Here is a 72,089-nt window from a genome sequence, read left to right on the forward strand (position 1 = left end):
TTTAATATCTCAAGGAGAGCACATTACAGTATAAAAGGGATAAAAAGAAAAGTAAAATTATAATTTTTAAACATGTGTATTAACTTATAAATAAGTTGATTTAATTTTAATGAGAGATGTTTAAGACAGTTCTATTTAAAATTATCAAAAATAAAATAATTTCTAAAAAAGTAACAAGACTGATTTCTGTACATTGAAGAAAAAAGGTTTTGTAGGTTTCGCAAACTTTAATGAAACAACTACAGAATAATTAGTATTGTACGTATTCACATATTTCATTCTACTTCTTAATGATGTCTGTGGCTAACACTATGTCATTGGATATATTTTTAGGGATTTATTTTTTAATATTACATTACTTTTACTTTTTAAATAAAATATCCTGAATCTTCTTCAAAGTTGGATTTCAATATTAACAAATTTAAAATTGTTAATATCTTCAATTGGCTTGTCTCCCCAGACCAAACTATGTTTAATTGAAAAACAATAGAATATTCAGATGTATTTGTAGGAAAACTTCAATTCTATTTTTTTCTTAATGAAATATATCAACACAAAAACATTTTTACAGCATTATCTTTTTGTCTCTATTCAGAGTAACTTCCTTCAACACATATTTCTATAAGAAAACACTTGTATATTAAATTGTCTCTATCATTCATTTGAAATTTTCATCTAACTTTGTTGAAAAATTATAGGACCTTTTATTTGATTACATTCCAGTACTAAGTATAAGTTTCCCGAGTAAAAATAGGAATTCTACAAAAAAGAGTCTTCTCCCAGCTGAATTTTAAAACATGTTAAATTCAAAATTATATACCATATACCATTTCCATACTTAACTCCTTTATTTTATCCCTTGATTTTGTAGAGACAAACTAATATCCCCCAGTTTGTAATATTTGTTTACAATAGTTAGAATTTGCTAATAGTTTAAAAAAACATTAAGTAACTTGATTAAAGCTTTCTAATTAATTTTAAACAAATAAAAATAAAATTTAGATTACATTACAATAAAAATTTAGATTACAAAAATTTCAATACTTATTATAGGAGATGTGGGTTAATGTAATAATTAGTTCTTTCATGGCTGAAAAGTAAAACTAAAATGGACAGCAAAGGGTGAAATTACATAGCACTGTGCTAAAGTATTTTCCTCAACACTGACTTTACCTTAGAGAGTTTTTATTTGAAAATTTCATCTTTTTCCCAATGGTAAATGCCTGTGTTTTCGTGTCTTTATGAATTATCAGTTGTAACACATTTTAAGAACATTTTTTCTTCATAGGATTTTCAATTTAGTATTGCTTTATCATGGTATTATCTGTAATTCATCAATATTTATTTATACTCATGTCAAATATTTAACCTTTAATATTAAACTACAGCATTATAACCCTAATGATACAAACAAGCTTAATCTAATTTATAGAGATTTGCTAAGGAAGATAAAACATCCACAGCAATCACTTTATGTCATACACCAGAACATTTGGAGTAAGCTGGGGATAATTAATTTAAAAGAATAGTCACTAGATGTAAGTTTTAAGTAATTGCTTTACAGAGTAACGATATGCAAACAGATATGTGTCTTTTGTCTTCGTGCGATCATAAAAGACAATGTGACCCTCTAATAGAAGGTAAATATCAAAATATTCAAGTTACATAAATGTCACATGTTAAACATTTACCTCCTTGTGAAAGAGAAATTCAGTACTTTTTATGTTTATTGAATATGCTTTCTTATTTTTAAAATTAGTCATTTTTCCAAGGAAATCAGAAATACTGGTTCAGAACACTAGCATCAAGTAGCATTCATTCTCATGGTCACCAAATATTCATATCCCCTTCCTTTCCATGTGTGGGTATATTAGATCTTGACCTAACGAAAACACTTCAAAAGTGTTGGAATGAACAGACATTTTACAATCTTGATTTTTGTTCATGATAAGCAAAGGGATATTTCTTTATTTGGGACTTCTGTGATTCATCTTAAAAATGTTTCATAGCTTTCATCATAGACTTTCTCACCTTTCATTAGATTTAATCCCAGGCATTTGATGACTTTTGATCTTGCTGTAAAAGGGTAGTTTTTCCCATTTGATTTTCTTCTAGTTTGTTGTTGGTGTATAGAAAAAATATGTTTTAATTAACATCATATCCATTGACCTTACTAAATTTATTTTTATTCCTCCTAGTAATTTACAGGCTCTATTTCTGTTTTTGTAATATTAGTAAATTGTGCTTTCTAAGGAATTTGTCTCCTTAATCTAAGTTGTCAAATTTATCACCATTAAGTTCCAAAATACCTTCTTCTTATCCACTGTTGTTTGTTCATTTTTGTTTTTTGAAATAGGGTCTCACTATGTAGCCCAGGTTGGTCTAGAACTTGCTATGTAGCCCAGACTAGCAAGTCATGAGGCTGCTTCAGCTTCTTCCCAATTCCCCCCAGTACCCTCCAGTGCTGGAATTACAGGCAGGTACCATCATGGCCACTTTTATTATAGCTGCAGGATTAGTAATACTGTCTTCCTTTTCATACTTTATATTAGAATATTGGAGGGTTTGTTCTCTTTTTTTAAATCTCTATTACTATTACTAGGAATTTTCAATTTTATTAACTTTTTCAAAATACTCAGTGTTCTATCTCAGGGTTATAAATATACCCTATTGTATTCTAGAAGTTTAATTCTAGAATTCAATTCCTTGCAAATGGAAGATCCGTTATAGCATTGCTTTGGTTACATCCAATTAAATTTGGTATGTCATGTTCTTATTTTTATTTAGTTCAAAATATTTTCAAATGTTATTTTATTTTTATGAATTATAAGTCATTTAGATTATGTTACTGAATTTCCAAGCATTTTGTAATTTTCTAGAATTTTTGTTGTTGACTTTTAATTGAATTTCATTGTGGTTAGAGTATGATTTCAGTATTTTAAAATTTATTAATATTTACTGTGTATCCAAACATATGGTGTCTGTTAGCAAATAATCCATGTGTGCTTGAAAAGAATGGGTATGCAATTAAAACCACACTAAGATTCCACCTCACCCCTGTTAGAACAGCCATCATTAGCAACCCCACTAACAAAAGGTGTTGGTGAGGATGTGGGGGGAAAAAGGAACCCTCCTACACTGCTGGTGGGAATGTAAACTAGTACAACCACTCTGGAAAAAAATTTGGAAGCTACTTAAAAAGCTAAACATTGATCTACCATTTGATCCAGCAATACCACTCTTGGGGATATACCCAAAAGACTGTGACACAGGTTACTCCAGAGGCACCTGCACACCCATGTTTATTGCAGCACTATTCACAATAGCCAAGTTATGGAAACAGCCAAGATGCCCCACCACTGACGAATGGATTAAGAAAATGTGATATTTATACACAATGGAATTTTATGCAGCCATGAAGAAGAATAAGATGGTATCAATCGCTAGTAAATGGATGGAATTGAAGAACATCATTCTGAGTGAGGTTAGCCTGACCCAAAAGACCAAAAATCGTATGTTCTCCCTCATATGTGGACATTAGATCAAGGGCAAACACAACAAGGTGTTTGATCACATGATAAAGCAAGAGCACACAAGGGAGGTATGAGGATAGGTAAGACACCTAAAAAACTAGATAGCATTTGTTACCCTCAAAGCAGAGAAACTAAAGCAGATACTTTAAAGCAACTGAGGCCAACAGGAGAAGGGGACCAGGAACTAGAGAAAAGATGAGATCAAAAAGAACTAACCTAGAAGGTAACACACATGCACAGGAAATCAATGCGAGTCAACTCCCTATATAGCTATCCTTATCTCAACTAGCAAAAACACTTGGTCCTTCCTATTACTGCTGGTAGCGAGGGGTAAGGTAGGGAGGGGTAAGAGAGGGGGGTGGGGGAAGGGGGGAGAAGTGACCCAAACATTGTATGTATATATATGAATAAAATGTCAACATGTTAAAAAAAAAAAAAAGAAAAGAATGAGTATTCATTCTTCATTTGGGTGTAATATTCTGTGTCAATTAAAGCAAGATGAGTAGTGATATCAGTCAAGTTCCCTGCAAACTCATTTTTTGCTGCATCCTCTGTTGTTTGGTAAAAAATTTTCGTTGATGTATTCACATCTATGGGGTTTTCTGTATTCCTTTTCTGTTCTGTTGTTTTTACTGTTTTTAGATGCAAACATATCTTGAATCATTATGACATACTGATGAGTTTTATTAAAAGACATAGAAAACTATTAAAAAGATAATTAGAGATGCAAAGGTTTAATATCACAATGATATTTAAATTAAAATTTCTAAAAATTAATGTATATATTAGATGTAAGACTAAGTACAATTCCAATGATTTTCCTCTGAATTAAAAAATTTATCCTATAATTCATAGAGGAATTAAAAACAAAAATAGACAAAACAATTTTTATGTAAGAATATAAAAGTCAAGATTCACATTTTATTATTCTTACAATTGCAAATAAACAGAAATTAAATCAGTGTCATATCATAATAGAGATTGAATCTGCAGAAAAGAAAAGTTAAGAACATACGTTTCTCTATTCTTGATTTTGGCACATGACACAAGTTACATTACAAATCGGTGGTCATGTATAAGACTAATTAATAAATGGTTCTGGTACAGTTGTAAGGAAAATCTATTTACTTCATATATGCAAAAAATAAAGATTTGTGATTTCTGGTTTTGAAAAACTACAGACTAGATATTTTGAATTGAATTAAATATTTAAGAATTTATTTAAATGTTATAATCCTTTTGAATGCATTGCTACACTGGCCAACAAACAAATCAATAAACAAAAAGAAAATTCCAAAAAGAGATGCACAGAATCCAAAATGATGGAATGCCGTAATCCTGTGGTCCAATGTGCACCACAGCAAGTTGCCTTCCAGGAAGTGCAGCTAAATCTTGGAGAACTTTAGTTCCACTTTGATGGCTGCATGAAGGCCTTCGGTCTACCTAAAGTAAGGGCTCTAGCAGGAAATCTCCACGTACAGCTGCTATCCCAGAGTTCTCTACCTGCTGTGTCAAAGTGAAGAAGAAATAACCTTGCTATGTATTTAGACCTATGTGAAAGTTTCCAATCAGTAAAAATATCAAACTAGATACCAAAGGTTTGTAGCCACAAGACCTCATTCAGACTCTATGGTCTTGATCCCTAGTGCTGCAAGTAAACAAAAAATGTAGCTATAAAAATCATTAAGTAAAATTAGTGAATGATACATGTTTTTGATAAATAAGTTTTATATATGCATATACTGGAAAATTACACAGCAATAAAAATTAACCATATAGAACTGCACTCAATAATGTGGATGAATTTCATCAACATTAAGTGATCAATGTTAAGTGAAGAAGCCAGACAAAAGTATAAAATATATAAAAGTACAAAAAGTTTAAAAAAATTGTGGTGCTGGACATCAGGATTATATAGTCTCTGGAAAGATGAATAAAGGGACTTCTGATCTGGAGTTATGTTCTGTTTCTTGATCTCTACATTTTTATATTAATTATTGACTTTTCCTCACTGAATTCTGCAAAACTTAAAGTTTTTAACAATAATAATTATTTATTATATTAATTTGGGGGCCAGTAATTAGAGAGAGGCTTGGCTAGGTACTTTCAGATAAGGATCTCTCATGGTTACAGCTAAGCTGTGGTTGGGGCTGCAGTCATCTGGAGGCTTGACTGAAGCTGGAGGATCTGTTTCCAAGATGGTTCAGGTATGATTGTTGGCAAGAAGCCTTATTTATTTCCTCACTAGCTCTTGGCAGGAGGCCTTAGTTTCTCATCACAGATTTTGTGAAAGGTCTGCTTGAGTGTCCTCCAGAGCAAGTAGTTCAAAGGCAAAAGAAAGCTGCAATGCTTTTTTTGACTACTTTTGCAACTCATCTGCTATCATTTCATCACTTTCTTCAATGGAAGTGTTGGTTGGCAAAATCTTATTTCTTCAATGGAAGAAAGCATTAAGTCTGTCCCACACTTATTAGCAGTAGAATTACACTTTATTTTTGAAGGGTTGACTAACAAAACATTGGCACATTTTTAAAACACTATACTTAGAGGTTATTCCCAAATATATATCACACTTCAATTAGAAGTTAAAATAATAACAATTTCAAGATTTTTTTTTAAATGAGCATTATTAGAGAAAAGTATTTCTTCCCTACATCTGATGTTTCTTCCATGTCCATGGAGCTCTGTTTGTTCCAGCCCAACACCATCTACCCTATTGGCCCTGTCCCCAGGGAATATAATGGCCAGCTGCGGATGAATAATCTAGGTAGTCATGCAATGTTTAGCGTCTCCTTCTTCCCCTATGGACAATAGTATATCCCTTCGATTACTATGTTGTGGAAGGATTTTGTAGTTTGGGCATTATCTGAAGACTTTTTCTGAACATTAAGAAATAAAATCGAAAGTAGAATTTCTAGACCAAAGTAACAGGTCAAGAGACAACTCACCTGGATTGGATTCATGGGACATGGATTAGAGTATGTAGGTAGAGCATGGCTTCTTTGTTGGTTGGCAAAAAATCTTACTTGTATTAATTATGCAAAGAGAGGTTTTACCATTCAGTGGTCAACATTTAAGTATTACAGTGTGCCCTTGCAAGTGATTGCTGCATATGGCTGTTTTATCTACAAATAAGTGGCTGTTTTACAGAGGCAGTGTATTACTCAGCTGTCTGATGCTGTAATAAAAAACCTGAGATAATCAGCTCAAAAAAGAGAAAAGTTTCATTTTGGTTTATGGTTTTGGAGATTGCAGTCTGTGACTGGGGCCAACCAAGGCAGTATGTCATGGGGGAACATGTGATGGGGAAACTAGTTCACCTTATGACTGGGAAAGACGGAGCAGAAGATACTGGCATCCTACCATTCTTTGAGGTGTGCCCCTAATGCCCAGAAGAGTTCCCATTAGATTCTACCTCTGAAAGGTTCTACCACCTCCCAATAGTGCCACAGGTGGGGGACCAAGTCTAAAACATGTTTTTTTGTTTTGCTTTGTTTTGTTTTTGGAGAGAAATGAGCCAAACCATAGCAGACAGCTTCATGGAAATCATCCTTGGCCTGTGCAGGCCTCAGGAAAGGCATGGAGGAAAAAGGATTGGGATTTAGAGGACAGGTGGTGAAGAAATCATTTCAAATCTCAGGAAAGGTCTGAGCCACAAGAGCATTCTAAGTCAAATGGTATTTGACCATAAAGATATAAGGATAATTACATGTGAAAGTAACCTTTCAGAGGTAGTAGGGAAAAATAACAGTTCTTTATATTTCTCAAATATATAGTGTTTCCAAGATATTTTTAGATTTTTTTATGGTTGGATGTTTCCCAGGAAAGAAAGTTGGCTCTTCCTTCAGAAATTTGTTCCTTCTATCTAAGGATTTTTAGACCTTTGGATCTTTTGAAAGTACTTTCAAAAAGTTGAGAACTTTGAACCACTGTGGGATACTTAACAAGGATAAAAATGGTATTGGAGAGTTAGCCAGCATCACACAGAGCCAAGCCCACATCTTAATTTACAAGCCACGGTTCCAGTTTCCAGACCCATGAGATTCTCCCAATTCTCAATATTTCAAGTACTAACCATATTCTAATGTGCATTATAAACACTTGATACCTACTTATTTCTGAGTATTTATTGAGCTGAATGTACCTGACTTTCCTATCTCTGTATTAAGCCTTATGTCACTAAAAAAAGTTTGCCAATTATTATAGATTCCACTTACGAACTTATTAATGATTTCTTGTTTGTTTGTAACATTCCTGATAATTTTCATTTCCAATGTTGCCATGAACCCTAACCTGTTTTCCAAAGTCACAATTTCTGCCAAGAACAACATGTTCTATTGGAATCACTTGAAAGAGTGTCAAAATTACTCTTGGAGATACTGCGAGCCAGGTGCAATGTCGTGTTTGCCTCAGCTAGTTATTGTTCTTGGCTTTGCCACAACTGATACTCAGATTGTATTAAATAGGCATGACTTACTTGAGTCTCACCTTGCAAGCACAGCTGACAGAGCTCTCTCTATTTGTCTCTATGCATGCTGTTTAACATCATAATGATTCCAGATTACATCCCTTTTCATTTACTGTCTGTCACTTTCTGAGGATCAGTTCCTGGCCCACTATCTTTTTCTGTATTTTAGGTTCCACGATTTAATACAAGAGCTAGAGAGCAGCCTTGGAAAGAGATTCTAAGCAGAAGATTTATCATTTCGTGGAGGGATTATTATCAAAATCCAAATTTCAAATCTTAGAGCTTTAAAGATGAAGTTGTTGATACCCTAGACTTTCTTTGAATTATGAAGAAGCTTCACAATCAAAAATAAAACTTGACTAAGTGTGTCTTTAAGTACTTGTGCTCATTGTGATTATTATTACAATAATGTTATACTCCTAACATTTATTGAGTACTAACCTTATTTTACGTTCTTAACATTGCATGTATTGTCTCATTTAATCTCCCAATAGCTCCGTAGATTTCTCTTTATCCTTGCTTTTGAATGATACACGGAGAAAATAAGTAAGATGTCCAAGATCACTCAGCTACTAGATGGTGAAATCATGATTTTAATCCTAATAAGTGCTCTTCATCACCATCCACTATCACAAACAGAGAAGATGAAAGTGTTAACTAAACACATTTCTCTGTTGAAAATGAACAGTATATTCTAATCTGTCTTGCAATCAAGTTAATTGGTTGTAAGTGACATACCTTATTAACTTTCATTTACATATGTAGCAATTTTAATGTCTTTAAAAATGTAAGAACAATTTCTTCTTCAATTAATGTTGGTTGGGCAAACATCTACCAATTACCAAGTTATTTATGGGTAGACCACAAAGTTATAAAAAAGACACATTTCTGGTTTAAAGTTTCTGCCAAGATTAAAGAGGAAGACAAGGAAACACATCTATGAAATATAGTGGGATAGACCTTATGAAGGGTGTATACGCATAGTATAAAGGTGGGGGGGAGGAAACCACTCCATTTGGCTTTATGGCAATAGTCAGTATACTCTGATGTTCACACAATATCCTCAGCAATTCAGCTACTCTGGAAAGAATCTAAAATTCTAGTTCTTAGTCAAATCAGCTTTTCTTCAACAGACATAATAAGGTGTACTTGTTTAATAATATAACATATGGATCTGAAAAAACTAAGAATAATTCTAGTCACAGAATTGCTGTGAGAATTGAACAAGTGAACTCTTTAAAATAGTATCTGACATGTAACAGTTATTACATAACTTATCTATTTTTATTATTATTAGGAATAAATGCATTGATATTCAATGAAATATCATCATAAGGTAAGAATGGATATCTTTCTTCAAATGGACCAAATGATAGTAATGACAATTTATCTTTATTGAGTTATTAATTTATCATGCTAAGGTCTAGGGTACAAATTCAATTCAGGAGCTCAGGCATACTTGGGGGAGTTTATAATAAAATGCAGACAACAAAAAATGAGCCAAAACATGTTAGGATAAGTGGTATATAGTCCTGACTGAATCCAGGGAGAATGTAATAGAGGAGGTGACATTTTAGCTAGACCTTGAAGGAACCCAACTAAATGAACATGAAGGTCATTAGTGGCATAGGCAGTAACCTGGCAAAGATGAGCAGAAAGTCAAAGGCTCATGAGGTGTGCATGAAAGAATGTCTGGAGATGAATAAGGAAAGGTGGACTTGGCTCTTAGGAAAGGTCTTGTAGTCTATGGTGGACCATGAAAGTATCTGTAAACTTGGGAGAGTGATATAACATGATAACATCTGATTTTGAGGCATATCACTCCTGTAGCACCATGGAGAATGGATATAAAGAAGCAAAAAAATAAATGTACGAAAAGATTACTGCAACAATCCAACCTCAGAAGGAATTGTGAGATGTCAGATTGAGTGGTAGTGACAGAAGCAGAGAAGTGGACAGATTTGAGAAGCATCTACCAAGTTTTAGTATAAATTTCATTTATTTAAATTAGTATAGCTATATGGTTGTAAACATAATGAAGAAAATTCCTATATTTCTCTGAATTGGAAGATTATTTCCATTTCCATTGAATTGACAATTTGAGGGGATTTCTTTTTGTTCTGTTTTTGCTATTATTCTTAAGTAATTTAATCAAATTTAATGTATTTTTAATATTCTGGTTTAATTTGGGAAGCATGAAGGTAAAGAATGAACTCACTCTGAATTGAGCTTAGATCTGAATTAATATCCTTCAAGAGAGTGAAACCTTCTCTCATATTCATGTTCAATACCTGAAACAAGATTAAAACCTATGTGAACTACCACAAGAAAATAAATATTCTGCTTTTAAAATGCCTACAGATGGAATCTAAGCATACTTCAGAAGTTAATATACACAGATTATTAGCAATAGTAGGAAACTTAAAATTTCTAATTTAAAGATGGGAAAATTCAAGTTAAGTGTCTTACAAGGGTCACAAAGCCAGCAAGTTGTCAGAGCTCACTTACATCTACTTCTGACCCTAATCTAATTCACTTTCCAAGTCACATGTATAATTACTCATACGTGATTCTCTAAATATGGTCTCTCCACCCAGCACTACTAACATTTGGAATGGATAATTTCTGCTGTGGGGCATGTTGCTGTTCATTGTAGAATGCCTGACAGTATTCCTAGCTTCTGCCCACCAGATGTCAGTAACACCCCCTCTGACACCAATGGTGATAACCAAAAAGGTCTCCAGACATTGACAAATATCCTTTAGCGGCAAAATGGCCCCCTGTTAAGAACAATTGTGTGAAGTCTATATTCCTAAAATGCCAAATCCTCATTATACTTTTCACCATTTTTATTCCCTTTTCTCAAAAAACTTCTGTACCTGTGTGCCTGCTTGCTAATTCTCCAATTGCTATGTCCATTCTCAATCCAGTTCTTTCCAGTCCCAGTTCTGCTTTGTATCAGTGGAAGCTATTCTTAGATTCTCTTGCTTTCTGGCTTCTAGGTGGGTTCAGCCAATGGAGGTCTGGCAAACGTTTAAAGTGGGCAGAGAGGAAGAAGCCACGGCACTTCTCTGTCTCCTCTGTTCTGATAATAACTGTTGTGTAGCTCTTACTCAACAGCTATGGCTCCTATTCCTGCTAGACAAATCCTTCCTCTGTGGTTCTTGCCATGGTTCCATCTTCTACCAGGTGGCCCTGGATCCTGGAGTCTGATAGCATTTTTTCTGTCCTTCCAGTCGTAAGGATGGTAGCAACTTCTTACTGTTGCTAATCTCTGGTTTACTTTGAATTCCCATTAGGCTTCTTACTTTTCCCACCATCTTTGTAACTAACTGCTACGGAATGAGTTGGGTCCCCCTAAAGTCCATATGTTGAAGCTTCATCTCCCATTGTGGAGGTATTTGAAATAAAGGGAAGAATCTTGAGCTGATAGGATTATTTTCCTCATGAGGACATATAAAGTTCATGCTCTCCACCTCCCATCCATGTGAAAACACAGCAAGAAGTTGTTGTCTAGAATCCAGAAAAACAGCCCCCTTCAAGAACTGACTGCCAGCAAATTGATCTTGAAATTCTCAGCCTCTAGAATTCTGAGAAAAGAAATGTCTGTTGCTTAAGTCACTCAGTGAGCTATATATTGTTATGGCAGTCCACGCTGACTAACCCAGTAGTTTCTTGTCCTATATTCCCATTGTTTGAAATGGCTGGAGGGTTTCTGTTTTTCTGCCAATGCTGACTGGGTTCTTTATATCATTGATACCATATATTATCTATTGAGCCCCTAATACATACTATGCAAAGACACATTAATATTCGCTTTCTTACTGTTTCTCTCAACATTGTAAAGATGAAATGACATGTCATAAGGAGCATATGAGACTGAATCACAGCTCCTTCACTTAACAGCCATCAGTCCTAATAAAAGTAAGTGAATCTCTCTAGACCCTAGTTTTCTTGTCTATAAAAAGGGTCTACTAATAGTACTAACCTAAGAAGAGGGTTCTGGATTAAATAAATTAATCTATATAAAGTGCTTATACTATGTTTAGGCATCTCAGTAAATCTAACTCTTATTTTTTAGCAATAACTTACTGAGCCAATTCCAAGCATTGTGTACTGTTACATAATACAAACAAGAAACGATCAATGTCTTTGAGGAGCTTCAGTGTACTAACAGAGGCAAACATTTGAGCATATAATCATAATGAAATATGGCAAATTTATAGGTTGATACCTTCTAAGGAAGCCAACACTATGAGCAATCAGTATTTGAGTGGCACTTGTTAGGGTCTACATCTGTGATCTTCCAATTAATAACTGAGTCTGGGCAAGTTACCTAACTTCTCTAAACCTCAGTTTTCTTACCTGGAAAGATGAGGCTAATAACAGTAACTACTTCATCAGGATATGGAGAGAAAAATGAGGTAATGAAAGTATAGCTTCTCAAATAGTTCCTGGAAGATGACATGTACTCACAGATGGATAGTGATTTTTATCAATGACAGGGAGCACAAAATAGGGGTGGCTAACCCAGTACAGCTTGCCCAAATTTCTCACTCCTTGACCACTCACTCTGATTTACTTGATAATAACTACCTTCCTTAACTTTTTCTCCTTCTCAAAAGAGGGAATTGTGTCTATCATACCTTTCCAGTATAAGTATAAACTATTACAATGACTTTAGAAAACTTCTTGACAGAATCTATTAAAGCTAAATGTGTATATACCAAACAGTTCCATCCCTGAATATATATATCCCAAAATGCATATATATATCAAAGCACATGTAAAGGGATGTTTATAGCAGCTTTATTCATAATAGTGCACTCAAATGCCCATCAACAGAAGAATGAATAAATAAATACATTGTGATATATTCATACATAATGGAACATTTCATAGCAATAAGAATAAACTATATTATATGCAACAATATCACAGACAAAGTGCTGAGAAAAAGAAGAATGCATACCTTATTTTTACATCTAGTGATAGTTTAAAATCAGACAAAATGAATCAATGGCCAAAGGAATCAGGGAAATATTTACTGACAAGGTCAGTATACTGGTACACGTTTACCAACCAGCACTCAAAAAAAGCCCTCATTTTATAGCATTTGCAAATTTCTGTGGTGCAAATACTCCCACCGTGGTAGATTACAAGCTACCAATGTGACACTACTGAACACAGATTTGGGGAGAGATACATATGTGTACAATCTGCTTTGGCAAGTCTGCTTGAGCCACCTCCAGCATGGGAGATGGCATGAATGAGTATTCCCTGTATAGTACTTACAAAGGTACACACATACACTCTTAAGGTTTATTAACATTTATTGCATACATGTTACACTTCGGTAGAAAGTAAAATTCAGAATGTTTCTGAGAGTTAGAAAGAAAACATAGTTATAACTGTTGTGTCCCAGAGGAATATCCAGAGAAGTACCAGAGATTCAGTGTCTGAGAGATGGACACTCAGATTTTCTTGTTCCCACAATAAACAGTTAGTAAAAGAAAGACACTATTAGCAGTCAGTGACACAGAAGAAAGGAGATGGGTACTCTTGCAGCTGGACCACTCTCCAGTATTTCCACTTCAGGCTTAGTTCAATCTTATCACCAATGGTTGCTACACTTCACAAAAGAGAGTCTTGTTTCTGAAAATCCCGTATTCACTGCCTTAACTATCTATGACCCTGTCACTTGGAAACAAAGATTATTCCCCTGGGTGGGTCTAGATGAACATTGTAAGCATAGAACCACCTGAACACAATGATCAGACACAAAAAAGCAGCAATGTGAACAATGTTCTTTTTATTTTGAGTAAAAATAGACATTCATTTTATTCTTCTTACATCCCTCAAATCTTAAATATGTTCAGTATGTGTGGAAGATACCTGTCAATCTAGTTAAATGAGATATTTTAATAAGACAGCTGCTCCTGATATATACAGCACTCATACATTTGAAGTCACAAAGCCAAAGCAAAATTTTAAAGGAGCTTGGCTGATGATAGCTTGACACATCCACAGGTTCATTTGCTTCCAATCTGGCAATAGAGGACCATAGAAAACACCAAACCAAGTATCTAGTGGAAAAAAAAATAATGGAATTAGCATGGAAGTAGCATGAATCTATCCTGGAAAATTAGACTCCAGTGGATTAGAGCAACACTGTAAATTGTGTGTGTTTGTGTTTGTTTTAATCAGGGTTTTTCAGTTGGCCAATCATCCTACAAGGGCCCTACTTATTTGTGCCATATCTGATGCCACCAGAGGACCCCCCCCTCCCTTCTCCAATGTACACATTTTTCTGTAGGGCATCTTCCCTGGAGCTCTGGGGAACTCAGGCTTCTGAGAGCTAAATATACCTATTGCTTCCAAAGAAAGACTGTGGTCATCTGGCTTAGATCATCTGCATAAAAATCAAGGAGTCTAAAATTTCTCTTGCTATAGAGAGGTAATGCTAGGCATTACCTAGAGGAGTGGAAAAAATGAAGTAACTTTTTTAAAACAAAATGCTTCTAAACTATGGGAAATAGCTTGATTCAGGAAATTCCTTTGAAGTGACAAAGCACAACTGAAAATGTGGGGCATAATTTCCATCTCATTAGCTTTTGCAAGAATAAGGGACTCTAAAACTTGTTCTACTTGGCTCTGCAGTTGGTGACCTGCATTCTGTGACTTTGATGATGACAGAAAGGACCTGCGTGCATTACGAGTTTCCTCCCTACCAGCCCTCTTTGAAGGGAGGCAGGAGGAGAGTCAGGTGCCATTATGCTGAGTCATCACAAACACTCCTCCTGTGTTGATCTCTGCTTGCTAATGCCTTTCTGAAAATGTAATTCAAGTGAGAGTTATTGCCCAATATTTCTTCCTTCTTAAAAAGAAAAAAATAGGCATCAATTTACTGAAGTAATGATTTTCACTCAGAATACCCTCAAATTCAGGTCTGAAATTTAACCTTTTTGCCTTGACAAACTTTAAGTTTGGGGGACAAATGTCAGAAAGGAATAAAGAAAATGGGTAAAGTAATGAAATAAGGCAACTGTCATCTTTTATTGCCACACCCTTAAAATTGAAGCTTATCACTCAACAACAGGGCAGACAGAATGCAGAGGGAGGGCAGTATTCAATCAAGAAACTGAAAGAAAAAGTTTCAAAATGGTTTTTGAACCTACTATTTACACTAATATCACACTTTCTAGCACTTCTGTCTCCAAAACTAACATTTATGATGGTTTAGGAAAACAAAAAATAAGAGATTCATCATTTTATAATGTAGCTAAAACTTGCCAAAAGGCATGCATGGGTTCCCATATTCTGTAACAGTCTAAAAAATTTGGTAAAATTACTATTTCTCTTCTAACACTATTCCCCTTTTAAGTGACAGGAAGTTCTATTAGTGGGATCTTCTGTCCTCTTGCAAGTAATGACTACAGAGTATCAATAGACTTTTTTTAAATTAAAGAGAGACAGTACTGACCACTTTTTTGTGCTTATAAGTTGCTAGAGTCAAATAAGGAGAGCTAAGATAATCTGCTTATTTAAGTGTAAATAATGAGAATTCTCAAAATGTGGATAAACTTACCATACAGAACAAAGTATTTTGTATAGATTCCTAACATCTAATCTGAGAAGAACAAAACCTTCAAAGTAAATACTGATCTACCCCATCAAAGCCAATGCCAAAGGTCTAAGTATGAGAGGATTCTTTTTCCTGCATACATTTTCTGTAAAGATGATCTGAATATATTTTCTGTGAGGAGATGATTACTTCTGTTTCCTTAAAAATATTAGTGGTGCTGGGTGCTGATAGATCATGCTTGCAATCCTAGCTACTTGGGAGGCTACGATCAGGAGGATCAAGGTTCAAGGCCAGCCTAGGAAAATATTTTATGGGACTCCCATCTCCAAAATAACCAGAGCAAAATGGACTGTAGGTACGGCTCAAGTGCCTGCATTGCAAATGAAGCTCTGATTTCAAACCATAGTACCACATGATAGATGATAGATAGATAGATAGATAGATCGATAGTAGATAGATAGATTTTAGAGGAGATTTCTCTCCATGTATCTTTTTGCTTTCTTGAATTTGAACTTGGGAAACAAAGATGTTAGGCAATTCATCCTAATGATTCTAAGAATAAAGTACATTTTGGCATTATATTTTTATAGCCTGGATAGCAGATTATTTTCAAAGTTCCTTTTTGAATAAAGGAAGAAGAAATATAACATGATTTTCTTTTTCTTAAAACCCTAGAGAGAAGGTAGGCTTTAGATTGAGACACTGAACAAAAAAAAGTTTCAAATAGTTCTTTGAGCCAACTATTTACCATTTCTACAGACAGTCTAGAAATCACACTTATTTAACTGGTATAACTCAAAAAATGGTTGCATTTCATGACAATACCATACAAATTCCATACCTGCAAATTACTGTGCTATAGGATTTTATTAAGGTATTTCCCTGTACAGATCTTTAGAAGAACCAATAAAATGTCTAATCATGCAACAAATACATGAAGTATACCAATTTCATAAAATATTGAAATTCACTTTTCCTCTTACAATCTTATTTTCTACTAGTTGTATTTAGATTCTTGGCAATGCATTTGGCTATGATATGAAAGATAATCAATCTCCCCAATTGGTTATGTCCTTATTGTTTGGGGGCTCTGCTTTCAATAAGCTTCTTAAAAGCATCTGTAACTTGTAGACAGTCATAGTTGAGTATCTGTTTTGGGTCTAACATGAAATTTAACACTTAATATTGAATACCTCATTAAAGTCTACTCTCCCAATCTTTCTTGTTGTTTTTAGTGGTTTATTTGGGGGGGGAGACAAGTTGCCACTATATAGCCCAAGCTGGCCTTTCACTGTGTTTAGCTCCCAATCATATTTATTTATGGTGGTGGGAATCAAGACTCAGGGTCTTACACATATTATGTTCAACGCTATGTTGGTGATCTATACTCCCAGCTCCAATCATTCATTTAAAACCTACTCTACCAAGATATGTATATATGTTGTATGTTTCTGCAAATATGAGGATATATATATATGTATATGCACATATATACATATATATTCAATTTTCATTCATCTCTACGGCCATTAGCTCTTATTTCTAAATTAGCATAAATTTAGACTACAAAGTAAATAAACAAAGATCATTTTACAAAGCCAGAACCAAGAGAAACAGACCTAATGCACAGTACAACTTGATTATCATCACATATGTGATACAAAGAAAACTGGCCATATCCTACCAACAAAGAATGCTTCACAATTAGATCTATTAATTTGGTCTACCAGAAACTAATACTCAGTTTTCCACTAGTGATCCCTTTCTCTAATAGTTGGCTGGGAAATTCTACCAGTAACTTATAAATGACCACTTAGAGGACTAAATTGCTTTAGTCTGAACTAAAATTCCTGCCCGGCAGTGATGTGGCACAAGTAAGAGGTAGAAAGCTAACAGAAAGCCCAAGGGGACATTGCATAGCACTCCATGAGAGTGAAACAAATTACTCAGCTGAGCTCACCAACTTTCAGAGGCATTCACCAGGGAGATACCTGACATTGTTTGAATTCTTGCTAATGCACTGATGTAGGATTGTGAGTGAATTTCACTCACATGATACCTAAATTACACAAGATCTGAAATAATTCCATAAATGCTTCTCTTTAACAATTTTGTTAAAAATCTTTTTAGGTTGTGTAAAATGTATCCTTCCTACACTAAAGAACCATGCCAAGGAAGTTTATCAGTATAAAACTCCTACATGGGATAATGTTTTCAACATCAATAATTAACTCAATGAGAGTAATGCATAGCCTCATCAGTTTCCTTGAAAATGTCTCCAAGTGAGTTCATAGTACAGAAGCTGAAAAATATCAGAAACAAATTGTCCCTGATTTTTAGAGCTTCTTAGATTTCTCTAGAATGGAATGACAGAAAAATAGCAAAAATAGCTCCCACATGCTCTTGAGAACAGTTCTTGTTTTCAATTTCAAAATCATGACAGGAGATAAGAAATTGTAAGGGTTTCCTTTGTTTGTGTGTTTCCGTCTTACTTTAGGAAATTTTAATCCTTGTGCTACTTTTCAACAGGAAAAGAATATCTAGGACTAAAAGCTGTGCAGAAATTAATTCTGTTTTTTTCTGAATAGAAAGGTCATTTGGAATAGTAGCCTCCATCATGCTTAGCTCATAGGACTGTAATTCCCCACCCTCCCAGACTCAAGGTTGATCTAGATGTTGGGTCTTGGGCAGCTGGTACCCAGTGCTTTTCTAAAGCACTTGGGTTTTTTGTTCCTTTGTTTATTTGTTTTAATTTGACTCACCATAAATATTTGTTAAAAGAACCAATAAACAATGGAATAGATGAAAAGTCAATCATGTAAGATTATACTGTACCTCAATAACTGCCAATCCAAATGCAATTGCAATTACTATGATAATGTGTTTTTCCACTAAATCTTTTATCAAAGAAAGACATGTCTGTTAAGGGAAAAGCAAGCATAGAAAGTTACTTTTAGTAAGATTTTGGCCTTATATTAAGATTTTTAGTTATTTGGTTGAATTTTTACATTGTTACAAGCAGCATACTCAGTAAAAAGGAATTGGTTTATTCCCTCTACTTTTAAAAGCTTTTTAGAGGGCTGGGGATGTAACTCAGTGGTAGAGCACTTACCTGGCATGCGTTAGGCCCTGAGTTGGATCCCCAGCACCACAAAAATAAATAAATAAAGCATTTGAGGAGAAAAATTTTGCTCAACTAATGAATTACTGAATCTAAGGTCTTTCATTATAAATAATAATATCTCTCACCAATAACTTTCCAAATTATAAGGCATTAGAGCAGCAAAATTTTGCTTCAACTATCTAATTGCTGAATCTAGAGGCTGATCACTATAAATAATTTTTTTCATTAACATATCCCAAAATTATATTTATAATTCTTCAAATTATAAATAATTTTATCCTAACTTCAGATTATTCATTTTAGAGCTGATATCACCTTGGCAGTAGATTTTTTTCAGGTTTGTAATCTGTAACAGAGAGGTCCTTGGTTGAGGTTTTAACTAATTATATTGCCTTCCACTTTTTAAGCAAAGACTTCAAAATCCTTCAACAATATTTACCAAGGATACATTTGCCTTAAAAAAGAAAAAAAATGTTATTGTATCTACTATTACACTCTTACTTTAGATAAGAAAGAGTAGTCAGTCTCCCTACTACATTTTTATTACATTCAAGTCCAATTTTAAAACATTTAAGACCAAACATAAAAATTCCAGCCACCATAAATTATAAGGATAATTTTAGAAATGAAAAAAATACTACACAATGTAATAATTGTATTGTATGTATAACTACAAAATATATCAACCTTGTAATAGTCATATGTGTGCAAAGAGCTAACAAAATAGAGCTAAAAAGCCTCTATAAGGCTGAGTCTTTTCCTACCTTGTTCCTAAACATAATAGGTTTCTTTATACATATCTGATCCAAAGCACTAAACATCTGAGAAAATTATCATGTCATTAAGGGTTAGCTATGAGATACTGATTGTATCTACTGAGTCATGTTCATTACATTTGAGGTGATTTCTTTCCTCCTTCTACCCAAGATAATAGCAAAGGAGGGGAAAAAAGAAATGTGAATTATGGCCATTTCAGATCTCTTGTTTTTCCAGATTTCTTGCAAATGACACATGGCAAATAGAAGTATTTTATGAATTTATGACCTTCCTTTTGGGAAACAACAGCAACTATGAGCTTATATTCAGCTGAATTATGTATGAACTTTTAGGGAATACCTTTTTCTTAAGAGTCTTTTCAGAATCTAGCTTGAGAAAAAAAATCTTTGAGTTGAATCTTTAATAGGAGATAGACATCAATCTGCAACTGAGTTTACTTATTTGTTCATTATCTTAAGTGGAAATTATATTCATTTGTACCACATTTTGTTCCCTTCTTTGTAGATAGTATTTCACCAAATTTAAGTAGGCAAGAGGAGAGCAGGGAGTTATAAAACCTTTTAGTGATATAGCTGTGACAATGACATGACATGGTAACACTATAATCTAATAACTAACTTCTCTCCTATGAGTTATTTTAAATACTAGTGACAGCAATTCTCCTTCAGAACAAAGCCTCTTTAATTCTGGTAAGATCTGTGACAGGTGAGCAGTCAGGGGAAAAGAAGTTCTCCTTAAGAAACTTTCCTTTTGTATATTAACCTCAGTATCAATTACTAAATCAAAACTATGCTAGAATGAAAATAATATTCAGGTATTATAGAAAATAATTCATAGTGATTTATAATAGCTTCTGTGTATATCTCTTCCAACTAGATTATAATCTCCTAAAGGATCTAGAAGTATGTCTGATTCTAGCCAGGGCCTAGCTGACACAGAGTAGGCATTAAAAAAAAAACAGCAAATAAGTATTTCTGTATATTCCTTTGAAGCAAAAGGAACAACTTATGAAAGCCCTGTGGTCAAAGAGAGATGTCAAATCCTCTGTAAAGCCGTATCTTAAACTTCAAAGACTGAGTTAAATAGGGACCCATAATACCTGTGTCTGCCCCTATCCAAGCAATATCAATAGCTCAATGGATTGATGTTGCCTAATTATCTTTCTCTCTTCCCTATTTCAGCATCAACTCTGTGAGTACAGACATTGAACTGTATTCAAGAATGAATCTCTAATAACTAATGGACGGCCACATGAGAGGTGGTCAATCAGTATTTGATGAATTGATCAATAAAAATAAATTGATATCCACAAGTCAAAAAAATATGACATCTACAACACATAAAAGATAAAGTTATCTAATCAACTTTAAATATACAAAGCAACTTGGCAATTGCAGCAAAACTAGGTCAATTGATAGGTACGTTTAACATCCAGAAACTAAGTCCCTAAAGACCATAATTTCTTGAAAAAAGAAATTTTATTAGAAAAAAAGACTTTGACTTTAAAAATTAAAACAAAAATTTTGATTTCTTGATCTTATGTTAAAATAGAAAAACTAGAGGAGAATAATGACTATGGCCAAGGCAAAATAAACTTTTATGTTAGTTTGTACTTTTTTCTTTCCTTGTTGAATGTTATCTGACCTAATAAAGTTGAGTTTAAATGATGCCAAACTCATAGAAGAAATGAAATACTTTCATTTTTTAATATCTATTTTTTCTCTTTTAATGAGTTTATTTTTTTATTTGGAAAATGCCAAATAAATGGAGCATTGTACTTGCTGCATTTTAATTTTTTGCAGACACTTTCATTGTGAAAATAACAGAACCACTTATTGTACACAATTTGATTTAGTACTCACCTGATTGTAAACAAATGTACTCTCATACTGTATGCAAGAATTTTGCACGTTATTTGTACATTTACATGACTGAGAAATTTGCTGAAAATTATTTCCCCAATCAGCAGCTCCTTTGACCAAACCACAGCATTGAAACTGTTAAGTAAAAAGCAGAATGGAATGTAGTCACTGAGAAAATTAAAAACATTATGAACTCTATTCTTCTGAATATCACTATAAAAATGTAATGTTTCTTATGCTAAAATATATGTAAAACACCTCACTCACTTCTCTGAACACAGCAACAGCAATGAAGCAATTTTTCATTTTGGTCTCAATAACAATGAAGGCAAAATTGAACTAAGGTAACAAGGTTTGAGGCAATTGGAAAGAAGATTAAAACCAACCAAAGAAAAAACCTAGTTTTTGCTTCTAGTTTAAGTGACGAAAGGGAGAACAGAGTCAAGTATATGTATCCTAGATTTTAGCAAAGAAATGTCCAAAAAGTTCACAAGAAGGTCAAGATCCCATTAAAGAACTATTGCTTGCTCAGAGACAAACACTCAGAGAGTTTTAAAAATAAAATTTCTAACCCAAGATCTCTGGTCACTTTTGGAGGAATGGAGAAAAAATTTGAGGCATTTCAAAGACAAAGAGGATGCTTCAGGGGCCTTCTCTGGGATTTAATTTTCATGGATGTCTTTAAAATATGGGAAGGGGTAAAATGAAAGGTGAAGCTTAATAGAAAAATATCAGGATGGTTAAGGCCCATAAAAAAACTGCAACATGGGAAAATACTGATGGGGGAGTGGAGCAGGGATCATTTATGGACATGTTTGAGGAAGAAAATCAAGAAAGTGATAAGCCAAATTACACAAGGCATATGGCACATAATATTATTAGATGGAAATGAGAAAAGTAATTATTCCTCATCTTGCTCCTAACTGCTCTCTTAAGGAGAAGTGTCTTTGTGCAGAAATGGCAGGGAAAAAAATTGCCACAGAAAACAGAACTCCACTGGCCTTGATGCATTGAAAAGACAGAATATTGAAAGAACTTTCATTTGATGGCTGGGTGGCATGTTATTTGTGTAACTTAAACCTCTCTGTGCCATAATTTTTTCATCTGTAAAATCAGGGAATAACAGTTGCTAATAAGAGCATATAATTCACAGATTTGTTGTAAGGACAAGGAGGAGAAAATCCAAGTGAAGACAGTGTCATCTGGTTTATAGAAAACACCTGATAAAATGTATTAGCTGCTATAATTTTGTTTTGTTGTCTATTGTTGTTTCTGTTATCAATGATTTGGGTAAAGACAGAGAAAATATTTGTTCAACACATATAGTTGATATAGAGTTGGGAGTAATGATTAATAAGTTAGAGAACAGAATCAAATTTCAAAAACAGTTTAAACAATGGATTTAAACTAACAAATTCACCTAAGGCAAATATAAATAGTCCAAAAACTGAATGTCACAAATATATGACTCAATAGATGTTCCTTTGATAAAGAACTGGTAATTTCAGGTAGTTCTAAGATCAATAATAGCCAGAAGAATAATCTTAAAACAAACTCTCTTCCTGTTCCCATGACTAATTACTTTATCTTTCTGATCACATAATCTCGACGAGTATTAACTGATTTGGACACTCCATATAAAATAAGATATATAAATCCCTATACACATTCACAGATCAGTCCATATTTGGAATACATAGAAAATACAAATGTTAGAGAGGCAAACAGATATAAAGGACAGAGGGTAGGAGACAGGAAAACTAAAGCTTGTCACATTATCTGTTCTCTAGAGCAGCAGTAGGAGCAGTTAGAGAAGAAGTTGGTCAGAACTAGCTGAAGGTTATATAACAGCTGGATGAAAAACACACTATGTAGCAAATGATACAATACCTCTATACAAATAATCACCACCAACAATCCAAAAGAGGCACATTCCATCATATGTTAACAGGGAATTTGTGGGGAAATTCCCTGAAATCCAAAGAGAAACCCACTTAGTGTCTGTCACTTCTGTCCTTGTGTAATCATGTCCTAGATCACCCAGAGTTTAGGGTAGGAAAAATAACTAAAAAAAAAAAAAGCTAAGGCAGATAAGAAAATGAAGAAGAAAAACACTTCAGAGTAGATAATAAGAAAGAAATATAATCCCATGACCACAACAAGTTTCGAGCATAGGATTTTTTGTACGAGAATGGGAATACGTCAGGAGAATATTCTATATTAAGCAGAACATTTAGTAACCCACAGTTGGTACTCAGACCTTAGATCACAGGAACACTGTGCAACCCATATGACTCTGGACCTAACCTAGAAGTCCTGTGTTACCTCTAATCCATTTTGTCCTAAGTCAATTTACAAGAGAAGGTCAAGGATGGCCATCCCTACCCAGTGAAAGGACTGAGGTTGCTTAAATTCTTCTTTTAAGACTTTATTAACCTGTGCTCTAGAGTGGATCTGATCCAGGAAGTGGAAAGGGAGCAATCAGAGGATGCAGCCACAGGGAAGCTGGGATAAAAGCACAACAAAAAGGAAGTTAAAGGGGCTGACCTATATCACATTTTAGTTCTTAGAAACAATGCTTCAAGCAGAATTTTATAAGCTGGAGTCTATCCAAATAGGAACTAGTGAATACTCTGGAAAAAAAAATATCATCTGATAAATAGCTCAAGAAACCAAGGATGTTTCAACTTGAAAAGCAAAATTTTAGGAGTCAAACAACAGCCATTTCAAAAAGCTGTCATGTGTAGAGGTAATCCATAGACTTTGTATTTCCTAAAAATGCCAGAAGAATCAAGACTAAGCCAGGCAAATTCTGGGGAAGGAGATTTTTGTTTCAAACAAGAAAGAAAACACTAATCATCAGACTTGTGTTTAAGTGGGATGGGCAAAAATTAAATCTTCAATATTTAATCAATGGATGACCATAAATATGAAATAATTCAATCAATAACAAGTCAGGTTAAAGGACTTACAAAATCCAACCTTCATTGAAGAATCCAAGAATTGGTATGATAACACACGAAGTGAATGCCACATGTAGTTACTATGATGGGAATTCTGAATTAAAGGTGTGGTTAGATATGAAAATCAATAAACATAATAAACCACATTAACAGAAGCAAAGACAAAAACCACTTGATCATCTCAGCAGATGCAGAAAAAGCCTTTGATAAGATCCAACACCATTTCATGATAAAAGCTCTAAGAAAACTAGGAATAGAAGGAAAGTACCTCAACATTATAAAAGCTATATATGACAAACCTACAGCCAGCATTATACTTAACAGAGAAAAACTGAAACTATTCCCTCTAAAGTCAGGAACTAGACAAAGATGCCCACTATCTCGACTCCTATTCAACATAGTACGGGAATTCCTAGCCAGAGCAATTAGGCAAAAAGAAGGAATAAAAAGAATACAAACAGGTAAAGAAACTGTCAAAATATCCCTATTTGCAGATGACATGATCCTATACCTTAAAGACCCAAAAAAACTCTACACAGAAGCTCCTAGACACCATCAATAGCTATAGCAAGGTAGCAGGATATAAAATCAATGTAGAAAAATCATTAACATTTCTATACACTAATAAAGAACAAACTGAGAAAGAATATATAAAAACAATTCCATTTACAATAGCCTAAAAAAAAATCAAATACCTAGGTGTAAGCATAACAAAAGATGTGAATGACCTCTACAAGGAAAACTATAAACTTCTGAAGAAAGAGATTGAGGAAGACTATAGAAAGTGGAGAGATCTCCCACACTCATGGATTGGTAGAATCAACATAGTAAAAATGTCTATACTCCCAAAAGTAATCTACATGTTTAATGCAATTCCCATCAAAATTCCAATGACATTCATTAAAGAGATTGAAAAATCTACCATTAAATTTATATGGAAATACAAGAGGCCACAAATAGCCAAGGCAATACTCAGTGAAAAGAACAATGCTGGAAGCATCACGATACCCTACTTCAAACTATATTATGAAGCAATAATGATAAAAACAGCATGGTACTGGACAAAAAAAGACTTCATGAAGACCAGTGGAACAGAATAGAGGACCCAGATATGAAGCCACACAACTATAACCAACTTGTCTTTGACAAAGACACTACAAATATACGATGGAGAAAAAGCAGCCTCTTCAACAAAAACTGCTGGGAAAACTGGTTTAGCAGTCTGCAAAAAACTGAAACTAGATCCATGTATATCACCCTATACCAATATTAACTCAAAATGGATCAAGGATCTTGATATCAGACCACAAACTCTAAAGTTGATACAGGAAAGAGTAGGAAATACTCTAGAATTAGTAGGTATAGGTAAGAACTTTCTCATTGGAACCCCAGCAGCTCAGCAACTAAGAGATAACATAGATAAATGGGACTTCATAAAACTAAAAAGCTTCTGCTCAACAAAAGAAATGGTCTCTAAACTGAAGAGAACACCCACAGAGTGGGAGAAAATATTTGCCAGCTACACATCAGACAAAAGACTGATAACCAGAATATATAGGAAACTTAAAAAACTAAATTTTCCCAAAACTAATGAACCAATAAAGAAATGGGCAAGTGAACTAAACAGAACTTTCTCAAAAGAAGAAATTCAAATGGCCAAAAACACATGAAAAAATTCTCACCATCTCTAGCAATAAAGGAAATGCAAATTAAAACCACACTAAGATTCCACCTCACCCCTGTTAGAATAGCCATCATTAGCAACACCACCAACAACAGGTGTTGGCGAGGATGCGGGGAAAAAGGAACCTTCTTACACTGTTTGGTGGGAAGGTAAACTAGTACAACCACTCTGGAAAACAATATGGAGGCTACTTAAAAAGCTAAACATTGATCTACCATTTGATCCAGCAATACCACTCTTGGGGATATACCCAAAAGACTGTGACACAGGTTACTCCAGAGGCACCTGCACACCCATGTTTATTGTGGCACTATTCACAATAGCCAAGTTATGGAAACAGCCAAGATGCCCCACCACTGACAAATGGATTAAGAAAATGTGGTATCTATACACAATGGAATTTTATGCAGCCATGAAGAAGAACGAAATGTTATCATTCCCTGGTAAATGGATGGAATTGAAGAACATCATTCTGAGTGAGGTTAGCCTGGCCCAAAAGACCAAAAATCATATGTTCTCCCTCATATGTGGACATTAGATCAAGGGCAAACACAACAATGGGATTGGACTTTGAGCACACGATAAAAGCGAGAGCACAAAAGGGAGGGGTGAGGATAGGTAAGACATCTAAAATATTAGCTAGCATTTGTTGCCCTTAACACAGAGAAACTAAAGCAGATACCTTAAAAGCAACTGAGGCCAATAGGAAAAGGGGACCAGGAACTAGAGAAAAGGTGAGATCAAAAAGAATTAACTTAGAAGGTAACACACATGCACAGGAAATTAATGTGAGTCAACTCCCTGCATAGCTATCCTTATCTCAACCAGCAAAAACCCTTATTCCTTCCTATTATTGCTTATAGTCTCTCTTCAACAAAATTAGAGATAAGGGCAAAATAGTTTCTGCTGGGTATTGAGGGGGTGGGGAGGAGAGGGAGGGGGTGGAGTGGGTGGTAAGGGAGCTGGTGGGGGCAGGGGGGGAGAAATGACCCAAGCCTTGTATGCACATATGAATAATAAAACAATAAATAATAATAATAATAATAATAGAGTGGTCAGACAGATCTGGATTTAAATTCCAACCTCATAATTTATTAGTTGTCAGACCTCTCTAAATTCTAATTTGACCCAATGGACCCAATTTGACCCAATTTAATCTGTCATAAACATATCTTCTTAATCTCTGCCCTAAACTGCTTCAAAACATCTTAAGGAGCTAGAAAACCATTACAACTGTTCTTAAGGTTTTCTTCTTTCATCGTGACAGAACAATTAGTCAAAATCTGCAAAATGGAGATGGTTGTTGATTCTTATGGAGTACACCAGTCAAAAAACTAAACATTGAAGAACTATGTTCAACTTGCCAAATGACCAAATTCTAATTACCTCTTTTTGAAACAAAGTCAGAGCTTCTCGGAATTCTTTTCCATTATCACTTGTTTCACTCAAAAGTTTTACATCTGCATAAAGAGTTTCATTCAGAATGCGACTGGACTGAAAATTGAAGAATATTGTTAAATTATTCATGACAGAAAGTAGTATTTCAATGCTTAGATTTTTCTAAAATTATAAACATCATTTATGTACCCACCTCAGATTTGAAAGCAGCTCCTAGGATTCCTGCTGCCACCTGCAGAAGCAGGATCAGGAGCAAACCTATGAAAAACTGAAAAAAAACAAAAAAGAGGAAATGCATATCTATTACCCTCAGTGCATTTAGTAACATCTGGGGACATTTGGGTATTGCACTTCCCTGGACAGTCAGGATTGCAGAATTAGCCACAATCTTTACTTCTTCCACTCTGTGTGTCAAGTTGCAAATTTGGGGTCTATTACTACTCAGAAGCATTTGCTTCAAACACTGATCAAGAAAAGTGGTTTCCATGAAACTGTATTGACAGGGTTATTGTATAATATTAAAGGGAGGGAAATTTAAAAACTTGAATTGGTTTAAATAATATTTTTCCTTTCCTTTTTCTATCAAATACATCCACACGAATTCAGAACTGACTTCCTAACAGTATCTCGATCACTATCAGAATCCCACAGTACCTTATAGATACCTGAACTCTATCTCAGATCTATAAAATCATGATCTAGTCCTGAGAAAGTAATCACTAGGGATGCTACTAGAGTCCTATTAAATTCTCTGACTCCCCTCATAATAAATAAGTAGCTAAAACATTACTTTTCAGAGTGACACAATGCTTTTTTGTTATAGAAATGTTTGGATTAGCTCTGATAAACTCTTGTGACAAATTTATATCTGAAAGGCATTTAATTTTTTTCTAGCTTTTTCCCCAATATCCATTATTTTCTATATATGTTAAAAATGCATATCTATGTTTATCCCAATCCAATCCATCTTCCCAGAACATTTATAAGTTATAAAACTGATTATCTCACTCCCTTATAATATTTTTAGCATGGCATGTAGTATACTTTATGATTTGACCCTAGTCCACACTGACTTATCTCCCATTATTTACTGAAAATAGCCTCTGCCACTCTGCAGCCATATCCAAGGTCTTTCATTCCCTAAACATGTCTCTTCCTGAGACATGTCTCCTCACATCCTCATCCATACTAACACTTTATTCTCTTCTATCCTCCTTTGTCTTTGTGTTCTCTTCTGAAGCCACTTCCACTGCTCTGATTTATTTACTTATTAAACTTCCCCATGGGATTCTAATTGCCTTAAGCTCTTATGTATCATTTAGCACAGTGTTTGGCACAGAAAGATATGCAGCTATGATGCATGAGTCAATGAATGGGTGAATGAGTTAAAAAAGTCTTCTCTCAGAGTATCCTCAAATCTGAGCCCAAACAAGCCAAATCAAAGCCATTTTAACTCCCACGATCAAAGCCTCTGAATGTAAGTTAGAGTCTCATCAATCTTAGCAGTCTTTTGACAGGTCATGGGGACAGGAGATAATCCTCCAGCATCTGAAGGATGGATATTGGGAGTAGTTTAGAGAACTCACCAAGAGCAGCATACAGCGGCTTTCTTTCACAGCACCACAGCATCCCAGGAAACCCAGAACCATGATGATGGAGCCCACAGCAATCAAGATATTCACAGCAACAAAGGGATTGGCGCTAGAGTCCCCAGAAGAAGTGAGAATCTGGAAATAAAGAGGATATTAATGGCAGAAATTCTTTTCCTTGGTGTTTATTTTGCTCATTCAACAAACATCACTTGAGTACCAACTCTGTGAAAGACCCTGTTCTGGGACCTTGAAACACTTCCACGATTTAAACAAACAAAAATCCCTGCCGTCATGGAGCTTACAATTTGTTGAGATGCCACTTTACTGGATCATGTTTCTGATGTTCTAAAATAATAATGATACCTGCACACCCTGTTTATTGCAACACTATTCACAATAGCCAAGTTATGGAAACAGCCAAGATGCCCCACTACTGACGAATGGATTAAGAAAATGTGCTATTTATGCACAACGGAATTTTACTTAGCCACAAAGAAGAATGAAATTTTGTCATTTGCAAGTAAATGGATGGAACTGGAGAACAGCATCTTAAGTGAAGTTAGCCAGGCTCAGAAGGCCAAAAATCACATGTTCTCCCTCATATGCAGATTATAGGCCTAAAACAAATGCAGTAATAATATTAGACGTGGGTCACACACTAAGGGAAGAATGCACATGGGAGGAATAGGGAAAGGGAAGGAAACCTAAAACTTGAATGTGGTCAATGTGCTCACTGTAGAGGAGCGAATATAGTAATCTTAAACTGACAGAAGCCACTATGGGAAAGGGACTTGGAAGTAGTGAAGAGGTCTGGTAGAGATGAACCAATGTGGGTTGTAATACACATATGCATGGAAACAACATAAGAAATTCCCCTGTATAGCTATCTTCATCTCAAACTAGTAAAAATGCTGTCTTATTATCTCCTGTGTTTTCTCTTCAACAAAATCAGAGAACAAGGGGGTGGAGCTAGGGTTTGAACTCTGGGCTTCCTACTTGCAAAGCAGGCACTTACTTGAGTCACACTTCCTGTCCATTTTGCTTGATTATTTTGGAGATGTGGTCTCGTGAAATGTTTACCCAGACTGGCTTCTCAGCTTGATCGTCCTGATAGCCTCACAAGTAGCTAGGATTGTACAAGTGAGCCACCAGTGCCCAGCTACTTTCACTCTTCTTGATGTGATTTTTGGTTCACAGATTTTGTGTTTTATATATAAAATAGCACACTTTACAGTAATTTATTTCAACTTTTAAAAGCCCAAATTCTTCAAATCATTGATAGAATGACACGAACAAATCTGAGAATTATGATGTCTAGCTGAGGAAACCATGTATAAAAGAGTACATACTGCAGGGTTTCATTTACATGAAGTTTAGGACAGGCAAAACTATGGTGATAAAAATCTAAGCAGTGTTTGCCTTTGAGCAAAGTAGGAAGGAAGGCAGGAACCAACTGAAAAGGGACATGAGGAAGGTTTTATGGGTTAATAATAATAAAAAAAAAAACTGCTTTACATCTTGGTTTTAAAAAAAAGTCCAGATCCTCATATTTCATATCAATTCTGTCTTCTCATTTCCAGAAGAGACAGTCCTTCCAGAAACTCTCTTATTTCACCCAACTATTAAATAATGGAATATGTAGGAAAATATCCTAGGGCATAATTCAGCTCTTCTCAAAGCAACACAGATATTTTCTTCTTCATCAACCTTGTAATATCTAGCCTCGACCTACCACTTGCCCTCCATTTATGTACATTAGTCAATCACAGTTAAAGAGGAGAGCTGGTGCATGTTATATGAGCTTTCTGTACTGGGTTGTCTCTAAGTGAGGCACTAGTTCCTCTATGCACTCAAAGAAACTACATCCCAGAATCGGCCAAGCAGCCAGTAGGTCGCCTCCCTTAAAAGTCAATGAAAAATAATTACTGCCACTACTAATGATCTTTCTGCTTTAAAGTCTTTTAAAATGCACTCGTAGCATAGAGGAAACCTTTATTCAACAATCAGTATGAAGGGATGTACTGAACGTACAAAAGCCTTTCAGATCCATGTTCTACTTAGGATCCTAGAAAACAAGTTTGTAACTCTAGGCTAGTCAGCTAAGCTGAGCCCCAGTTTTCCACTTATAAAAGGGAAATGGGTCATCTCTGCGATTTCTAAAGCCTCCATTGTCTCTAAAAGTATGTGCTTACAGATAATGTTTCAATTTACATATTTTGAAAGCTTGGTTATATTCTAAAATTTTTTGTTCGGTGGATTTTATTGTTTTGTTGTTAAGATTAGAGCAAGAAATCATTGTTGTTAATAAACAGGCATGAAATCTGGGTTAAAATCAATGTGAAAAAAAACAGTTACAGGAAATCAGTTCTATTAACTCACCAGTAAGTACTGCTTCACTAGAGTATTGCAGCAAGTACAGGAAATCCTAAGGCAAACAAAGAGGGTGGAAGACTCTCGAGCTGGGCTATCAGAACTTAGGATAGATAGATCAGGCATAAAAATAATAGATCAAATGACTGCACACAAGGTATGAGTAGTGCAGCCAGCACCTGTATAGCAGGTAATGAGGCACATCTGTGAGAATGACCCAGGCAGGTGACCTACTATCAGGGACTGGCCCAAAAGCAGTGTGTTGACTGCCTGGTAGTCACTGCTCCAAGCCCAGCCCAACAAATGGCTATTCTTACTGAAGAACGAAGTGGAAATTTGAGTTCAGATGCTTGCTCCAGCAAAGACACAGAAGGCTTTCAAACACTCTTGGATGAATACTTAAGACAAGGAGAGAATTCCTCAAGAATGACTGCTAAGCCTAAACAACAAAGATTCGGGGATCCTCTTTGGATTAGAACAGGTCTCCTGAGACCCATATGCAAAGCTGCCCATATGTTTTACCTTGTGGTGCTAAGTTTTCCCTGAGGAAGCAAAAAAGTAAATGCAGAAAGAGATGTCACCCCTTGTCATCTTTCTTTTTCTATGTTTATGCTCACATTTTCTCTTGTGAAGCTGCTACCTGGTTTTTCTAGTAATAAAATTCAGTTCTTAACTCAGTCAAAAATTTTTGCCACTGGGTTCAGATAAATACAAATGAAGCCAATTTCCCATAAGACAGCCTGGTTAATGTTGTCCTGGCAGATTCTGACTTTTGTTCTGGGTAAGAGGTGACAGCACAAAAGTCAAAATTTCACTAAAGATGCTGTCGAGCTCCATTAGTCTACTCTCATCTCCAGATGTGGAGTCACACCCTCTCAAGGACAACAATTCTCCTTTAATTCATTCAATGTGTGTAATTTCTTAACAGACTAAACACCAAGCTTGTTTACTACAAACAATGAGGAGAAAGAACATATCAACCAGGAGTATAACAATGAAATAAAATAAAATGCAGGCTGCACACAAATCTTAAAAATCTGTTCATCTTTGTGCTTAAATATGAACCCTAAATCAGACATATTCCTCATACCTTTGAATATCTTCCTTCTTAGGTTCAAACACTAGATCCCCAGGCCATCAGGGAATCACAGCTTCATTCATGAGTATAAATAATAAATGAAATTCTGATGAACTAAGAGGTTACTGACTGCTTTGCCACACCTATCCCCTACCCAGTTTCTTTACCAGGTGAAGCACAGAATGAGCTAATTGCCACTATGACTCTCTTGGTTCTCTAGGGACAGAAAAGACAGAGAGAGAGAGCGAGAGAGAGGGGGAGAAAGGGAGAGAGAGAGAGAAAAAAATTTCCAGAAAAGCTGACCACTGTAGGAAAAGATACAGAACATATGTTAATTTGCTGTTAATCTTTCTTTGCACTAGACTGTGTCCAAAGGCATTTATCTGCACAATGGTGCATTAAATTTAATACAAAATGCATTGTCTTCATTGCTGGCTTAATATTATCTTTATAATACTCAAATAGGAATAAAAATTCCTTTTAAGAGAGGAGAAACACTTTATTTTGATAAAGACTTTGAAAGGCTATAGCAGTAGATATGATCCTAAATAGTGATAAGAACCTAAATAACAAAGAACAAACAGACTGTTTGGCATGAGGTAAGAGCAATAGTTAGGGTGAGGGGTGCTCCTGTAAAAGACAAGGGAGAAAAAAATGAAAACAAGAGAGTAAGGAGATGGTGCCAGGATGGCGTTAAGTTGGGTACAATTGACAAAACCCACTCACTCGTATCCCTGCCCAACTCCTTCCACATTTAAGACACTATTGGTCCATTCGTTGGATTAAGAAAATGTGGTATCTATACACAATGGAATTTTATGCAGCCATGAAGAAGAACGAAATGTTATCATTCGCTGGTAAATGGATGGAATTGGAGAACATCATTCTGAGTGAGGTTAGCCTGGCCCAAAAGACCAAAAATCATATGTTCTCCCTCATATGTGGACATTAGATCAAGGGCAAACACAACAAGGGGATTGGACTTTGAGCACATGATAAAAGCGAGAGCACACAATGGAGGGGTGAGGATAGGTAAGACACCTAAAAAACTAGCTAACATTTGTTGCCCTTAACGCAGAGAAACTAAAGCAGATACCTTAAAAGCAACTGAGGCCAATAGGAAAAGGGGACCAGGAACTAGAGAAAAGGTGAGATCAAAAAGAATTAACTTAGAAGGTAACACACATGCACAGGAAATTAATGTGTGTCAACTTCCTGTATAGCTATCCTTATCTCAACCAGCAAAAACCCTTTTTCCTTCCTATTATTGCTTATACTCTCTCTACAACAAAATTAGAAATAAGGGCAAAATAGTTTCTGCTGGGTATTGAGGGGATGGGGGGAGAGGGAGGGGGCGGAGTGGGTGGTAAGGGAGGGGGTGGGGGCAGGGGGGGAGAAATGACCCAAGCCTTGTATGCACATATGAATAATAAAATTTAAAAAAAAAAGACACTATTGGTATAGAACAGAATTAGGACATGTGGAGTCCAAAGACTGGAGCCAGAATTAACCCTATGAACTAAACATCCTCCAAACCTGTTGATAATATTGGTAAGATCTTTGCCTCCCAGTCATGAAAAGATGTGTAGGGGGTTCTTGTTAGTCTTATAGAAACAGCAAAAAGCCACAGCCAACTGCTGAGTTACACTACAATGAGGAGCCTGGTATTGGAAGGTATTGCTTTCAATGCCAGCTGCGGCAGGTAAGTATCAACTACCCTGGTTCTTTGCTGCTCTTAAAATACAGACTCACATTTATCTTCTCTAAGAGAACTTCTCACCTTCTTTCCTTTTGAACCAACCATCTTGGAGTCAGCTAAATTATGGTCAATGCCTTGTACTATAAAAAACATTTTTCTCTTTGGAGAAGAGAGGTCATCCATACCCTTCCTTAAGCGGTGCATCAATCAGGCTAACCTTAAATAGGGAAAGAGGCAAATTTCCACTCTGGCCCCTTCCTATCTCCACTTTTGCTGAAATCTTCCTAGTTTGGGGATAACACCTCCTCTTTTCTCCAGAAGGACTGTCCCATGCCTAGCACAATGCCAGGCGCATAGTATGTAATTTTGATTCATTGAATTATAAACTCATACATCAGCAGGTTAAAAAATGCTGTAGAAATGCTTGTTATTCGGACTGTTGTGATTTTCATTATTATAAGAGAAATAAACTTTCTGAGGTTAATTTACCCCAAATTAACCTTTTTGGGATAAGTATATTTCTATACTTACCTCTTTACCATCTTCACTTACTCGTATCCATATTGCTAATGCCAAGATCAAGGTACCACATACCTGCAGAAGATAAGAAGGAATGTTAGTACAGCTAAGACAAAATTAAACACTAATTCCACATACTCACCTACCAGCTTTCAATAGTTTATCATTAACTATATCATTACAGCGTGACAGACATCAGTAGTACAGCTAATCACTAAGGTGTTCCACTGCAATTTGTAAATTTGATAAGAATAACTGTTTCACCTCCACAGTCCTTTCATAGACCTATAGATAAGAAATTGTCTCTGCTAGGTAGGGAGAGATTCTTTTCTCTCATTTAATTCCAATCGTATTTTTGCTAGATTGGAGCAAAGAAAAGTATAAGTTGCAACAGTTTAAAGATAAAGTATCCTTAGTATGCTACTGGATTTGTGTCCGGGAAGCTAGTTTAGACCAAGAAAGAAGGAAATAACAATTTGATCACCAAATATTCATTCAAGATTCAAGGAGATTGAAGTTGGGATAGACACAAAATCATGAGGCATCTGACAAAATTTATACAAAAGTGTAAGGGTACATATTAACCAATACCTTTTGAACCCAAATAAATTTTTCCAAACATAAGTTCTTTTAGGTGGTAAAACTTACCCAGAGAAAAAGAACAATGAAGAACAGTACTTTAAGTCTTAAGTTCCTTTAATGACTTTACCAGATTATTTAATTTGGAGCAAGACCAACACATAAAATGAGAAACACATCTTACTTTAGTGTAAGGAAAACCCTTGTCTTTCAGGGTTTAAAAAAAAGATATACATTGCAGCCTCAAAAAAAATCAAAGATGTATTATTAGATAGATATATTGGGAGCAACTCTGGAATGTACCAGACACATCAGACTTTGGAGAACTTTCTAGACATTTCTGATCTTTCGTGTTCTGACAAAGAAATGTCTGAGCCCTCTAAAACCCAATGACCTTGTAGTGTCATTGCTTTCATGCATGGTTGAGCCATATGCCTGGAATACCCAGCAGTACTTTTATTAGTTTCTCATTAGGTTTGCAGTAGAAATAAGGTCAAAGAGATCATGTTGAGGAATAGGTAGCAAAATGAGTAGCTGAATGGCCTTAGAATATGTGTTCCCTAAAACACAGCAACAACAACAAAAAATTCACAAATCACATAGGTCCAAATTGTTCAATTTAGTTAAAGGATTTGGACTCCTGAGAGAGTAGAAATACACTGTGAAAATCCAGGACAACTCCTTACCAAACCACCCCTACTACAATTCAACTCTTTCAAAATAACTGTGATTATTCTGATACAATTAAAAACTAAAAATTTACCAGCCACCAAATAACCTATGTAGTTTAATCACCTTACATATACACACACTATACAAACTATTAAAGCAGCTTAGAACTTGAAAACTTCCCCACTTTTCATCTCCTTCCACTAAATCCTAATGTCATTTGAAAATGGAAAAATCCCTTTGGGATTTTCAGTAATTTATGCCAGTTGAAATATTTGTTAGGTATTTGATTTGCTTCCTGATATTTTCTGACTTTTTCTTCTCCTTTCACAAGTAGATTTAGATTGATTAATAGCCATTCTGACCTTTAGCTTTAATTAAAAACATTATTGTAATATCTATTGTAATTACTTCTTACCTGGTATTTAACTGTTAAAGAGAAAACTTTGAAAACTCTTAAGAGAGTATGATATTCTTTGAAACTTTAACTCTTTGTGTTTGTTTATTACTATTGGATTCTTTTTTCTAAAGTATTAGAAATCCAACCACACATGAATCTTATGACATCAACCATATTTGCCCCTCAAATAACGTTTAGTCTTCTCAACCACTGAACATCATCTGTATTGTTAACATTGAAAAGGAACACTCAGTTATTTCTGAAGTCAGGAATATTTTGTTCAATCTTAATCTTCACCTTTAGATACAATTCAGATTTTGAAATGGGTTAATTCTCATTTCCATCCTTATCTCTTATTTTTTAAACTTCATTTTAAAAATGAGATGAAACAAGTGTTTAAAATACATCATTATCATCTTAGCTGGAGAAATTCACATGTAAAAATCACAATCTTATCATGAAATTATTCATAAATGTGTTCACTGACTTTTAAAAGTAAATTTATTACTTGAAATTTATTTATTTGAAGAATGAATGTTCTAAAGTCATGATTGATAACCTATTTTATCCTCAGTCTTGAAGACTGAACATCATAATGATTCTTTGAGCACTTTCCCTAGTTTGACTTTAAGGGTTTGTTCCCCAATCTTTTCATACTGCTTTTAACAACAAAAAGTACAAATTTAAAAGTTAAGTGTCTATCTCTGCTCTATTGTGTGTTGGTAAGGAGGTAAAAGGAAAGAGGTTACTATCGTGGGCTTCCAGGCCTGCTGCTAGTGGACACTGAAGGACTGACTGGCTTCTGGTTTCTCTTTCAAAAGAATCATTGTGGTTTTCACTCAACTTTCACAGGATATCTTTCTTTTTATGCAGTTAGGATGCAATTGGTCTGAATCAGCATTCTGAGAAATTAGACAATTTTGATATTCACTTATTGTTATGCAATTAACTGATTTTTGTCCCCCCCCCCCCAAATTCTTACGCTGAAGACCTAAATTTCAATGTGACTATATTTGGAGATAGGACTTTTAGGAGAATAATTAAGATTAAATGAAGTCTTAAGGATAGGATCCCAATCCCATATTATTTGTAGCCTTATAAGATCTCACTATCTCTCTCTCTCTCTCTCTCTCTCTCTCTCTCTCTCTTTCTCCTCCTCTCTCCACACTCCTCACCCATGGAAAGACATGTTGGAACATACAGAACATAGTAAGAACATGGTCAGGACAAGGAGCCTCACTAGTAACACTATTGTCCAGCACCTATATTCAGTCTTGGGTTATAGCTTGGAGTAATTATTACTTAATTGTTATTTTTCTATGATATCTCTTCTCTATCAAAAAATTTTGTAGATTTATACTCTATTTCATAATAGAAAATACAATTATGTAATCATGTAGATACATGCCTTTTTTTGTTTCCAGAACTTTGTTGTCCTGATTTTCCTTTAAGCTATCCATTTTTACTTCATACTTTAATAATCATTTGGGTACATTTTGATAAGTTTTATAATATGTGTATGGTAAGACATTTTTCTTTTCCACTTGTAAAAGGCTCTGAATGTATACCAGGCCTTGTTACCTTGTCTTCTGATATTTAGTGTTGCAATAGATAAGTCTATGGTCAGCCTTTCTTTTGTTCATGAATTGTTTGCTTGTTTTCTTTGCATGTATATGGACATTTGTAAGACTTTTGTTTTAATTGGATAGCTCTCCTAATACTTATGTAGACAGAGATGTCTTCTTTGATTGGAGCAGAACACATTATCTTCCCTCTATATACAAAGTATACTTTTACCTGGGCTGGTGGAGTGATTCAAGTGGTACAGCGCCTGCCTAACAAGCATGAGGCCCTGAGTTTAAGCCCCAGTACCACAAAAAAAAAAAAAAAAAAGTGCAAAGTATATTTTAGCTGTACTTATTTCCATTTATTAATTTAAATATTTTTTTCCTATTTATAGTGTCTCCTTCCTTGGAAAACAATGTATTTGCCTGTATCTTTCATCTTTTTTCAGATTCTTTTTATTTCTTTTTTATTTTTCTCTGGAAGAGCTTCTCAATTTGTGATTCTATATCACTGTCTCTATTTAATGTACTATTTGTGATAAATTTTAATTCTGCTATTGAGATTCTAGTTTATTTGAAGTCCTTGTTTATTTTTATCCATTTCCTTTTTCAATTTATCCTGTGATTTCCTAATTAACTTTATCATCCTTCATGTCTGCCATAAGAGGTGGAAATATGGGTTATTTTCTGATAACACATTGTGGATACCAATTTCCAGATACTGTTTTTGGGACTCTGGAGTGTTTCTTTCAGAGATATGTGTCTGTCCTATGACTCTCCAGGGTGATTTTATGTTTCACTTGCTCAACAATATTTTTTATTAAACCTTATGCTGAGTTTTGCTTTATTCATCCTTGAATAATAGGAAGATTATGCTGACTCATTAAGAGCAGGATGGTTTTGCTTCACTCTTTACTGGCATGATTTATGATAATCATCAGGTCTCCTGTTGGGGGCAAGATTGCAGAGCACTCTCTGTAGGGACATGACCTAATGCATCCCTGATTTACTAAGATGGTCTTCTGCCCTTCACACAACATCTGATTTGTTCTAAACAAGTAAAGTAAGTTAAAAGCTATAAATATTTAGCAGACTCTACTGTCATGTTTTTTTTAAATCTTCAGCCCCAAATGAATGATATTAGCATTAAGTATACAGTACCTGTGTCCCTAGGCTGCATTCATGTGCATTTTATAAATCTACTTGACCAAGCACCCAGCACAACCGATGCAATATTCTACTTTAAATAACTCTAAAATTGAGGGGCGGGGGGAGAGAGTGGAATCTACCACCCTTCTTTCTAGCACAAATAAAGCCTGGGCAAACACTAAAATCCATACAACTTCAAAATATGTGAAGAGAGATGGATGTTTGGCATCTCATCTACATTCTAATGTACTGTGAATTATAAAATAATGCAACTTCAGAGATTTCCTATCTTAACAAGTGTACCTGCTTAGTGACCTAGAAAACAAGGTTTAATTTAGAAGTTTTGAGGTCCTTGGATTTGTCCTTTGGATGGCAAGGAAAGAATCCCCATCTCACTCCTACTTCTGTTTTGTGGGCTCTGAGGGACCCAAATGCGAATGGGTGTGGATACCACAGCTTACAAACCTGCACTCAGTTTGCAACTCACTTCCACTCCTGGAAAACAACTCTCCATGTATACTCTTGGAAAAGAGCCTGTGCAGTCCCTGTAAATAGCTTTGAGGCCATTTGGGTATGGAAATTTGGAGTAGCAGGTATTCAAAGTGGAGGCCAGTGTTAAGGTAGGCATATTAGCTCTATTTCATAGATTCTTCGCTATGTGAGGAAAGAGAGGGTCATCATAGGGCTAAAATTATATTTATTTCTTAGAAGTTTGTCTTGAATATAATACTATCACACCAGATTCTAATACTTTTCAATTCAAAAGCAACATAACAATTGGAATCTGAAAAATAGTATTAATTGAATTTATTGTTATAAATCAGTCTTTCTGAGTCATCTCATAAGATGTCTTAGCTAATCTTTATAATTATAATCCTTCTAGGTAAAATTATAACACTTGTTTTACAAATGCAGAGACTGAGACACAGAAATGTCAATGAACATATTCTAGACCACAAAACAATAAAGAGTAGATTCAGAATTTGTATCCCAGTCAGTGAGAATCTACTTTTTTTTTAGCTTGAGGCATCTCATCATGTGATAGAATAAAATATAATTGTGTCCTATTATTTATGATGTGTGCTTATCTCAGAATTATGTCTGCTTTGCCTCCAATCTTTTAATTATACTGAGCACCTCAAATCTAAAATCCCAAGCACTGCATAAAATGTAGTGGTCTGGTTCCTACACACCTGCTCCATTTTCTGAGTACCTTCTTCTCTCTTCAGACCTCTTCCTGCATTGACTTCCTTCAGCTGCTGACACAATTTGTTTCATTTACTTCTTGACTCCTTCTCACCTTGCCTCGTGTGGGATTGATAATGTTATCTCACTTTGCTTTTCTTCATTAACATTTGGCCTCTCCATGCCTTTCTGTGTCTGGTCATCATTACACTGCACCCCTACCCAAGACTTTGTGCTCCATGTTATCAGGACACTTACGAAATTCTAACCATGTATAATACTCCCAGGCCTGACTTGTCTAAGACAGTGTAAGGTCATTGAGACATTTTATCTGTTTTTGACACAGAACTCAAGGAAATAGGTTTTTGTACCTACAAATTATCTATTATCAATCACACCTCAAATTCCCTAATTTGCATCAAACTCTACCATCAATGATTATGAATGATTTTCAGTTCACATTATTTCTTCAATTAGCAATTCTACCAAATGCAAATCTCTGCATATTTGTTTGTCATATCGTAAGATCTCTCCCCCAAAAAATTTGTATGTTTAGATTATATGAACATATGTATATCTTACAGATATTTCAACATCTGGCCTTACTTTGCAAAAGCTTAGTTTCACAAGTTACACCAGAAAAAATGCATTTGAAAACATAAGGCTATGGATAGCTACAAGAAAACCACATCAGTGGGACCTTTAAATTGTTTACTTAAGTAAACATTAGGAATGTGACAAATTGCTAATTTCCTATGAAGGACCATAAAATTCCAACTGAGAGCTCTGGGTTGAGGATGGATGGAGGAATAGAAATAGGTTAGGATTCCCTAACCTCAGAGATGACTCCTGCTGCTTAGATTTTAATTTAAAATATTGATGTCATGTGTTGGCCAAGAAGTCATCACTGACCTTTTTAACAGTTTCTCTCATTGAGACTCTGCCTCAAGATCTCTGACATAGAGACTGTAGGTCCCATCAAACATGTGGAAAAATCCCTGGAGGAAGTTAGAACTATCTAACTGAAATCTACAACATCAAAAAGAATTTGTGCTACCAAAGAAACACACAGATAATGGCAACCATAAAATAATCAGTTTCCCAGGAAAGCAGTGACAGTATCTGGGTATAGCATGGTAGCATGGTAAAGTTTGCAACAACTGGCTTTGAATCCTAATCTTAAATGCATAATACCATTTCCTAGATTGCATTTATCATTTTGGTATACAATTCAGATCTATTCCAAATTCCTGATTAGCCATTTAATGAAAAGGGTATTCACAATTCTGTCAGCACTTTTCAAGCTGTTTTTATACAACAGAAACTGTTTCACAAGTTGAAGATTGTTTTTGGTTTGGATATTTTTAGATGTATTACCGATATAGAAGCCATACATTTATTAGTACATTAATATTTTGGTTTTTAAATGAGTCTATATCATATAGTCTATGTCATAGGAAGAAACAATGGCTATAATTCTATAAAGACAAGGATCAGGACTTCTTAGAGAAATCGCTCATGTCAGGTCTGGCCAGGAAATAGTCAAATGAGCCTGGAACATCTTGTCATATCAAATAATGAAGCAGTTATCAACATTGTTAGGATCATGTCAAAAGGACTCAGAAGCCACTTTGAAGGAATTTCTGTTAGCCAAAAGATGCAAAGTTGCAAATCAATAGGATAAGGACTATAATGGAATCTATCATTTCATAAGAAAAATACTAGTTTCTCATTATTAAATAATAGGAGATAGTTTCATCATTTTGAACTCTAGTAATTACATAAAAGAAAGAAGTATTTATGCTACTATATATGTGATATATATGATATAGATATGTGTGTACCCCTTTTAAACACACACAGTCCAATGGCAACCAAATAGTAAATCAATAAATGAGAAATTTCTCCTAATTGAAAAGTTGATAGAGCTAGAATATTACCCATTTGAAACTCTAAATGAACTAAAAATGGATCTAAGATCTTGTTGACCATCAGAAAAAAGTGTCATATTGTGTACCTCCTGACGAAATAACACAGTAGCACTTATGAAGTAGTTGTGCCAAAAAATTTTTTAAAAACCTAAATTGTATCAAACTGACAGATGCAACTATTAACTTACAAACAATACAGAGGGAGCTACACATGTTCAATTACACCTTGGATGTGCAAATAATAGAATTCAGATCACAGAAAATGTGATAAGACAAACAGCACATACCACTATGTAAAATTTCAAGGGGAAGGAAAAACATGAAGTTAGGGGGAGAATCTACAGGCTGAATTTGATAAAAAATGTATTTACCTATCACAAGGTGGACCTTATTCAGATCCCAGTTCAAGCACAAACATTTATGAGGCAATCAGAAATTTAAACCCTAGATGAATATTTCATAATTAAGAAATTCTTATTGAGTTTTTTAAAAGTATGATAATGATGTTGTAATTACATTTTTAAAAGAATTATTAAACATACATATTGGAACATTTATAGATGGAATGATATATCTGAGATTTGCTTCAAGATTGTATGGGGTGGGGAAATGAATCCGAGTATGGATAGAGAAAGATTGGCCATGGTTTCAAGGCTGTTGGGATTGGGTGATGGAGTTAACCTCCCAATTTTGTCTCTTTTATGAATGTTGCGAGTTACCCACGATAATAAGCTTTTAAAACATAGCCAAGCCAAAGAAAATATGCACTTCTGTACATTCTATTACCAATATTTAAATATTGGAAAGAAATGTTAACAGGCTTAACTTTTTAAAAATTGATATAGATGACTGAGCTGTGTTTAGGATTTTCAAAAGCAGCCCAGTTTTCTAGGCAAAAGACAAAGTACAAAGAACACACTACTTTATTTTATTTTATTTTACTTATTTATTTACACACTCAATTCACCAGTAGTTCATCTGCATTCATTAGGGCTACTGACCATTGAATGGAAAGTCATTTTTATACAATACAACAGCATTCATGTAGTTAACTTTAATTAAGTCCATTATTAGTTTATAGGACAGAAATTTACCAACATATAGATACCAGCTGTCTATTTACCAAAGTCAACCAAGTTCAAAAACAAAACCAGAGTTTTTATACTGCACAAGTTACAAAATGATTTAATTTTCATTTAAGCACTTTGGACTATGTCTACTGATTTACTTTTAAACCATCTTTTTGTGTTTGTTTTTGTTTTTATTTTTATTTTTTTGAAAGTACTAGGAATTGAACTCAGGGCCTTGAGCTTGCTAGACAAGCACTGTACCATTTGAACCACGCCCTAATCCTTGAACAGTCTTTAACTATGCCATATATGCTAAAAATGATTAGGTAGACTTCCCAATATCCCAGCCTGCCCTTTTCACACCTTGTTTTTCCATTTTCCAATGCTTGATGTGACTTTCAATTTATTTGCTATGCATATATGAATAAACTTTTAAGAGAAGTACAATTTCCTAAATACAAACCCTGTTGATTAAAAGATAGGTTGATGACATGTCAAAATGTTGACTAAACTGCAAAACCAGATTCGCTGGCTTAGTAATCTCACAACTAAATACTCTTGTTGTTTCCCCTCAAGTTTTTCATGACCCATTGTTTTCAGTTGGGGCTCTCATCTTCTCATGTCTTTATCATCCCACACCCCACCAGTCACCTGTTTTGAACACAGCTATGAAGGGAGGGAACCAGGCAAGGGCCAGTCTCTGCGTGAATCAGACTATGTTTTCCCATGGAGTCCTTAAACAGAGAAGCCCTGACTGATACACACTAAGAATAATTGTCCTTTAATTAAGGGGTAATTTTTCCTCTGTGATTGTTTTTGTAACAATATCAAAACATTTAGAAAATGTTTATCCTCACAGATGCTGAAGTGTACTTTTTTGAGTCATTGGCTTATTTTCAATTACTGAAATAACCAAAGAAAGAACCAACAAATCCAAACAAGGAAATGGAAAATACATTTCCCCCCCATCCTATTTCTCCAGTGTAGAGCCTGTTCTTGTTTATGATATTTATATCAAGATCCCCTTTCTTGCATAAAATTGATAATTAAAAGAAAAACACTTACCCAGAAGAAGAAGTTGAAGATAAACATAGAATATTTTATACAGCCACTCACACCTGCCATTTCAGGAAAGAAACAAGAACCCAGATGCCGTGAATTCAACTGTTCGTTATAGGATTGTCCTCCAATATGCTCTGGAGTAATTTGCCTGCAGAGATCCTGTACTCACAGCTCCAGAGCAGAAATAGAAAGCCAAGGCGGAAAAAAAAGACCCAGGTATTAAAGTAGATAAAAAATTAACCCACACATTTAAATATCACAAAGGCTATCTTCAGGCGAGTATGTTCTTTTGCTTGTCATGGTTCCTGGGGCTCTGAGCCAGGATATTTATGATTCTTTCTCAAACCTGCCTCCTCTAAAGTAAACAGATATCATGTTAAGGGAGTGGCTGTGAATCAAAGGGGAGCGTGGCACAGCAAGATAGGCAGTAGACGTCTGAAACCACAGCCTGTATCCTCCTGCCCTCTGTTTTGACCGCGGGGAAATAAGTTTGTTTTGCTCTCGTAAAGGGACATTGTGTCTCAACTCATTTTTTGTCAAGAATACAGTATTTCTTCCAGATTTAATAAAATGCATTTAGAAGTGTGCAAAATCTCCAGGCTTAGACACAGCAACATTTTATCATTAACCTCAGAACCATAAAAAACAACCATGGCATGAATTGGCCTTCCAAAGCCTCTAAGATTGTTTTCAAAACAATTGCACAGAGCTGCCTTAAATGTGAGAGGTGGAGAGGGAGAGGCAGCCTTGCCTACCGTGGAAAGACCATTCAGTTTTTATCTTTATTTCTTTACAATTGGAGAAGAAAAAAATTCTCAGAAGTCACTCTGAATAATCCCATTGTGTTCCTTTTATAATGTGTAGCCCTTTCTGATAGCTTGGTTTGTTTTTAAGGCGGACACTATGTTTTCCTTGGTCTGAAAAATTATGTGTAGCAACAGTTCCAATCCACCAACTACATTTCTGGATTCTGGATATTCAAAATTGGAAAGCAGTCATGGATCTGTGACGATAGATTTTACAATTTATTTTTCATGCTAATACAAGGCAGCTGTCTCCAGGTACAGGCAAAAAAATTCTCTGACATAACCAGGAGGTGTGAACCACTTTGGGTAAACAACCCAGGTCATGTTAGTTTCTATATTCTGTCTTTGAAAGAGAATTCCTCTCCCCTAAAATAAAAGAACTTTGTACTTCAAAAGTTTGTTGGGAAAATAATTCTTTAAAATCTTTATTAAATTCTATATAATAAGCTTGGACTTCTTTCAAAATGATATTTTTCAGTTTTTCACTGATATCTAACCCTTCTCCTTAACTATAAGCAATATATTTTAATAAATTATTTTCAATAATATTTAGTAGTAAAGGCCAAATTTAGGATTACTTCCAAAAACAATGATGTCATGTTTAAATCATAACTAACATTGTTGATATTCTGTGCTGTTTCCTCCTAGAAAATAGGTAACAGTTCACAAACTTTTACTGATTGTATGTAGGATAAACCAGGTCTGAAAAAAGAGTTTTAGAATGTATGAAAAACCAAATGATTTATGGTCCCCAAAATGATTATTTATCATACAGAGGTAAAATCAATATATATCATTAAATGTTGTTTTGTTGACAAAAAATTCATTGAGTTGCTACCTAATTTCAGTTTGGAATAGACTTTCTGGTGGGAGTTGAATCACTTTAAAAAGAGTCATTAATTAAGTCAGTCTTGAACTCTGAAACATGATCAGTGGATGCATTTTTATAGGAAAATATGTAGTAGAATCTCCAGTTCAATTTGAAGTTAATATGACACAGTTTATTTGTCTAAATTCCTATAACAGCAAATGTTAAAATCTCACAACACTTGCCCAACCTAAATTTATTCTGAATTCCTGTTTCTTGTTTGCCTGTGTAACATCTAAATTTCCTTCATATCTGTTTCCTTCATTCAGTCATTATTCAATCATTATTCAGCCACAGTCATTATTCAGCTCTTCCCTTTCAATAGAATCATAATTAGTTTTCCTACTAGTTTTCTCCTCCATCTGTCCTAGCATTCCAGAATTTCTTTTTTTAGAAACACTTATTGGCCATGTAATTCACCTGACTAAAAACAAATCTTAGGATGGTTTTCTGTAATTTGTGGGATAAATTTCAGACTTTCTTAACATGGCACTCACCATCCCAAGCAAACAGAACCCACCTCACAGAGCTTGCTTCTGCTTCTGTCTCTCAGCAGCCTCTATTCCTAGAAATAGAATTAGTTCACAGGTCTAGTGTATGCCTTGTGATGGGATGCCTCTGTCGTGTGGTATGGCACACTATCTGATGCCTCTCCCACCTCCTCTACTTGGTAAATTATTGCCAGCAGTCCTCACTGCCCAGAGCAAATGGAGCTTCACTTATGGAGCCTCCCATCTTCAACCACTGTCCTTACTCTTGCATCTCAGTCCTCACACCCATTATGATTTGAAAAAACTTTTAGTCTACAATTGCCATCTTATATTTCTTTATTTGTGTCTTCCCTATTTGACCTTTTATACCTGAAAGGCGGAGATCCTGCATAGTCCTCTCTGTATCCATAACATCTAGCATTGGAGATGAAACTACATCTTGAAGCTACAGCCCAGGTTCCCAAGTTCAACTAGTGACTTTTTTCATTTGGCTCTCCAGGGAACTACCAACAAGCTACTGTCCCGTCCTGCAAAAAAGTCAATTATCAGGTTAAAGAAATAGTTTCTTTATTTCTGGCCATTTTAGATACTTTAATTTTATAATGTTCAAGAAGATAAACATTTTCAAGTGAATGTAATTTCCAAATGAATGTGACCCTAGAACATATTTCCAAAAAACATATCTGGGGCTAGTATCACAGAACACACATACATATTTACAGAAATAGGAATGTAGATAAACCTACACATTTTATATTTGAGAAAAGTGCAGCCCAGGAAAATTGAATAGGCCAAGATCACAAAACTGGTTAGTGGCAGAGGCCCTTCTAGAAATGAGGTCCCATGATTATTAGATCATCAAATAGGTATTGTGTCCACTGGCACCAATTTCCTCTTGAGTTATGAAGTATGAGTCATTTACCACCTTACCACTTAAGGAGTTGTCCTGTAATTTAGCAGTGGTGGGGGTGGGGTGGGCTGGGGTTGGAGGTGTCATTAATAAATCTTAGACCCAGTGAAAGACCAGGTCAGGAAGGAAAGACAATGGAGAGTGGAGAATTATAACAACAAATGATAAGTGGGGAAAGAGCAGAAAGTCCCAATAAATTCAGATGAAATTTCCCTAACATTGCTATCATGCCAATTATTATTACTCAGAGTGAAAGCACAATAAGGTTTTAAATATGTGTAATCATGAAAACTCTCCAGAGGTAGTCACCATTGAATTAGGTTTCAAAACAAGGGAAAAGAGAAAGAGAGAAATTCCTAACACTCAGAGCATGAGCCTTAAGAGGAAAGGGCATAAGTCACACCATCACATGCTTTCTATAAAATACAGCTTTTTCTCTAGGTCATCAAGCAAGTCAGACTTACATTTAGGATGGACTATGGCTTTAATGTGCCTTCAAAAGTTCATGTGGAACTGAATCTTGAATTAATATTGGAAACTTAATCTTAAAGGCATCAGCATTGAGAGTTGGCTGGGTTATGAGGGCTTTGCCATCATTGTTGTGGGAATGGGTGATGAGTTTAGCGCCCCCACTCTCCTGTGCATTCTCTCTCTCTCTCTCTCTCTCTCCATCTTTCGCACTCTCTCTCTCTCTCTCTGTCTTTTACACACACACATAACACTCTCTCTCTCTCTCTCTCTCTCTCTCTCTCTTTTCCACCTTTTGCTGTGGGATGATCCAGCAAGAACACCTCACCAGATTTGGACCCCTTGACCTTGAATTTCCTAGCCTCCAGAACTGTAAAACATGAATTTCTGTTAATTATAAATTATTCATTCCCAGGTATTCTGAGATTAAGGAAGGACTTAATCCAGAAAGCAGGTATAGGTAAGTAGTTCAAATTTTCATCGTGGTATTATCTTCTCCTCTATAAGATAGACTCAAAAATTCATTGAACAAACTATATTCCCAGCATTGTACTAGGTTCTGGAGATACAGCAATGTACAAAAACAAGTTTTAAAAGACAAACAAAAATCAAACAAGAAAAAACACTGCTTTTGTGGAGTGAAAAGATAACTTCCTTTTTCTATTTTTGTTTCCAAAATCTCATAGCACAAAGTATCTGTCAATGAAATAGGCAATAAAAAAGCAAATCCTGTGTTTTATGGAAAAGATTCATTTCTTTCTCTCTTGTATATTTTCCCATTATCACTGTCACTCTATTCTCTCTCTCTCTCTGTGTCTCTCTCTCTCTCTCTCATACACACACACACACACACACACACACACACAGACACACAGTGGAGATAATCAATTCATTTTCTCAAAGGCTGGTAACTGTAGTAAGGAAGTGATATTGAAATTTCTCTTCCTTATGACTGTACTTAGAGGTGGGTGTGTAAGGGCATCAGGCCATGCAACACTAAACAATAGAAGTGAAGAGAAAGTTCTGGTTCTCTTTGGCATTTTCATCTAGAAAAGCTCTTTTCTTACCTTTGAGAATTCAAGTTGCTCACTTATTGGCTTTGTGGTGCCTTTTGCAGAGCCACAACCTTGGCTTTTGTTGTTCTGTAATCAAGTTCCAGCCTCCCTCAGATCAACAGTCTTCTACATTCATGTGAGCCCACTGCACAGTGCTTCCTACCCTGTCTGCTTACAGAGACTTTCTCGTGTGAGAATGGTCCCTCTCTTTCCTTTGAAAGACATTTTAAAACAACAATCTGTACTTCTAGTATTAATTACAGCTCAGAAATACGTATTGCTTACAGTTGCCAGTATCTAACACTCAAAATCCAATATTCTGCTTCTATAAATATTTTTATTCTAAAATACCCTTGATTTGTTCCTGGACATAAAGTGACTAACCACTTATGGTCATATAAGGAAAAATGTAAAACCATATATGATAAAAATAGACTTTAGATCATCAAAATCTGTTGGTGTTTATAAGTCAAAAGTGAGCCTGGCATTGTGGTACATGTGTATAATTCCAGCACTCAGTAGGCTGAGATAGGAGGATCATGAGTTCAAGGCCAGCCTGGTCTACATAATGAGTTGGAGGATAGCCTCAGTTAAGTAATGAGACCCTCTCTCAACCCCCTCCTTCAAAAAAGTAAAAACTGTGGGAAATTAGTGAAGTCATTAAAAATGTGTTTTCATATACAGGAGGAATAGGGAAAAGGAAGGAAACCTAAAATTTGAAAATGTTTAATGTGCCCACTGTAGAGGAGCTAATAGAGTAATCTTGAACTGAAATATAAATAAAAATGACTTTTCAGACCGTGGCACATTAGATATGCCTATGAATTCTTATTAGGCTTCACTATAATTTTATACTATCCTGTTTTATACTTGCAATAGTTATAGCAAGTTAAGAAAAAAGCCAGATGCTAGGTGGGATTCAGGGTCATGTCTTTGTCTTACAACCCCCAAAGTTCAGCTTTGTGATCCTTTCCTGAGGAGATCTGCTTCTTAGGAAAGATTTACCTTAAATGCTCTCACAGAAACCAGAATGTCAATTTCTTAATTTATCATGAGAAATACACCCCAAAAACCCATCTAGTGTGACTCAATAGCTGTTCAGATAATCTTCTCTCTGTAAACAAACAAACAAGCCAAGTGTCACAGAAGCTGAGTGCATACAGATGGTGTCTTGGGGGATGAATTTAGTAAAGGACTCAGTAGATGTGTTGACAAGATTGGATAGGCCACTGAGCTAAAGCCATCTCAGGGATCCAATAGCCAAATCCTCCATGTATAATTCTTAGAGGTCTCAGATCCTGAGTGTCGCTGCAACACACACCAAAGTCTTTCTTATCACGGGTGCCTTCTCTGTGCTCTATTCAGTCCCTGCCCTCTCTGTGATCACAGTCTATGTCCAGACAGGGTGCATGATAATTTATTAGGTTTCGGTTCCCAGACTGTAATTGCAATTCAATCTTCCTTCTAAGATCACATTTTAATTGCATTGTAGATACTTTTGAAATTCCTAACTTACGCATGATTGATCTCTTAGTACATTCTTACGGCTTTTACTAGCTGATTTCTCGAGGTCAATTTTATTTTTTCCTTCTCTTTCAATTAGGATTCGTGCCCATGTACAGACTGCAATACTCAACAAGAGAATGAAGAATACAAAACAGGGCTTTGTAATCATCAGTCCAGGATCATTGAATAGCCCATTTTTGTACCAAATATTTGCCTGGTTGTTTGCTTTTTAAGTTTAAGGTTTAAATGCCAACCTGCTTACTGTAAGTTCTCTGAATCAGTCCTTTGTTTAGTAAGTTCACAAGGTACACATTATCGGCTGAATGAGATTAGGTTCTGAGTTAATAGTTATTAAGAGTTAGGGAAGTAAGTGGAGGCCACTAACATAGAATTTAAAAGTAAAATAACAAAAACAACAGCAATCATAATAGAATACAGTGGGGATGTTTAATGCTTATGTCAGACACTAGATTCTCAAACTGAAAGAACTAAAAAAATGGTCACTGAATTTAACCCAGGCTTGTCCCATGACTGGTCAGAAATAAACATGGACATTTTTTCTCATAATACAAATCAGGATCTCACAAGTGACTAATTCTAAATTAGAATGATTTATTCAGCACAGGGTGGGGGATATATTGCATGGCTACTATGGATCCTAGGGAACCATAAAATAACAGGAAGTCATTGTAAAAAGTCACTTATGAAGAAATGCCAAACCTCCATTTCATACCATTAAGAAACAACAAAATACATCTCAAAATAAGTTGAGGTAGAAAATAACTCTTTGTGGGGTCGAATGACTTTTTCTTAAACCAAAGAGTCCTATTTTATGTCTTTCTTGAGTACGTGATGACTTGATTTTCTCTTAATGTAAGGAGAAGGCCAAAGAAATGGGTATCCCAGGAAACCTAAATCATTATTCCAAAAGGAGGGGACAATGACTTAGCTGCATTTTCCTCACTGTTATCCCATGTCAATTGACCACTCTAATTTCAGTCACACAAATATAAGTGCATGCCTTTAGGAAGATAATAATCCAACTGCAGTCTTCCCAGAAACCAGACACAGAATGCACCATTTCTCTTCAAACTTTCTTTTTGGTTCCTTTTTTCATTTCTGGTCAAGGTATTAAGGCATCCTTCCCTAACCTTCTCAGTAATTCTGTCACTTATTAACATTGTGGTTGATTGAGAAAGTGCCTCTCCATAGGACAATCATGTGAGGAAGTCAGATTTTTTTTTTTTTAAATATGCTACTCTCGGGGATCATCCAAGTGGCTGTGGATAAAACAAATACTGAAGTTGTTTTGCTTTATACAAGTCATATTGATCTCTAATTTTGCCTATATTAATCATTAAACCTTCAGAAAATACTCCAAAGGACACCTTCCTGTTTTGTTTTGTTTTTAATTGTAGAAAGGACCCAAACTTTCTCTGCATACTTACTTATTTATACCACATTCTTTCTTGAGGTTTCAGATAGCCAGGGAATTCCATGAGCACTCTGCTCTCCTTCCTCTTCATTTTCTTGATTATAGCAATGTGAAGAGGTATTGTTAAGTCAGATAAACTGGCATAGTTATGGCCCACCAAAAGGAATATACAAATGTAGGAGCACATTCCAGAATTTCTAGCTACCAGCACAGGACCTGACAGCTAAGAAGTAGCAGCCAGAAATGTCAAGTGTCTGGAGAATCACTATATTCTCAGGCAATCCCCAAAGGAGCTTTCAGAGAAGGAAATGGTTCATAAAGCAATTTTCTGTGCAGCAAAACATTATGTCATGCCCTAGCTTTGAACTTCTAATGGATTCCCATCACTATTAGAATAAAATCCAAGATGGGCTCTTGGCTTCCTTGCCAACCTCTTTCCCTCCCACTTTCTCCATCCTTCATCCTGCTCTGACTCCAGTGGATTCTTTGTTACTCCTTGGATTTGCCAACTCAAGGCTTTCCTATTTTTTTCTCCCCTCCCCTCACCCTATAATCCTCTTCTGAAGAATGATATGTTCCATCCTGGCCATTCATTTTATTACGTTTTTGTTGCTTTCTGCTTTCTTTCTGGAATTTGAACTTTAGGAAGTCAGGGGCATTTTCTCTGTTGTTCACTGCCATATCTTCAGGACCTGGAACATAGTAGGCACTCAATAAATATTTCTTGAATTAATAACGATAGCAAGTTATCCAAATACTCTAATTTATTTTTAACGATAATAATGAACATGCATTTGTGTTGACCATTGCATTCCTATTGCCTATCAGAGCAAATAGCCAATTATAGTCAGCACTATGTGATATGATACAGCATTGAAAAAGAAAAATAAAGCCTACTAATAATGGACTGAATATTATATCAACTTGAGATAGTAAACAATCATATATGTAAATAATTATGTAAGAAACCACCAAGAAGAGGGAAATAGCAGGATCCCATGTGGCTTCTTTCTTGGAACCTACCTCATGTTAGCTGGAACTCTGAGGAAATAATATTTAAGGTGGGTCCTGCCTGATAAGAAGGCATACACCATGTCAAGACCTAAAGTAAGAGTCAGTGATAACAACATGAAGGCTGTAAGATGAGCACAATGTTGGTGTGATGGAGAAAGATCATCAGTGTCTACATAGCACAAAGAATTATGAGGAGTGTGGTATGAGGTAAACTTAGAGAGAAAGCACTTCAGGTCTGATTCTGTAGAGAGCTAAAAGCCAGGGAAAAGAAATTTAAGTCAATCTAAGAGTTATGGGCAGACTGGGCACATTGGCTCACTCTTGCAACCCAGGCATTTGGGAGATGGAAATCAGGAGGATTGTGATTTGAGACCAGCCCAGTAAAAAAGTCAACAAGACACGAATCTCAACCAACAAGGTGGACTGACCTGGTGTTATGTGTCTATAATGCACGCAATGTGGGAAGCATAGTTGGGAGGATTGGTTTCTCAGTCTGGCCCCTAGCAAAAACATAAGAACCTATCTGAAAACTAACTAAAGCAAAAAAGGGCTGGCAATATGGCTCCAATGGTAGAGCACCTACCTAGAAAGTGCAAAGCCCTGAGTTCAAACCCTAGAACCAAAAAAAACCCCAAAAAACAAAAAACAATAACAAAAAGGATTTACTGGCAGTATAGTCAGGTTTTAAGCAATGACATTATATAACCCAATAGTGCAGGCAGGAGATGATAATGGCTAATCAAAGGTGATAGTGGTGTCGTAGGAGAATGGATTCAGGATATGATTCAGAGGTGAAATCAGCATTGAGGAAGAGGTCATGGCATGGCTACTACCCAGAATTTGACTTGAATGACTTGACTGATAATAATGAGATCAAGATTAAAAACTGGGGGGAGGAGCAGAGGTTCTATTTTGAACATCTTAGATTTAATGGTCCTATCAAATGACCCAGAAGATATGTCAGATGGGTTGTTCAATATATGAATATGGAAAACTTGAGGGATGGAGGTGGAGATTTGGGCACCCAAGCCATATAATTTAGAAGCAAATGACGGCTAAAATTACCTAAGGAGAATGCATGGTTAGATAACAGTCAAATTCTGACTTTTTCCCTAGAGCATACCAGTATTTAAAGTTGTAAAAAAAAAGAAAAAAAGGGAGATATAAGTGCATAGGACTGGGAAACAGTTGGCAATGAGATGAGAAGAAAACCAGCAGTGTGGTACCCAGGAAGCAAGAAAAAGAAAGTGTCTTTGGGAGAGAGAAGGACAAATTAAAAGAGTATAAAGAAAGAAGTCTAGTAAGATGAGAACTCCCAATTCCCACTGGTTTTGACACCATAGGGATCACCGCTATGTTTGAGAAGACCAGTTTTAGTAATATGGTAGAGGCAGAGCTCAAAGAGAAAGGAATGAGAAGTATGAAAGTGAAATCATATACTTTAAATAATTGTTACAATTGCTGAAAAGGGAAATACTCAATAAATGGAAGCTTGGATAATAAGGGTTTATTATGTTTATATAGTTCCACAGTTCACTGGAAATTTCAGAAGGATGCAAAAAATGTATTCCTATATAAAATGGATGAGAGCATTTTTTACCATGTAAACAATTAATATTATGATATTGTATCATGCAGATTTAAATCCATCATTGTCTCTATGAAAGCATGTAGGAAATTATAACTATAGATCACAGCTATGTATATTGTAATAGAAAAATAGAAATATAGGGTTTCTTGAGTAGTAACTTCAGATATAGGCATTCAGATAAATCTCTCTCAAATCCCACAGTAACTAGGAATTCCATACCTGTTCTGAAACAATGCAGTCCCAGTATGTAAGAACTGGCCCCGGGGAAAGCTGTGTGGTTCAGGCAGTAGAGCGCCTGCCTAACAAGCAAGCGTGAAGGCCTGAGTTCAACCTCCAGTACAGCCAAAAGAAAACTGTCTCCAAGGTGCTGTGACAGACAAATCCAGGATTGTGCAGTTATCAAGGATGAAATACAACAGGAAGACACACATACAAGAACAATGTTCTATGAGAATCTAAGTTAGTGAGGTGTTCAAAAACATTTTTTTTTTTTTGAGAAACTAGCTATTGAACTCAGGGCCTCACACTTGCTATTCAAGTCCTCTACCAATTGAGCTATGCCCTTTCCTCCAGGTTTTCATTTTACATGCTTTCTCAGAGTCTAAAAACCAATTTTCTACATGTTAGACTATTCTCCAGAAGAAGAAGAAAAAATACATGGTCTCTGCAGAGGTCAGGAGCTAATGAAGACTAATTTCTCACAACGGCCCCACCCCAGAGTTGAAGCCCCAGCCAAGTTAATGTCATTCCCAAGGTGCATGAGCCAGATACAAGCAGTATTTTGGAGGTAGATGATCCTGTGAGGCCCTGGAGGTTTAGAACATTCTCAGCTTTGATGCTGTTGTATTCAACATATATTTGGTCTTCTGGATGTGTTGCCTTTACTTCTCTTTATATGCCATACTGGTATCTTTATAGCTCTCAGAACTTCAAACTCAAGACTTTATCAAATTTAACTGATTTGCTCCTCTAAAGAATCACCATCATCTGTTATCTTTGATTTTGTTTTAAATTCACAGACTTCATTTTTAGAGCAGTTGTAGGTTTATAGAAAAATTGAACAGAAAGTAGAGAATTTCCATATAGTCCATACCCAAACCCCATATAGTTTTCCTGTGATTAATGCCATGAGTGTGGTACATATGTTACACCTGATGAGCTAATGTTGATATGTTACTATTAAATAAAGTCCACAGTTTTCCTTAGGGTGTACTCTTTGTGTTGTACATTCTATGAATATTGACAAATGTGTAATAGCATGTAATCCCTATTACAATATTATACAGAGTAGTTTCACTACCCTAGAAATTCCCTGTGCTCCACTGACTCATCTTTCTTTTCCTCCTACCCCAACATCCACTGAACTTTAATCTGTCTCCAGAGTTTTGCCTCTTCTGGAATGTCATACAGTTGTGCCCATTTCAGATTGGCTTCTTTCACTTAATAATATGCATTTAAGTTTCTTCTGCATTTCTTTGTGGCTCCATAGTTTATTTAATGCTGAAAAACATTTCATTGTGTGGATATATCATAGTTTGTTTATATATTGAGGCAAAATTTGTTGTTTTCAAGTTTTAGCAAAATATGAATAAAGTTGCTATAAACATTCATATTAAGGTTTTTGTATGAATAGTGTTTTAACTCATTTAGGTAAATACTAAACAATACACACACTTGATTATATGATGAGAATATATTTAATCTTTCAATGTTGCTATACCATTTTATATTTCTGTGAGCAATGACTAAGAGTTTTGTTGCTCCACACCCTCATCAGTCTTTGGTTTTGTCAGTATTTTAGATTTTAGTCATTCTGATAAATACATAGTAAGATCTCATTGTTGCTTTAATGTGCAATTTCACAATGACATATAATATTGAGCATCTTTTTATATGCTCATTTGCCATCTGTATGTCTTCCTTTGTGAGATATTTTTCAGGTCTTTATTTTTATTTTTATTTTATTCATATGTGCATACAATGTTTGGGTCATTTCTCCCCCTTTTCCCCCGCCCCCTCTCTTACCTCCCGCCACCGCTCCCTCCCTTACCCCCTGTTACCCCTCGTTACCCAGCAGAAACTATTCTGCCCTTATCTCTAATTTTGTTGAAGACAGCATATAAGCAATAATAGGAAGGACCAAGGCTTTTTGCTAGTTGAGATAAGGATAGCTATACAAGGAGTTGACATGCATTGATTTCCTGTGCATGTGTATTACCTTCTAAGTTAATTCTTAGAATTAACTTTTCTCTAGTTCCTGGTCCCCTTCTCCTATTGGCCTCAGTTCCTGGTCCCCTTCTCCTATTGGCCTCAGTTGCTTTAAAGTATCTGCTTTAGTTTCTCTGCGTTGAAGGCAACAAATGCTATCTAGCTTTTTGGGTCTTACCTGTCCTCATACCTTCTTTGTGTGCTCTTGCTTTATCATGTGATTGAAGTCCAATCCCTTTGTTGAGTTTGCCATTGATCTAATGTCTGCATATGAGGGAGAAAATACGAATTTTGGTCTTTGGGCCAGGCTAACCTCACTCAGAATGATGTTCTCCAATTCCATCCATTTACCAGTGAATGATAACATTTCGTTCTTCTTCATGGCTGCATAAAATTCCATTGTGTATAAATACCACATTGTCTTGATCCATTCGTCAGTAGTGGTGCATCTTGGCTGTTTACATAACTTGGCTATTGTGAATAGTGCCGTAATAAACATGGGTGTGCAGGTGCCTCTGGAGTAACCTGTGTCACATTCTTTTGGGTATATCCCCAAGAGTGGTATTGCGGGATCATATGGTAGATCAATGTTTAGATTTTTAAGAAGCCTCCAAATTTTTTTTCCAGAGTGGTTGTACTAATTTACATTCCCACCAGCAGTGTAAGAAGGTTCCTTTTTCCCCACATCCTCGCCAACACCTGTCGTTAGTGGTGTTGCTAATGATGGCTATTCTAACAGGGGTGAGGTGGAATCTTAGTGTGGTTTTAATTTGCATTTACTGTATTGATAGAGATGATGAGCAATTTTTTCATGTGTTTTTTGGCCATTTGAATTTCTTCTTTGGAGAAAGTTCTGTTTAGTTCACTTGCCCATTTCTTTATTGGTTCATTAGTTTTGGGAGAATTTAGTTTTTTGAGTTCCCTATATATTCTGGTTATCAGTCTTTTGCCTGATGTGTAGCTGGCAAATATTTTCTCCCACTCTGTGGGTGGTCTCTTGAGTCTAGAGACCATTTCTTTTGTTGAGCAGAAGCTTTTTAGTTTTATGAAGTCCCATTTATCTATGCTATCTCTTAGTTGCTGAGCTGCTGGGGTTCCATTGAGAAAGTTCTTGCCTATACCTATTAATTCCAAAGTATTTCCTACTCTTTCCTGTACCAACTTTAAGTTTGTGGTCTGATATTAAGATCCTTGATCCATTTTGAGTTAATATTGGTATAGGGTGATACATGGATCTAGTTTCAGTTTTTTGCAGACTACTAACCAGTTTTCCCAGAGTTTTTGTAGAAGAGGTTGTCTTTTCTCCATCATATATTTTTAGCACCTTTGCCAAAAATAAATTGGTTATAGTTGTGTGGCTTCATATCTGGGTCCTCTATTCTGTTCCACTGGTATTCATGTCTGTTTTTGTGTCAGTACCATGCTGTTTTTATTGTTATTGCTTTGTAATATAGTTTGAAGTCAGGTATCGTGACACCTCCAGCATTGGTCTTTTGACTGATATTGTCTTGGCTATTCGTGGCCTCTTGTATTTCCATATAAATTTAATGGTAGATTTTTCAATGTCTTTAATGAATGTCCTTGGAATTTTGATGGGAATTGCATTAAACATGTAGATTACTTTTGGGAGTATCAACATTTTTACTATGTTGATTCCACAAATCCATGAGCATGGAAGATCTCTCCATTTTCTATAGTCTTCCTCAATCTCTTTCTTCACAAGTTTATAGTTTTCCTTGTAGAGGTCATTCACATCTTTTGTTAGGTTTACACTTAGGTATTTGATTTTGTTTGAGGCTATTGTAAATGGAATTGTTTTCATATATTCTTTTTCAGTTTGCTCATTATTAGTGTATAGAAATGCTAATGATTTTTCTATGTTGATTTTATATCCTGCTAACTTGCCTAGCTATTGATGATGTCTAGAAGCTTCTGAGTAGAGTTTTTTTGGGTCTTTAAGGTATAGGATCATATCATCTGCAAAAAGGGATATTTTGACAGTTTCTTTACCTGTTTGTATTCCTTTTATTCCTTCTTCTTGCCTAATTGCTCTGGCTAAGAATTCCAGTACTATGTTGAATAGGTGTGGAGATAGTGGGCATCCTTGTCTAGCTCCTTATTTTAGAGGGAATGGTTTTAGTTTTTCTCTGTTAAGTATAATGCTGGCTGTAGGTTTGTCATATATAGCTTTTATAATGTTGAGGTACTTTCCTTCTATTTCTAGTTTTCTTAGAGCTTTTATCATGAAATGGTGTTGAATCTTATCGAAGGCTTTTTCTGCATCTATTGAGATGATCAAGTGGATTTTGTCTTTGCTTCTGTTAATGTGTTTTATTACGTTTATTGGTTTTTCGTATGTTGAACCACTCCTGCATTCCTGGGATGAAGCCTACTTGGTCTTCTTTTTGGGGAGACTCCTGATTGCTGCTTCAATTTCATTTTGTGTTATAGATCTATTCAGGTGAGTAATATCCTCTTGGTTCAGTTTTGGATGATCATATGTATCTAGAAATCTGTCCATTTCTTTAAGATTTTCAAATTTATTTGAATATAGGTTCTTGAAGTAGTCTCTGATGATTTCCTGGACTATGATTGCTTTTTGTTGTTATCTCCCCTTTTGCATTCCTGATTCTACTAATTTGGGTTTTTTCTCTCCTCATTTTAGTCAGGTTTGCCAGCGGTCTGTTGATCTTGTTTATTTTTTCAAAGAACCAACTTTTTGTTTCATTAATTCTTTGTATGGTTTTTTTGGTTTCTATTTTGTTGATTTCAGCTCTTATTTTTATTATTTCTCTCCTTCTATTTGTTTTGGGATTTGCTTGTTCTTGTTTTTCTAGGAGTTTGAGATGTATTATTAGGTCACTAATTTGAGATCTTTCAGTCTTTTTAATATACACAGTCATGGCTATAAACTTTCCTCTCAGGACTGCCTTTGCTGTATCCCATAGATTCCAGTAGGTTGTGTTTTCATTTTCATTGACTTCCAGGAACTTTTTAATTTCCTCTTTTATTTCATCAATGACCCATTGTTCATTAACTAATGAGTTATTCAGTTTCCAGCTGTTTGCATGTTTTTGTCTTTCTTTTTGTTGTTGATTTCTAGTTTTATTGCACTGTGATCAGATAGAATGCATGGTATAATTTCTATTTTCTTATATTTGCTGAGGCTTGCTTTGTGCCCTAGGATATGATCTATTTTGTAGATGGTTCCATGGGCTGCAGAGAAGAATGTATATTGTGTAGAAGTTGGATGAAATGTTCTATAGACATCAACTAGGTCCATTTGATCTATTGTATGTTTTAGATCTAGGATTTCTTTATTGATTTTTTGTTTGGATGACCTATCTATTGATGATAATGGGGTGTTAAAGTCTCCCATGACCACTGTGTTGGAGTTAATTTATGCTTTTAGGTCTTTCAGGGTATGTTTTATGAAATTAGGTGTGTTGACATTGGGTGCATATAGGTTAATTGTTATTTCCTTTTGGTCTATTTCTCCTTTTATTAGTATGGAATGTCTTTCTTTATCTCATTTGATCAATTTAAGTTTGAAGTCTATTTTGTCAGAGATAAGTATTGCTACTCCTGCCTGATTTTGGGTGTCACTGGCTTGGTAAATCTTCTTCCAGCCTTTCATCTTAAGCCTATACTTATTTCTGTTAGTGAGATGGGTCTCCTGTAAGCAACAAATTGTTGGATCTTCCTTTTTAATCCAGTTCGTCAAATGGTGCCTTTTGATGGGGGAATTAAGTCCATTAACATTAAGTGTTAGTACTGATAGGTATGTGATGGTTCCTGACATTTAGTTGTCCTAGTTGTTTGAAGGTTTGATTGTGTGTACCTAAATCCAGGTTACTCTCTACTTTCTTGCTTTTTCTTTTCCTGTAGTTTGGTTTTGCCTGCCCTTTCATAGTTATGTTGGATTTCACTTTCTGTGTGCAGAATCCCTTGAAGAATCTTTTGTAGTGGTGGCTTTGTGGTAACATATTGTTTTAGTTTCTGCTTATCATGGAAGACTTTTATTGCTCCATCTATTTTGAATGATGGTTTTGCTGGGTAGAGTATCCTAGAGTTGAAGTTATTTTCATTCAGTGCCCAGAATACCTAACCCCAAGCTCTTCTTGCTTTTAATGTTTCTGTTGAGAAGTCTGCTGTGATTTTGATGGGTTTACCTTTGCATGTTATTTGTTTTTTCTCTCTTACAGCCTTCAATATTCTTTCTGGAGTCTCTGTACTTGTTGTTTTAATTATAGTATGCTGTGGGGTAGTTCTATTTGGTCTGGTCTGTATGTGTTCTGGAGGCCTCTTGCATCTGTATGGGCATAGATTTCTCTAGATTTGGGAAATTTTCTGTTATTATTTTGTTGAATATATTATGCATTCCCTTTGCTTGCACCTCTTCTCCTTCTTCAATGCCCATGAGTCTCAGGTTTGGTCCTTTTATGGAGTCAGTGAGTTCTTGAATTTTCTTTTCACAGGTCTTGAGTTGTTTAACTAATAGTTCTTCGGTTTTTTTCTTTAATTACCATTTCATCTTCGAGTTCTGAGCTTCTGTCTTCTGCTTGTTCTATTTTGCTAGATTGACCTTCCATTTTGTTTTGCATTTCTTTTTCATTCTTTTTTCTGAGGTTTTCCGAACCCTGAGACATTTACTCTTCAATGTTGTCTATTTTTGTCCTGTGTTCATTTTTCTATTTATTAATCGTGCTCTTTGTTTCACTTTGGTGTTTATACAGTGCTTTTATGGTTTCTTTTATTTCTTCTTGTGCTTTCTCAACTTCTCTGTTTTTTGTCCTGGAATTTCTTGAGTGTCTCCTGTACATTTTGTTGACTATATCCAGTATCATCTCCATAAAATTCTCATTGATTACTTGGAGGATTTCTTCTTTCATATTATTCTTGTGGGCTTCATTGGGTTCTTTGACATAGTTTATCTTTGTTTTGTTGGAGTCTGGATCTGAGTATCTGTTTTCTTCATTTCCCTCTGGTTCCTGTACTAATTTATTGCTGGGGTAAACTGGTTTCCCAGTTTTTTCTGTCTTCCCATCATTGCTCTTGGTGTTGTTATTGTCCCTGCACTGTGTGCAATTAAGTATTTTCTAGCTTGCAATAATAACAAAGGTGATATTTAGAATGGAAGGATGAGAGGAGAGGGAAAGCAAAGAAGGTAAAGAAAAAGGGAAAAACAAATGAACAAACAAGTAAAAACAAGCAAACAAAAAGTGTCAAAGATATACACAGGGAGAGATAGTGTACTAATCAACAGTAAGCTAAACAGGCATTAGAGAGACAGAGAGAGGATTAAAAAAAAATCTCCAAGTTCAAATGCAATAAAGTTTCAGTTTTAAAAATTTTGGTTTAGTCCCTCAGCCTCCAGTCCTGGAGATGGTGTCTCAGAAGTAGTTCTGTCATTGTCTCATCAAAGGGGAAAAAAACCCCAAAAAAACCAAAAAAAACAAAATACCACAAAGTGTCCAAAGTTCAAATGCAATACAGTTTCAGTAAGTTTTTCAGCATGCAGGTGTAGTTCAGTTGTTGTCTCATCAAGTAAGAGAAAGAAAAAAAAAAGGAGTCTGGAGACTGCTTTGTGAATGTCTATCTGAGGCTGTGGCTCACCTGCCTGCTGCTGTCAGCCATCTGTTGCTGCAGGCTTTATTGATTGCAGATCTCAGGAATGAGCTTAACACTCACCTAGTCCCTCAGGCTTGTTTACTCAGAGTTCTCCTGGGTGCGACCACCACTGTTACAAGCTTTCCCCTTTCCAAGCACCCTGGGGAAGGTAGCACTACACACGCTTTCTCCGGCCGGCATGTTTATTTACAGTTCATGTGGGAAGTGACCCTTCCCTCTCTCCAGTGGAGTTTTCCTCACACTGCCACTTTTACAAGCTTTCCCATTCCTGGTTGCTGGGCATGTGCTGCCACTCCTGCCTTCTCCAGCTGGCTTGTTTATTTTCAGTTCCATGAGGGATTTCCTCTCCCCACCTCTTCAGTGCTCAGGGTCCCCCGCCCTCTTTGCTACATGTCTTTGTTGTTGTTGTTGTTTATTCAGTTTGGTTTTTTTGTCTCTTTTTTCCCTGGGTGGGGGTCGGTCTTTCTAGGGGGCTATGCTGATCTGGCCCAGGGTTGTCTGTGGGAGTACCGCATGCCGCTTAGCTCACCTGGTGGTCTGCTTCTTCCCAAGCAGTCTGGGAGCTGGCATCTGGTGGCACAGGAGCCCTCTTGGTTTCTCTGTTTAACATGAAGTGGGGATGCTATGTGTGGGCTGGGGGTGTGGAGGAGTCAGAGTTTTTCCTCTTCTCAGTGGTTTTTCCTGTAAGGTGTATCTCCAGCATCTCTCCAAGATTTTATTTTAGGAAACATGCTTTCTGCTTCCTCCCTCTAGTCGCCATCTTGGAATCTCCCTTTTTCAGGTCTTTTGACCAATTTTTAACTGAGTTGTTTCTTGAATTGCTGAGCCTCAAGGTTCTTTGTACATTTGGGAGGCTGGTCCTTTTCCCCTTCCTCTTTGAAGGTTTAAGACTGCTGAAGTAAACTAACAATAGATTAACATGTGTGCATGGGGGCCATACAAAATATCAAACTCAAAGAAGGATTAGATGGTTGAGACTCAAATACCTCTATAGGGGAGAAAAAAATGGTGGATACAGGCAATTTTAGAGGGGTATTAAATTATTTTTTAATGTCAACCCAGTTTGTTGAAGGAAACCTTCTACTTTAACTGCTTTAAATAACCTGAACCCTGCCCCACTCCAGTGTCTGGTGGGCTCAAAGAATCATCTCCACTGGCTGGGCATACTTAATGATCTGCTTGACCACGGGGGATGGTGGTATCTTCCAGCTTCTGTTGCTAGTTGGCAAAGCTATCATAGTTGTTTGGGTCCAGGCATAGTCCATCTTTCTGAGTGTGTTGAAGAAGAGAATCCCTGTGGAAGAAGAGTACTTTCTCATCCTTCTCAATGCATCCAGCAGTCTCATCCCCAGTCTCATAGCTCAGGGCAATGTTGATAAAAAAGCTATAGCTCTCTATGGATATTTTACCCTTGACAAGGAACACTTGATTGTAACTACCTTTCATCAGGTATTGCTCAAGGGACACAGGATGCTTGTTGTAGACATTAGTCTCGATGTCCTTGGCAAGCAGGTTCTGCATGGATCTCAGCCACTGGGTTCTGGGACAGAGGAAGAAGTTAAGGCTCAAGAGTTGGTGCAGGTAGGCCAACTAGGGGAGCCACTCCTCGTAATCAAAGTAGTAACATTTGAGTGCACCGTGAGTTTGAAGAAAGGAATTTCCTTGCATAGGATGTTCCACCTGGCCCAATCTCTAGTATGGAACAAAATGAATTGTTGGTTGATCTCAGCTTGGTCCATATGGTAGGCAGGATGTTGAGCTCCAGCAGAATCTGCTTAAGGTGGCTCAGATTTTCCCTGACTTGCTAATTGGGGATTTTATGGTTCTACTGTAAGACCATGTTCAAGGCCATCACAGCCTGAAACTCCAGATGCAATTCCTCACATTCACTGTTCTGGCCTCCATCCTCCATATTAGCAAATTGCCTGCCTGACTTACACTTGCCAAGCAGATGCTTGCCAGGCAGAAATGGGGAAGTAAATGATTTCTAAAGGAAACAATGAGTTCAAAGAAGAGAATAAAGCCTGGTACAAAGTTCCTCTGAGTTCTAGGTGTGATGTTTGATTTTCAGTCTCTTCCTCAGTGATTAGAGTTAATCTTCCTATGTTAATGAAATTTCAGTAAGACTGAAAGCAAGTGTGTTCTTTTGACAGACCCAGACATTAGATTGATAAAACTTCAGAAATAGCCTTTTCTGCAGTTGCTGCTTCTCAGGTGCTTCAATTTACAATCAAAGTGACATATTTTGAGGTGACAATTTCCAAGTCCCAATATGTGATTTGCAAATGTTTTTTCTTGTTCTACGGATTATCTCTTCATTTTCTTGATCCTATTTTTTTTCATGAGATAAACATTATACCATAAAAATGTGAAACTCAAGAACCATTATTATTTGCAATTATTTTCCCAATTACAGATACATTTTGTTATTACCAAGAAAAAATATTAATAAACCCTATCTCTTTACCTGCTCTTAGTTGACTTAAAAATCATTACTTTTGAAGTTCATACAGCTTGGCCATCAAAACAATAGTCTCCCACTAGGTTTGCTGTGGGTAATACCTCTGCTCTATGATATGATAAGGGTTCGCTACATTACTTTTCAGGGACTTGAATATTACTTTTACTGAAAACACTAACTCTTCACTTGGGCCTGCAGATGTCCAATAGGGTTACTGGAATGAGATAAAAAGGTTTGACATCTCTGTCTTCATACTGCATCTATTGCCTTTATAGCCTTAACCTTTGGGGTAAAGATATCTATTAGAGGCCATGACCAGAAATACCACACAATAAAAGGAGCAAAAAGAAGTGGCAGCTGAGTTTCTAGAAGATCTCTGCCTATTTCCCAAAAAGACATAAAAATTCTTCCCCTCTATTCATCTCTCTTCCTCATTATTCATACCCTTTATCTGTAGATCCTCAACTCCCTGGAGTTGAGAGGCTGATTTGTGAACAGAGGCTCCCACTTCTCCATTCTTTGGCCACTGAACAAAGTTCTTTCTTCTTCCTTCACTGTCTCTTAAGTCATTGGCTTTATCAAGCAGCAGCAGAATTGAACTCTTTACTCATTTACATTGTCTCTGGAATAACTCTAGCCTCTGTCCATTCCAATACCTTTTTGTTCCTTATTGAATTACTATAATCCCTGTTTGGACATCAAGATTTCAGTCTGTAAAAACTGTAAAGGCTCTGAGATTTTACTATATTTGCAAACTAACAAGTCAGTTTGTGACAGAGTTAATGGTTGCTGTCAGAAGACCTGAAATTCCTGAGTCAGATTCAAATGACTGTATAAGCCATAAACAGCAAGCTGTATGAGCTTCATATCTGTATGGATTCTCTTTGTCCTCTATGCTTTATAAGGGGTGTCCAAAAACTTAGGTGGATGTTGAGAACATAATAAATTTGTACCACAACTGAGTACTCTGAGCTTAGGAAACCCCATTATTTTAAAGCACCTCCCTCCTCTCAGCCAAAATGGAGACATGATTTCTGTTTTCCATGGCTGTTTGCTGGACAAACATTCTTGAAAAATTGGAATAAAAGCTGATAATGCTTTGGCTCTGAAGTTGTATAGAACATGAGAAAAGCATAGAGAACTTTCTCCCAACATAATCTTGCTTCTGTCCAGTTCCAAGTGAACTGCCAGAGTAACTATTCTATTTTTAAAGCTCCTATGTTTAATAAAAATGTCTGAAATAGTTCTTTATTAGATAAACAAAATAGAAACACTTTAGCAAGGCATCAAGTTTATTTAATACCAGTCTCCCAAATGCACCTTCTAATCTCAATCTCTAAAATTTACCAATATGTAGCATCTATACCATCCAATGTGGAATTTTTGCTTTTCTCCTACTTAACTACCACTTTTTGTTACTTTCACCGACTTAAATGTCCTCCTCATATCAAAAACTTCATACAATCAAATGTATTTGTTCAAACAGTAAGTCAAGTGATAATTCTCACATGAGGTATTTTTTTAAATAGTTCTCTTCTGTCACCTAAACAACTCTAGCACTTTTCCCCTTGTGTTGGTTAGCTTTCATTTCAGGGACAAAATATCTGCAGCATAGACAAAGAAATTATTTATTTTGGCTCACAATTTCAGAGGTTATAGTCTTTACTTTGGGGCTTGTGTAAGGCAAAACATTGTGGTAGAAAGCACATGGTGAAGCAAAACTGCTCACCTCATGGCAGCCAAGAAGCAAAAAGAGAGGGGGACACTGAACTCTCAACATCTTCTTCAAGGGCACACTTCCAATCACCTAACTTCTTTCAACAAACCTTATCTTCTAAAGGTTCCACCACCCTCCAATAACACCACATGCTGATGCCCAAGCCTTCACCATGTGGTTTTGGGGGGCCATTTAAGATCCAAGCCATAACATCCCTAATAATTAAGCACTCTATTACATGTAATTGTTTGTTTGTATTTCCCTCTTTTAGCATGCAATCAACAAAGGTCAATATTTCTTCAATTTTGTGCTTCTCAGATCAAAATGTATGTCTAGCAAATACCCAGTGAATGAAAGAAAAAAATAAATGTAATTTTAAAATTTTCCTTAGGAATTTCTAGAGAGATAAGGTAAGAGTGTAATTTTGAAAACAATCATCTTTTATCAACAAAGCAACTGTTCCAAAACTCAACGTTTTCACCGTTGACAATGTCAGAGTCTTTTTTAGACTTTTAAGTATTTTGGCACAAAACCCAATGCTTGCTTTTATTAAACCTGCTATAATATTGTAACCTAATGTGAAAGTAGCAAAACAAAACCAAAGGCTGCATTCTGGCTTGTCAACATCCTTCCTTTTCATCCCCCCTTTTATCTTGACTACAATCTTTCTCCAACTTTCCTAACCAGTTGACATCCTTTGAGTGCTTTCATGTGAGCACTGCTTGTCATGAAGTCACCTTGCACAACACAGCCCTCCCAAGAGAAGAGCAGGTTCTAATTAAACTAACCCACAGCAGGGTGAAAACCTTGTCCACAGAGATTAGACTAACCATGTTTTCAAGAATGAAAGGCTCACAATTGTTCTTCCTGAAATAGTGACGTTCGAGGCAGCTCAGCTTACAGGAAAGACAACTTGGCTGCATCAGAAGAGCTGTAAGGTGACCAGGGTAAAACAAAGGAGACGATGAGCTACCCTGAAAAGTATAAACAGAAAGCTCTTGGCAAAAGTATAAGCTTTGCCTTCCCAAAGTCTGGATTTGAATGTAAGAATATGCTTTTTACCAACTCAGAGATATTCTTTTGTTTGTTCAATAAATATTTTTAAGTACCTAATAAGTGCTGGGTATACAATAGTTAACAGATCAAATATAATTGATTTTACAATCTAGCAGGGCATTGACAAAAAGTAATAAACCAAAAATCGACTTATACTTACAAGCTATGATAAGCGCCATGAAGGAAAAAAAACATGTCAAGAAAGTCACTGATTGTAAGAACCTACTTTTATTACCTAGGCTGTCAAAGATAATGTTTTACTTGCTATAAAAAAAAAAAAAAAGGCCAGCCATACAAACAATGTGGGGAAAATAATCAACCAGGGAGAGTAAAAGTATTTTATCTCATCCACAAAATGGGTATTCTTATGAAAGTTTACATACAAAAATTTGACACAAAACTAGCACTTAGTACAATTCTTAGCATGTGATCATTCTTGTTATCACTATGGCCATCGACCTTATATAATTTGCAGTCAGCCTATAAAAGCTCAGGGTCATTGAACAATATTTAAGTCCTAACAAACACTTATGTAGTAAGCATCAGCAATTATATTTAAAAAAAAAAAAAGAGAGGACATTTTACTAAACACTTACAAAATTTCATAATAAACTCAGCTTCCTTTTCTTCTTTCTTCCTTGATTAATCTCTCATCTGGAATTCTATATTCTGGCAAAATATTCCTAATTCATGCTGATAATTAGGGATTTTACATTTGTTCTGTGAAGCAAATGAATAATGTAATCAAAATGTAAGAAAGCAGAATGCTTAATTTAATTAAGTAAATCTGTTGTTTCTGAGCTATTTAACCACAATACTTGCATATAATTAATGTGTTGATTACAAATGACTCATTAAAGCAAAGAAAGATTTCACTCTGTAACATGACCTTTGTAAACTTGTATTTCTTGACAAAGTTTGTCATAAGTAAATTATGTTGCTAATTTAGACTCATTCCTTTCTTTAGTTAGTCCAAATTAGTTTTCTGTGTGACTAGTACTAAGTTGACTTATTTCCTTTAGAAGCTTTTGATAATTTATATTTTGTCATTTTTCTAGAAGGTAATGGATTTAGTTAAGGTATTCTGTTATGCTTAAATGATTTTTGTAATATTTACAATTTGATAAAGATGTTTGAGATGTAACTTTCCTTCCTTTTTTATTCTGCCAAATCTTCCTTTCTATAATCCTCAAGACTATTCCTACTTCTCTGATTCCATATGCCCAGAGCTCCATAAGGACCCCATATGATTTCCTACATACTTTCAAAAAAGTATGTCTTTGTTCTCTGCTTCATGGGAGGAAACGAGTTGCTAGAAAAGTTGTGCAAGCTTTAGCACAGATACCCAAAATTCAGGCCTTCCATCAGACAGAAGATCCTAAGCATGGTCTGAAATGACCAATGTGTTTTACATATCTTGAATGATTGTAACCTCTAGGCCAGAGGTCCAACTCCAGGGGTTCAACATGCCCACTCATCCTTGTATGCCAAATAAAGAGACAAGTAGTGATGAAGGGCACAGAAGGAAGATTACACGGCAGGGGCACACTGAGGGAAGAAGCAAAGTGAGCATTTCACCAATCTTCAGGGTACAGACATGAGTTTAGGTTTAAATAAAGGAAGAATTGGGGTAGGGGGAGGTATGCATGATTATTAAAAAATCCTAATCAAGTTGATCATCTTTCAGGATGGTTAGTAGGTGCCTGGTTACAATAAGAAAAGCATTGTTTTGGGGGCAGTTTCAACACTTGTCACAATATTGCTACTGATTGGTCATTTGTGATCTTCCTGGATTCCTAGGTGGCTGCAATGTGACTAACGAAAGAACAGCTCAGAGCAAAGACATACAAAATGGAGGCAGGAATGCTAAGCTTTTATCTTGCTTGGACATTGCTTGCTTTGAACATTTGAAAGCCCAAGTGAGGAGACAGTGCTTTTCAGCAAAAGCAGCTCCTAAGTGCCTATTATATGATTATCTTGAAGTCCCATATGACAAAATGGTTTTCAGTCATCTCTAGAGTGTGTCCTTTTCAAATGTCCAAGGTCATCATTAGGCCAATTTTCGACAATGTTAAAAAGATAATTTAAAAAGCAAAAAGATAACATCATCACTGTCACGTAGCTATCAAATAAGCAGGTGTTGAAGATCTTATTTAATTCTTCATTAATAAGACAATTGGAAAGAGGTAACAAGCAAGTGAAAGGAGAAATCAAGGACAATTTGCAGATGAAAAATGTTGAAAGGTGCAAATGTAGCCAAAACACTCCTTACTTCCACAGAGAAGTCAGTTGAATCTCTATTGAGCTGAATCTATTTGTATGTCAAAAACAATTATTATTCTTTGTTATCAGTTATCCACAACTTATAGAGTTGTAAAATAGCTTAAAGTCAGTGATATCCTAGAGCCTACATAAAATCAGAATCAATAACCTGGAAGGGATGGTTCTAAAAATGTGCAGTTTTCCATTGAAGCCCAAATTTTTCTCCTGCAGCATAAATAGTACACATAGTTTTCACTGTCATTCTTAAACTCGCTCACCTACAAATGTATGTTGAAACATTCATGTATCCCAGAGGGCTAGTCTATAGAAAATCAAAAGTGAATCATACATAGTCCCTAGTCTCAAAAAGCACAGGAAGAGGCAATGTGCAAACAAATGAGGGCAAAAAGTGCCAGAGAGGTTATAATAAATGTTTTTACAGGGCACAGTGGAGGCAGAAAATGGAATAACCATCACTAAATGCCTTCATGCCTGTAATTATTATAAATGTTTTTTATAAGATTGCTTCCTTTAAACTTATTAACTACATATGGTGTATGTAATTACTGACCCCACTTTTCAGATGAGGAAACTCAGGCACAAAGGAATTAAAGTAATGTATCCAAGAGGAGCCCATAGGTCATAAGTGATAGACTACTTAATGTAGTCTTAAGTATGATTGTAGAGCCCATTCTCCAAGCTCTATGCTATATAATCCTCCTACAAAAGAGAGAGAACTTAACTCTACCTTGGTGAAGGGGAGGGAGGTGGGAAACTGGAGAAGACAACTGGGCTGAATTTTGACGCATGACTTGGGTGCATCCACAGATTATAGCAGGGAATCTCCAGAAAGAAAGAAAGCCACATGAGCCAAAATACCAAGACCTATATGCTTGGAAAGGCCAAGTCTCAGATCATGTCTCAGGCCAAATTAAAAATGTTTATAGTTGTGATGAATGGAGAACTGACAAATAATTTCAAGATTTTTCATATGGTTTGTTTTCTACATAGAACTATAGTCTTTATTCTTGCCAATACAGAGCACAAAAGATGGATTAAGGACCAGCAAAATCATTAAGACACTATGGAAGTAGGGCAAGCAAGAGATAATAATGACCTAAACTAAAGAAGCAATATTCAAGAAGTAGAGGGGGGAATATGTATGCATATCCACACGTAAATATACAGCATGTAATGTAAGTAGAGCTAGAAAACTGATATACTACTGACAGAGACTAATAATTTTAAGATGACTTAAAATAATGTTTCTATTTGAAGTTCCTTTGCAGTTGTGATATCATTCACTGAGGTAGGCAAAAGTAAGAAGAAACCTATTTGGAGGAAAGATGAGCTTAGTTGTGGACAAGTTGAGTTTGAGGTAAAAATATCTAAGAGAAAGTTGAACACCAATGTCAGGAGCTTATGGGAAAAGGGTAAACAGTGATGAAAATTCATAAGTCTTGCATGTCAAGGAGGTAGTTGAAACCATGAAAAGGGACAAAATTATCAAGGCTATGCATAAAAGTCAGAAGAGAAGTAAATAAAAGTGGATCAAGAAAGTGATCCAAGAAGGAAACCAGGGTGAAAGATAATCTAGGGGTTTTAGGAATAAGTAAATTAAAAAGTCCATGTAGGACAGAAATTTTCTACGATGCTAGAACTAGTCAATTTCAAACCACAGGTAAGACAAGACCTGCTGAGGCCTGAGTCATCAATTCTCTTGGTAGAGCAGTTTCAGTGTTGAGGAAGTGTGGTGGAAAAACTCAAAAAAAAAGTGAGTAGGAACAACTGCATAAGGTTAGTTCAAGCAACTAATTTGCACCCCAGATCATCCCCAACCTCAGATATTTTGGAAGTGGTGGCACCAGATGCTGATGCCGTAGAAGTTTAACTGAAGGCAGGATTACTCCAGGATGATCTTCTTAACTCTTTATGAAAGAGTGGATATTTATAGTCTGCTAAGAATGAAAAAAATTTCTTATACTAGAAGATGCCAACACAGTCTCTCGTAATATACCATACTGAAGTTAGGGGAAATTGTCACTATAAATATTAAAACAGTTTTCCCAACACCATCCCTAGAAATTTGTAGTCAGAATTACACCTACCAAGCAGGAAACTCGAAAAGTCTTCACCAGAGACTCTAATCAGCTTAAGAGAAAAGACCTAAAAAATACTACATCAGGATGCCCAAAGAAAACAGCACAACCTTATCACTGTAGCCAACTTATAGTCATACAGCAGAATCCCAGTCTTGCAGAGCTTTCCTCAGTGTTTTGCTGCTATAACCTAAAATCTGAATGGTAGAGGATCCCCAGACAACTAAAAAACACCTAGAATAAGGGCTG

At 35.7% G+C, this 72,089-nt stretch overlaps 1 protein-coding gene and 1 pseudogene across 1 annotated transcript; both read right to left on the bottom strand.

Moving 5' to 3' along the window:
* Nucleotides 1-13,796: 13,796 nt before the first annotated feature.
* Nucleotides 13,797-44,616, bottom strand: Tspan8 (tetraspanin 8). The gene is made up of 8 exons (XM_020186744.2): nt 44,266-44,616; nt 34,665-34,727; nt 28,981-29,121; nt 27,588-27,662; nt 27,383-27,490; nt 21,350-21,484; nt 18,422-18,505; nt 13,797-14,087 (listed from the first exon to the last, which is right to left on the bottom strand). Exons 1-8 carry the CDS (start codon nt 44,323-44,325, stop codon nt 14,034-14,036), a joined length of 720 nt encoding a protein of 239 aa, XP_020042333.1. The 5' UTR covers nt 44,326-44,616; the 3' UTR covers nt 13,797-14,033.
* Nucleotides 44,617-63,381: 18,765 nt separating this feature from the next.
* LOC109701271 (26S proteasome non-ATPase regulatory subunit 8 pseudogene) lies at nt 63,382-67,256 on the bottom strand (annotated as a pseudogene).
* Between the last annotated feature and the right edge of the window lie 4,833 nt (nt 67,257-72,089).

The sequence above is a fragment of the Castor canadensis genome, chromosome 8 (genome assembly GCF_047511655.1).
Source record: "Castor canadensis chromosome 8, mCasCan1.hap1v2, whole genome shotgun sequence".
Classification (NCBI taxonomy): domain Eukaryota; kingdom Metazoa; phylum Chordata; class Mammalia; order Rodentia; family Castoridae; genus Castor; species Castor canadensis.

Coding starts and splice junctions, on each gene's coding strand:
- Tspan8 (XM_020186744.2), bottom strand. CDS start 44,325: ATGGCAGGTGTGAGTGGCTGTATAAAATATTCTATGTTTATCTTCAAC. Junction 27,663..28,980: donor GCCGCTGTATGCTGCTCTTG/GTGAGTTCTCTA, acceptor GTTTTTTTTCAG/TTTTTCATAGGTTTGCTCCT. Junction 14,088..18,421: donor TTGGATTGGCAGTTATTGAG/GTACAGTATAAT, acceptor TTTTTCCACTAG/ATACTTGGTTTGGTGTTTTC.